This window comes from Galleria mellonella, unplaced genomic scaffold (genome assembly GCF_026898425.1).
Source record: "Galleria mellonella isolate WM207_F2 unplaced genomic scaffold, CSIRO_AGI_GalMel_v1 utg96, whole genome shotgun sequence".
NCBI lineage: Eukaryota > Metazoa > Arthropoda > Insecta > Lepidoptera > Pyralidae > Galleria > Galleria mellonella.
This window is the reverse complement of record NW_026442179.1, coordinates 3,440,041-3,512,129: the sequence shown is the minus strand read 5'-3', so window position 1 is coordinate 3,512,129 and position 72,089 is coordinate 3,440,041. Positions and strand designations below refer to the sequence as shown.

Genomic DNA, 72,089 nt, shown 5'->3' with positions numbered 1-72,089 from the left:
TGGTTTGGACTACTCGTTCTTAGGCTCCCGCCTAATCAACAGATTTAACTTGAACCTTGAGTATTCTTGGTATTAAGTAAATAATATTAAATTGACAATGCTATGTTATGATATAGCAATTATCAACATTATATGGCTTGGCCAATTCCAGGGTGTGGAAGGTATCCCCTATCACACAAATCTACATCTCTATCGGACTGTCTTCACAGGTGATCTCTAATGTCACATTATAGGGCCGAAGGGTTATGTCCCAACAAAGTAAGTTCTGGTGTCTGGGTGATCTCGCTTCTTGGTCTGATCTCTTGTGGAGCCGAAGGGAAACCCCCATTGAGTAAGCTCGTAACAGGGTGACGCTGGGAAACAGTTTCGTACTGTTAGTGGGTGATCTCTATGTCGCCATATAGGACTGAAAGGGTCATCGCCCATGAGTAAGCTCTCGTGTCGGAGTGATCCTGGGATTTCAGTTCCGATCTTTTTGCCTCTGGCAAACAATTTATACTGGAAGCATCGTGGGGCTGGTGGAGCCACTGTAATGTTGAAGTAAATGTACTTATGTTTGGTTTGGAACTGAGAATACTCATTCCCTTATTACCATCAGAGTGCATTAATAAATAGTAATACCCTTCCCTACCTTTTAGGAGGAAGAGTTATAGATAGTTGGAAAGTCTTCCACTGGTCCGGGCGTGTGAGGGGCCCGACCGCTCCCCCATTTTTTTTATTATTACAGTTATTCTGTAATTTACTATTAAATATAATATATTATATTTTAACTTCCTAGTTACATGAATTATGAGTATAATTCATTAATTATTCTTAATCCTTAAAGATTTATCAATCATCTTCATTATTTAACTCCTATCATATACCAATTAAAGAACCTTTTGGTTATTACACACACAACGGGTCCTACATTACTAGACGATCACACATTTATTTATCTGGCCAGATGATCAAGTGTTCTACTATAAGATCTGTTCAATATTAAGTGTTTATTGTAAGGGTTTATATGATTTATAGGATGGTTGGGGTGTATAAGGTAATATAGGTATGGGGTTATATTGAGGGTGTTAGGCCTTTCTTTAGGGTAGATTTTCATTATATTTTCATAGATTTCATTAGGTTAAGCCTTCGTAGGCTTTTCTTAGGCTTTGTAGATTTTTCACTTGATTTCGCTTTAGGTTAGTTTAGAGGGTAGTTATTATAAGGGGTGCAAAAAGGGGGGGACCATCACAATGTTAGAAAAGCGAGTAGAATGTATATATAAAATATCCCTTTTAACGTATACGGTTGTGTTATTCCTTGTAACATATTATAATAATAGACTTCCATCAAACGTAGTGTAGTGACGTCGGATATCGATACTTGAATCGAGTAATAAAACGTTACGCTATCAGCAAGCACTATAACCTTAAAACTTCTCATATATACGACTAAAAAACATGCAAACTTTTATATTTTGTTTACCAGTACTTTACATACAAAGTAAAGGTAAGGACTTAACAATGTTCCAGCACGCGGGCCTCGTGATACCTTCATGATTTTTTACGGCTTCAAATTTAATCAAGGACCGATTTCATAGCGGATGAAAGGGCGCGTGCCGCTCTATATAGGGGAGCTGACACACTGGTGTGCATAAAAATGAACGAGATAAGCATACACGAGAGCGTGTCTCGATCGATTATCGAATAATCGTACTTTAATTAAAATTCTTTTTAGGGTTTCGTGATTCGAATTAAAAAGTCGAATGTTGTAGATGTTTGCCTTTTTCCTAAACGAGACTTTCTTCGATTCGCGCACAATACAAAATATTTTCCACGAGCTGGTTTGATTTTATTAGACTGAATATTTTCTATGTCAAGTCTATCTGTATACTGTATTTACATAAATCGTGTTTATATGTCTATCAATGTCTAATACAATCCATAGTTTTCTTATAAGACCTAGATGGCGCTGTACTACTGTTGGATACGTTATATCCAATAGTTTTTATTTGTATTGAAGAAGTGTTGGAACATGTAGAAGAAATTGTACATCGTGGATGTTGATTTTGTATCGCTGGTGAAAAAATTCGACGTTTATATAAAATAGAATAAATCATAAACAGCTAAAGGAGAGCTTGTTGCTAACTTGAATTTGAGGTAAAAAAACATGGCGAAATACCAGGAATATCCCGAGTCGAGTTCATAGATTGCATATGCTTTTTGCAATGTTTACAGATTATAAATATTAAAAAATCAAATTATAATAATATATTTTTTATGTACTACTTAAATTGTTGAACTTATTTTTAATAACACAATGGGCAAACGAGCATGCAGCTCACCTAATGGTAAGTGACTACCGCCGCGTAATGAATATGCTCTTTGAACTAGAAGTAGTTTAAGACCACAAAATGAAAGTGTTTTTCTTTTTACAACACAGGGGGCAAACGAGCATGCGGTTCACCTGATGGTAAGTGACTACCGCCGCCCATGATCACCCGTAACACCAACGGCATTGAAGGTGTGCTGCCGGCCTTTTAAAAAGATTACAAACAGATAACTTTAGGAAGTTATCCGTTTGTAAACTTTTCCTCCAATGTCTCCCTCTGATTGATTATTTACGCTAATATTACAAAGAGTAAAGATTTGATGGATTGTTTAAATGCATAAATAAAAACTCTTTATTTTTTCCTTCAAAGAATAATATAGATTATAAAGAATAACAATATCATGACCATCATATCAGCCATTACCTGTCTGCCACTGCTATACATAGGTAAGCTCCCCCATAAGTGGAATATCGTTAGAAGTTACCACACTTGGCAGGCGGTGTGGCATCTGCAGTTAGATTTTGATGTTTTGAGGGACGCTACTGCCCATCCCTCGACTATTAAGTTCCCTTAGCCATGGAAAAGGAGGGGCGATCAATTCCATGTCGGAACCACACGCTATTTATTACTCACATTATTTATTATTACATGTATCATCTCTTTATATTAAGAAATAATAGCATTTCATCGTGCCTCGGATCAAACTGTTCCTCTCCATCCAAAGGTTGCCTGGAAGAGATCGCTTTTAGCGATGGAAAGTGGTAACCGTCGCCTATAGACATGAGCAATACTATGGACATAATAGAGTATACTGTTTCGCCCATGATGGTGGTGGTGTTATTCCTCTGTACCCTGTAAATAAACGCCATATCCCGCCCTTCAAACCGAAACACAACCATGCAAATACAACTGCTTTACAGCTTTTCTCATTGTGATTATTTCTTGTAATTGTTCGTATCTATAATAAGTTTACTTACTAAGTGTAATCTTTTAGAGGAAACAATAAAGAGTATCTATCTATCTATCTATTTAAAAATCGAATGAAAATAAACTTATTGTAATTCTAAATTCAAATTTCCAGCTCAAGTAAAAATCGACGCGTGTATACACACCGCAATATGTCATCTCCCGATTACAAACACATGTTGCGGATATGTCGCGGATGTGTGACAGATTTCCGATATCGTGTTCTCATAATCGACAGCGATTACACAGCGAAGCCGTGCTGTGCCGTGAGCGTCCCTTCTGATATTACAGAGGATATAAATACCTACTCATAGCTGTATTTATTTTTAATCTATATGAAAAGAGGGCGCCATGTTGGCCTACGAACGGATTTAAATTAAATTTGGAACAACAGCCTGGATTAGTAGATAGGTTATATACTTTTTTAGGGCCTTTATAGAAACATATTATCCGGGATTCAAACAATAATGAGGAACACATGTGGGGTCTTGGCTGGTAGAAATCCAGCTTAACCTATACGTAACCCTGAGACGAATAAATACCCATGAAGATTTCCCCATGGAAAAAGGGAGAGTTGAGATAGTGCGAAAATATCATTGTTTTAGAAATTCTGTGAATGTAGGGGCGGTTACCTTGTAGCAAATGAATAAATGGAACAAGACTCACGCGAAGACTTTTGGTTATATATATATATATATATATATATATATATATATATATATATATATATATATATATAGAGAAGGAAGGCTACTTTTTATCTCGGTCAATCAATGTATTAAGAGGGAAAAGGAATTGTTATAAATTCGATTAAAAAGCCTTATTGGTAGTAACATTTCTTATCTGGTCGACCTTCACGCGGTTACTCCTGGAAACTAACGTGGTTATTTCTTGTGCAATTCGTCACGATGGTCTAACTAACCTGCTATATCTATTACCTCTTATTGGTGTCCTGCCAGCGTATATAGATAGCGCAGGCGTAATTACCATTTCATTATCATCTATTAAAAAAATCAATGTGTCTTAGTTACACAGGCAAATTTCTGAGTAAAATTAGTCTATAATTTTTTTTTGTATTGTTTGTAATGAATAAACTCAAAAATGACTTCAGTAATCGCTTTTAAAAATCTCACCTGAAAAGTACATTAATAGCGAGTAATATCGGCTGAATTTTATTTTCGAAAGACCGTGCGTAGCCTGGGCGGATCACTAGTACTTAATAAAAGCAACAGACGAAACGAAATATTAATAATGGACAAAAGAAAGGAAAAAAAAAATTACTGGAAATTTTTAGGCTTGTGCGCGGTTGTCGTTAAAATTCACTCATTACTTCGTTACGCGACCCGGCTGAAAGGCTCTCACGTTCCTCTCGCCCCTTACTTTTTACGATAATACCGACTTTGAAAAGCCTTTACATATCTCAACTTTATATTAAGTAAATTTTAATTACGCTAAGAGTAAATATTCTTTTAAATATAAATTGCGCCTATATTCCATTCTACAAGTAAGAAGTAGTATTTGCCTTGCAAAACATTAATTTAATTGTCACAAAATAATTATCGATTATCAGTTCCTTTATTCTAATTTTAAAATAGATTGCACAGGTAACGGTAAAGTATTTTATAGACAGTTTATATTTAAAATATTTGAATTTTGAAAATGGAATCGTGCAATAATAATAATATTTAGTGTGTATGTGTGTGCGTGCGTGCGAGCGTGCGTGCGAGCGTGCGTGCGTGCGTGCGTGCGTTGCGTGCTTGAAAAGAAATGAGTGAACATACATGTATTTTTATAAAAGGAAGGCAATAGCTTCTATTCTGCTTGATAAGAAGTATATACTGTAGCTTATGGACTAAGAGAGTCAAATATGAGACTGCAACGGACATTTGATCAGTATAGGTTATTTAAAATTATTTTTTTAAATTGTACTCTTTATATTTTGCATTTTAAATTTAACTTGATGTACATTTTAAACCGGACATTATAAAAACCCTAATATTGCATACTACAATACACACGTGGTATGAATTATAACTTTAACATAAAAGGGAAATTTTGTCTGCGTACAGAATGTCTTAGACTTCCTAATATTTCAATGATATTGGTATTTTTACCTTAGAAGACTTGCCTTCGCAAACATAGTGTACTAACCCTCGAGGGCTCTCACGAACAGACACAATCTTCAATTAAATCTCGATCAAAAATAGGATAGCTGCTACTTACATCGTATAAACATATATCCACTGTAAACACAAATCTTACTTTCATCTTTTAAATTTTTTTCAGAATATAATAACGATGTAGGTTTTTTTTTGATGGGTGGAAGTGGAATAGTAACCCCGCCTGCGCTAACGTAATACGCTGGTGGAGCACCAGTGAAGGGTGATAGATGAGAATGAAAACAGGCCAGTTAGCCCATCATGATGAATTCATCAGGAATTAACCATGATAGTTTCCAGGGGGAACCGCGAGGAGGTCGACCAGGTTGGGTATATTGCTATTCTTTTCAAGTTTTAAATTTTGCATGCCTAATTATAGCGAAATATGAGGACTTATGATTATTCTAAACATCTATACACTTACCATGTTTCTTGTAAATAAATAAATAGGCCATGCAATAATTTGTTTTTTTTTTCAATCGAGTTAAAAAAGAAGGAAGACCTCAATTCGGTAGTATGTATTTTTTATGTTTTTTACCTCATAACTCTGTCAGTTCTAAACCGGTTTAGGAAACGTTTCTTTTTTATCTGATAAGATATACGAGTATTTGTAGATTAGTAAAAATCTTAATAAGTTCAGTGGTTTAGTTTTTAAATAAAAATAATTGCCAATATATTGCCATAATTGCAGTCGTTTTTTTTTTACTTTTATTATTTTTTTATTTTCACGCTTTTAATATTAAAAAAAAAAAACTTTGATGGTTAATAGACATATAATAATCTGTTTTTTTATACCACTGAGGTGGCAAACAAGCATACGGCCCGCCTGATGGTAAGTGGTTACCGCAGCTTATGAACACCTCCAATACCAGAGGTACTACGCGTGCGTTGCCGACCCTGAAGAAACCTCTTTACCCCCCTTTTGAATGCTGTAAAAACCTCTGTCAGTTCTAAACTGGTTCAGGAAACATTTCTTTTTTATCTGATAAGATATATTTGTAGATTAGTAACATAAAAATTGTAATAAGTTTAGTGATTTAGTTTATTACAAACCCTATAGAAACTTTCTCCTTTCGAAATCAAAATAATAGCTACAAAATTGCATATAAATAAATAAATAAAGTTCTATCCCAACCGTTTCAATGAGTGGCGGTCCTCCACCGTCCGTTTTTCAAGGCACTTTTTTCCACGCACAACTACTCTTTGGAGTCAACTTGCAGTCATCATAAACTTCAAGTTTTTTTGTACGGTAGGTGATTATGGATGGCCATCTACATACGTGAGCTGCATGTATATACCAGTTTTTTTTTTTAAATTGTTTTTTAAAGTTATACTATCGATATAACTTTTTCTTTTTTGGAAAAAATTCAACGTACGAAAGTGATAGTAAAAAAAAGTTTATTTCGGAAACCAGTAAAAACTTCTTCTCGATTCACAGAGGGGAAAGCGTAAAACACCAAAAGCACGCAATTTTATGACGTCAGTCCACAGAGCGAAAATAATTTATGGGGTAAGCTCACCGACAGGGTTTACTGTCCCGCTATGGTAAACTCTAAGGATAATCTAACTGCATTTCCGATTTTCGATTCCCTATTCTGACAATTTCTGTTTTATATTGCAAGCAATTTTTATTTGACAAGAATCAAAATAGATTCCATATTTTAATAACATTTTTGTATTAAAAGAGTAGATGCTCTTTCTCTTACAAATTCTCATACAAATACTTAGTTCACTGATCTTTACTATTAACTATTTTTTATACTAAATTTATAACAAAGATCTAATTTGTTTGTTTGTAAAGGATAAACTCAAAAATTATACAACCTTTAGCAGAGGGAGACTTTGTACAAAAGTCGTTTGCTTGGGTACCTCTGTACCATTCGTGTTTCAACTGTAAAGCAGTTGTGTTTGCATGGCTGTGTTTCGGTTTGAAGAGTAGGAAATGGTGTGAATTTACAGGGTACAGAGGAATAACACCTGAGTTCTCAGGAATGGCAACGCATGGGGGGTATCATGGGCGAAACAGTATACTCTGTTATGTCCATGGTACTGCTCATGTCTATAGGCACGATTACCACATTTCATCGGGTGTGCCGTCAGCTTGTTTGCCATTCTGAGTAGTATAAAAAATAACCTATTTTAAAAATTCTTCCACTTTTAAAAAGCTATATTATAGGATATATATTAGTTAAAAAAATTGGAGATCGCTACGAAAATTCATCTTCATATCAGCTATTAACTGTCCACTGCTGAATAGAGACCTTCCACTTAGGGGTTTCCTAGTAGTTGCCATGCTTGGCAGGAGGGTAGGCAACTGTAGTTAGTAACAGGGACGCTGCTGTCCATTTTTCGATCATTAATTTTTTTAGTTGCCTCACCACACCCAAGAGAAAAAATGAGGCGGCCCATTCTATGCTGGGACCATACGGCTTACACACGGTCTAAGAAAATTATTATAATTTAACTGAAAGTAACAAAAATTTGTTTATTATAGCTACTATAAAATACTAATTTATCCTTATATCTACGCACGTGAAGCCAGGGCCAATCGCTAGTTTTATATAGATCTGACGAGTCTCCTCAGAATAGGTGTATCATTTCAAATTCAGCAGCCGTAACCTGTAAATAGAACTTGAGAACTGTTGTAAATACGTATTCAGTGTTGGTTACTGTAGAACGTGAGGCCCACAGCCACTGTAAGCTGCATCAGAGCTCAGCTTAATAGAAGTGCAATTGACTTACAAATTCAAAATTATGCCGTATGGAATTTCAAATGTCTGTAAATGGATATGGCAGTGAATTTACAGGGCATAGAGAAATAACATCTGAGTCCTCAGAAATGGCAACGCGTGGGGGTATCATGGGCGATACAGTATACTCTGTTATGTCAATGGTACTGCTCATATCTATAGGCGACGGTTACCACTTTTCATCAGGTGGGCCGTCAGATTATTTGCCATTTTAAGTTAAATAAATAAATAAAAATAATTTGGATATGACATAATAACATTAACAAAAATCTATATCCTTACTTATGTAATAAAATTGTAACTGTATGTCGTTTATACATAAAAGATATTTTAGGAACATTGATATGAGAGATCCTAATAAGAACAGAAGTCAAAACAATAATATTTAGAACTTGGATTATATAAATAGAGCCTCGAATCTCAAAAATGGGTCTACATTTTTTAAAAAATTAAAAATATTTAATATATCGTTAATATACTTTGATCATATATTCGTAAGCACTTATAATAAAGTTTTATTAGTAGGTTTCAAGTATAATAAATAGTCGACTATGAACATCAAAAATAATCTGGAGTGTACTCAAGAACTACTTGACCTGATTCCTCCTTCACTCTTTCGACATCGGACGACCAGACGGGGCGAGAACCTTTATCCTTACGTCGTAGACATACCATTTATGCACACGAAGCACTTTGCGTCTTCCTTCATTATGCGCACGGCCAAGGAGTGGAACTCTCTCCCTGCTTATGTTTTTCTATCTAAATATTATCTGCATCAAATTAAGGCAAATGTGAATTGACTATTCGTGGGCTTGTTAGCCCCTTCTTAGACCACATAATTGATTTCCTACAATCGCGGGACCTTTTCAATAGTAAAAAAAAATTTTGTTTTGTTTTAATTTTTTATACCTAGGCGAGTGGATAATATCACGGAAAACTGCAGTTATCCATGAATACATATAATACACATTTGCAAATTGATTTAAGCAGGAAAATATGTATCGGTCACACATTTTTCTAGTTCAATGAAACATTCGCTGGAAATTAATCAAACAGCCCTTTTATTCGCGGCAAATACCACACTAAAAAGCGAAAAGTTCTGAAACCAACCAGGTCACTTCACTCCATTAAACGAGTAAAAATCAATATAATAGGTATGAACATTTAGTTCCACTTGTGCTTATTCATACAATTTTCAACCATATTAATATAGCGATAAGAACAAAAGGGTATGATAGTAAATGCTACGTGCCAGTAAGTAAGCAAAGCTTTCAGGCTCGTAATTGAAGTGAATACGGCATTACTGTTAAAAGGTACGGCGTATTATGGTACCGTATAACAGTTACCATTTCTCTTTTTCGCAAACACTGTCCGACGCTGGGCTTTGGACAGATTTTCATTACGGATAGTGAATTGTTGGAGGTAGGGAAAAGCGATTGATCTCGCGAATGTTGCGAGTAGAAACCATTGGCTTGCCATCGTTTTCTTTTTGGCGAAACTTTTGCTTATAAATTTACATTCAGTAATGCTGCTACATGCTGTGTGGTCTTGGTATAGAAAGGGCCACCCGTTCCTTTTGGGGGGTATCGTAAGAGACGACTATCGGAACTTAATGGACAAGGAATGGGAAGCAGTGCCTCCTTAAAACATCACTAATGTCTAACTGCAGTTGCCAATTCGCCTGTCAAAGGCAACTAACTACTTGAAAAATTCCTCTTATGGGGAAGGCCTATGTTCAGCATTAAGGTAAGGGTTAATATAATTATAATAATTTAGTAGCAATCTCTGAAGATACCATAACCAATATTATCGGCAGGGTTATTATTATAATATATTAATGCTTTATAGAGTGTGAATTTACTGGGCACAGAGGAATAACACCTGAGTCCTCAGGAATGGCAACACATGGGGGGTATCATGGGCGAAACAGTATACTCTGTTATGTCCGTGGTACTGCTCATGTCTATAGGCGACGGTTACTACTTTCCATCGGGTGGGCTGTCAGCTTGTTTGCCATTCTAAGTTGTATAAAAAAAAGAGTGGTAACAGCTTAGTTGGATAATGCTTGACTATAGTTTAGAAGTTTTAAGAACGAATCATCACCCAATCTTCTAAATAATGCAAATTTGGATTAAAAAATAGTATTATCATTTGCTTTCTACATCAGAGGACACTAACAACCGTCGTACGGTAAGACAGGTCAGAGAGTCTTGTATATTCGAAAGCGGTAATTACGTGTCATTTAGGTAAACTATGATTGTTTACTTGACTATCTCGACGTTTCGATCAGGTTACTAAATAAAATTAAAAAACTTCTGTCTCAAAAGCGGAGGTATTACGGCGTTACTACAGTCTAGTTCTGACCAATCAACGTGGTTGAAACGTTGAGGAGACCTGAGTAAATTATCATATTTTACTTAAATTATTGCCTTAATTTCTGGCTTTTATTAACCATAAACCATAGGAAAATCTAATAATTAAAATAAAGAAGATGGCCTTGGAAGCCTCAACATCAGAGGATCTAAGTCTCATATAAGGAGTAATGAATAATAGTATTAGTTCTTCAAGCAACATGTTCGTCTTATTGCTGTTTCTGATTGCCAATCCATTTGGTGATATCTTCATTCCAGATTATATCACGGAGTAAAACTTCAAGCATAGTTCTCTGTAAACCTTGAAAAGCTCTCTCGCACCTGTACTGCTCAGTTTGCTCCCACTTATCAGGCTATTTCTCTGCTCAATTCTCTGATTGCTCAGCAGCCAGATATTGATATATTTAATGACAAAATAGATATATTTTTAAAATGTTGTACAAAATTTGTAAGTTTGTAAAATAAACCTATGGCTCACTACACGTTTTGGGAGACTGTAAGTGTGGTGAGTTATTTTCAAATAAATAAATAAATAAATATTTCGCTTTCATAGATTATTATTAGTGACAAAGTACGAGTAACTTCATTATAATCATATAAGTCACAGTGTCTACTGCTGAACATAAAGATTCCCAATAAGACAGGTTTTGCGAGTAGTTGCCACGATTGGCAGGCAAGTAAGCAACTGTTAACTGCAGGCTTTGGTAATGCTTTAAGAAGGACGCTGCTGTCCATCCCTCGAACGTTAAATAATGAAATTAATAAAGTCGAAACAAAATAAACAGGGTTATCAGAAGCAAAAGGAATTGTGCTGACGTACTGTTGACTCCAAATAATTAGAATTGACACGGCGTTGCCCCATTTTCCTGTTTCGCGTGTCAGACTGAAATTTATTATGCATCGGCTTATTTATTTTGTACGATCGTTATTGTTAGTCAATAACTGGCTAAATTAAACATCGAATACTGGGTTACCGTTTTAAAAGAACTGTAATGATGGGTTGAACTCCGTCAGCAATGTTTGTGAATAAAAAAAGAATATTTTCTGTTTACGTGTTTTATATTCATGGTGTTATTTTAGAAGTAGGCGCTGTTAAATGAGTTTTAATGGCATTAACATTTTTTATAATTAAGGAAGGCTAATATTTGGTAACAATTAGTTCTTCTAATGATTACGGGAGCAAATGTTATCTTAGCATATAGATGTTAAGTATTAAATTTAAAACTGTTATTAAAAAAAACACGTATTAAGTAAAGCCGTAAAACAGTAAACGATTACTTGAATGATAAATGTGCATGGTATTAGTTGATCATGCACGAGCTTTTTAATGACCATGTAATTTTAAACGTACACAATGTTAACAGAGATTTAAAAGAGTAACTGTTGAGTTTCTTGGATTGACTCTGTTGAGGTTCTTCTCAACAGATGACAACTTTCCGAGTTCTGTACATAAAAAGATGATGATTTAAAAGTGCTTGTAAACAAATCTATTTAAATAAAGATGATTCGAATTTGAATATATCATGAATAAGCCTTACCTACTTATACGTTATCGACCAATAAGGAATTGCCTGATTTTTTATTCGTTTATTTATTCTTTAGTTCAGGTATATGCACAAGGCAGACTTAATGCTAAAAGTAAAAGATGCTTATGATGCATGAGATACTATGCAAATTGTCATTCAATCAAAAATGTCATTAAATTTCTTCAAGAAACTATTTCTCAAATTCAAAGTACGTGTCTGATTCTTTATTTATTTCTTCTAAATCCCACACAACAAATTTTAATACAGCTTTCCTTGTCTTTTATATTTTTTGTCACAAAATCTTAGTATCTGCAGTTACTTGTCATTCATGATGGGTCATTAATGATAAGTGAATCAATCAAAAGAATAAACACTGTGTTCAAAATAAAACCTTACTCCCCTTATAATAAAACACAGATTGTTTACTGTATTGGAGTCCGTCAATATAATTTTTCATCCATCTTCGTTTATTATTTAAGTACAGTGTGCGCGGACGCTTGCTCTTGTGAATTATATGTTTTAAACTGTATATGTCATTTGAAGGACAATTGTGATTGGATTCTTGAGTTTTTAAAAATTTACGTATATGTCAAATCGAAACAATCCATGCAAACACAACTGAATTTGTGTGTTGATATGCACGAATGGGACAGAAGTACCCAAGCAAACGACTTTTGTACAAAGTCGGTAAATGTTATAGATTAAAAAAATAAACACATCGAATGCTTTTAACTGGAATGATGGTTATTAGGGATGTTTAGACGCATTGGTACGCGAATAAATGCGCAATCTGAATAGATGAAACGAGATAGGTACACGGGCTTGCGTGATCACATCCAACGTTCACGTTACCGGTCGATTGGTTCGTATGAAATCAGCATTACCTGCGGCTAATTGCAGGATTGCTTTCATGGAGTAGTGTTGCGTAATAACCCATTATCGATTAATCGACATAGGTCGACTTTGAGGGGATAATGCACTAACTTTATATTAATTTAATTAAATTTTATTTTACAACAAAATTTTTATTCTAAGTACGTAATAGAGGGATCGCTTGGGTACCTCATCCTCATGGGATAGTTTGGTCCCATTCGTATGAACTTGTGTTTGTAAATATATAATAGATAACACCTTAACTTAAATGGGAAGTATTATGGGCGAAACAGTATACTCTGTCATGTCCATGGTACTGCTCATGTCGGCGACGGTTAATCAGATGGGCCGTCAGCTTGTTTGTCATTGCTAATAAAAAAAAGTATAAATTACTTAACTGTCCATTGCTGAATATAAGCCTGCCCCATAAGGAGGGTTTTGCCAGCTGCCGCAGTTGCCAACTCATCTGCCACGCTTGGTATTCGAGTAGGCAACTGCGGTTAGAATTTGCTGATGTTTTAAGAAAGATGCTGCTGTCCATCCCTCGATCATTAAGTTTCCTTTTTCGCCTCTTATGACACACACAGGAAAAGCGGGGGTGGCCCATTCTAAGCCGAGACCAGTATAAGATTATTTAGTTGCCTAATTGAACTATGTATCAATAAATCAATATCCATAGATTATTAGGCAATACTGTTATAAAGTTCCAAATGGTTGGTGAACGTGAGAGTGCAGGGATTAACAACGATTGGCATTACCATCAACTTCATTGCATAATTTTAATTGTTTTCTTTTTAAAAATAAATAAGCGAGTTCGAAAATGAATACTCGCTCCTCCTCATCGAGAACTCTTTCGATTTGTTTGTATTTTTTTTAACTTTCGTCATTTCTAAACCGAGTTAAAATTTGAATCTGGCTAAAAGTTTTAGATTAAAACTGTATAATGTGCCTGCATACATTATTTAAAAATTAATTTAAAAAATCACATCTAAATTTATTATAAATTTTATAGAGTTAGTAGTTTGTATACATATTTTTGGCTTATTGTACTCGTATATAATTTTTGTTGGACATTTTAGTTTTTAAGTGAAAGCATTACCAGATCTAACCTGGAAAATATTTTGGAATACTTTAATGTGTAGTACCTATTGTTTTTGGTTCTCTTCTTTGTTTTGTCTTGTAATAGAAATGTACCTCCATAATACTGTATTCTGTCTGTAATAAATAATAGTAATGAAATTGATAAAATCCAGTGCCTAAATATTTTGATTAATCCACTGTACGAAAGAAGATAAAAAATCCTACTTAAAATTTATTCATCATCCTCATGATTCAATAAAGAAACTAAGATAGTTTCAAATATCCATCCACTGCTGAACATAGGCCATCCCTATAGACTATCATTAGGAATGGTCCTGATTCGCTTGCATCCAACGACTTTCTCCAATACATTTGAGGTCGTCACTCTATTGGCCGAATGGGGTCGCCATTCAAAAACTTTTCATCTCCACCGGTTATCGGTTCTTCGAACTATGAGACCAGCTTATTGCCATTTGAGCTTACTTATCTTTCGGGCTACGTCGGTGACTTTAGTTCTTATGCAGATATCCTTTTGGGTTTTTTTTATACAACTTAGAATGGCAAACAAGCTGACGGCCCACCTGATGGAAAGTGGTAACCGTCGCCTATAGACATGAGCAGTACCATGAACATAACAGAGTATACTGTATCGTCCATGATACCTCCCATGCGTTGCCATTCCTGAGGACTCAGGTGTTATTCCTCTGTACTCAGTAAATTCACGCCAAAATTCTCAAATTTTGCATAAGAACTAAAGTCAAAAACTCCAAGCATGACTTTCTCCATAGCTCGCAGAGTAATTTGAAGCAATGCAAAAGCATATGAGCAACGCGTAGGACCATGTTTCAGTTCTATAGGTCATTACCGACAACAAGCAACTTTAAGGTATTTTGGATGAAAATTAAATATTAAGTGTTAATTACTAGTATTTTCTCTACCGTTGAAAATGTTTCTTTATATTATTAGTGGTAAAGTTCAATATTGAATTCTCCAACACAATTGTAAAATCGAAAGCATATCGTAATAGCAACAAGCGTTGAACATTATTAACATCGTTCGGAAATCTGAAGTTACGAGTTGCAAACTGAAAAATGCGCTCGATTTTAAAACTTCAAAGCAAGTGTGGGTGAATGTACGAATGATGCCTTTTCCGAGTCATTGCACTGTTTACGGTTACGGTTTACGTTTACGTATGCGGGCTTTATCAGAATCGCATTCAGCTCGATAGAAAACCATACGCGGTTAACGGAAACTAGATATCGATTTGGTCCAGGGTTACATGGTGGAAATTGAGATAATATAAAAATAACGTGAGAATATGTATAAATATATTACAGTGTGGTCCCGACTTAGAATGGGAGTGTTGTAAAAGGCGATTCAGGGTACTTAATGGTCGAGGGATGGGCAGCAGTGTCCCTTTTAAAACATCACTAAAAGTACTGCAGTTGCCAACTCGCCCACCAAGCTTGGCACCTATTGGTAATCCCCTCCCCCAATTGTTAGCAATGAAGTTTGACAGCCCCATTGTTAGCAATATGCCCTATTAGGTCGACCTTCACGTGGTTCCCCCTGGAAACAATCGTTGAATTCGTCACAATGGGCTAACTGACCTGCTTCATCCTCACCTATCATCTTGCACTGGTGCTCCGCCGGTGTATACCGATAGCGCGGGTGGGGTTATCATTCCATTATCATCCATTAAAAAAATCCCCTCACCCACTCTTACGGAGAAGGAAGTTTAGCAATGGACAGTTAGCGCTTGAAATGATGATTAACCGACTTCAAAAAGAAGCCTCTAAGTTCGGTCGTATTTTTTATGTTTGTTACCTTATAACACCGTCAGTTATAAACCTTTTTTTTATCTGTAAAGATACACTTATAGATTAGCCCCGTAGAAATTTAATCAAAATCGGTTTAATAATTTAGTTTTTAAATCAAAATGAGTGGCTTTGCTATGGTTACAACACAATCGTAATTAATAATGTAAAAACATATACTAGGAAGTCTATTTTCCCCTTATTTTATCTGCAACCAGTTACCACTATGAGCACATGTGTTGCAGAAATAAATGCCGTTCGTGAGTATTCCCTTCATATCATATTTTATATTTAACAATAATAGCACTGTTCCAAGATGGCTTTCCTTTGAAATATAAGTAGCATTTGCAGCTTCATGTGAGTTTAGATGCCAGCCTATTTCGATGACTTCGTAGACGATTTTTATCCGATTGCCATATAAAGAAGTGTAATGTATTTACAAAATATGTACATTCGGATTTTTAATAAATTCGTTGTATTTTAACAAAATTTACTTTTATGCAAGTTAGAATGGCAAACAAGCTGACGGCCTATCTGATGGAAAGTGGCAAACATAATTGCTTCACGGCAGAGACACGAATAGAATTACTTATTTATTTATTCGTTTGTTCATTCATTCATCTTTATAATTTATTTATTTATTTAAGTAGATATATAGAGATACATTTCAGATTCGCACTGGCAGATCATGGGATTAATTCGTAATTTAAAAATAAATTATTACTCATGTTTCTAGCTAACAATGTAGGTTTCTATAATAAGTTAATTACAAAAAAAAAAAAAACAAAGACTATGTCCCATAAAAAAAAAAAAACTGATTTCAATCGTGACAAAACCAGTTATATCGATTTAATAACCAAATTACCGATTTTGATAAAATTTCTATGGTACGAATCTAAATAATTAATCGATAAACATATACTTTTAGATAAAAAAAGAATTTTCTAAATCAGTTTAGAACTGATAGAATTATGAGGTAACAAACAAAAAAAAATACAACCGAATTGAGAACCTCCTTCTTTTGAAGTCGGCTAAAAATAAATCCCTTTCTCTTTATAACATTACTGTAATTTAGATAATTTCGAGTCCTTTTTGAGAAAAACATTTCTTTCTACAACAAGTACATTATTAAGTTGAAATCTGAATCAGGTCAGAACGTAAGTCACGGTATGTGCTGTCTAGTACTGCTATTGTACTTATATTGTACACTGCTGGCCATAAAAAGAGAATGCGAGAAATATTTTATTGACTACTTATTATACACATGAATTATTCATTTATTATATATGTAATAAGGAAAAAATCATTTTACTCATTACTGAGCATTGTAACTTCCCCACAGAATATTTTTTTTTTCTATTAATATTCTTCATCTACACAGATGACTGACATGATTGAAACTGACAGATGTCAGTTATCTCAGCCACCAGTGGAAAAGTGTTTTTTTTTCTAATAAATGTAATTCTTAGTGCATATGTACGTATTTGATCCCATTTTGCAGGATTGTTCACTCTGTCTTTTTTATGCAACTTAGCATGGCAAACAAGTTAATACCCAGGCACCTAATGGAAAGCGGTAGCCGTCGTCTATAAATATGAACAAAGCTGTCCAAAGGTTATCTGGAAGAGATTGCTTTAGCAATAGGACCGCCTTTTGTACTTTATAACTCTAATATATATTTTAATATAACTGGTGCAATAAAGAGTAAACCAATATAATGATAAAAAATAAATAAAATATTTTTTTATTTTAAAACAGCTCACCGTCTCTTTAGTTCAATACTAATTTTTTCAATGACTAAAGTCTCTAATAGACAATCTATCACTCTAGTAAAGTCTAAAATGATTGTTGAACATCATTTCTATATTCATCAAACCCAATACTTTCCTATCAATAAAGTAAACATTACAGAAAACAATTTATAGGAACAGTTCATTTCGGCGTAATCATTATTTATGTAGCTGTAATTAGGCCCATAATCTTCTTGCTGAATATAGTGTGATTAAATATTAAACACGATTCTAGTGTTGGTTATAACTTTGTTTAATGCACTCGCTCTCTTCGCCCCTCTTAAGGATTTGCTTATGGAATTAGTGTACATTGTTAATGATAACGTGACTTAATGTGTTATAGAGCAGACATAAATAAAACACTTGTTACACCATCGCTCTCGTTTTATTTATATTAATATAAGACTTCCGCCATAATACTGTAAATATTACTTATATTTTATATATCAATATTAAATTTAATACAAATATATAGAAATACATATATGGCCGTGTGGTTTAAGAATAGGCTATCCCTTCCTTTCCCGTGAGTGTCGTAAGAATCGACTAAGGGAGGGCGAGGAATGGACAACAGCGTCCCTCTTAAAACATCTCTAAAACCTAACTGTGGTTGCCAACCCGCCTGCCAAGCGTAGCACCTACTGGCAAAACTTCCCTTATGGGGAAGGTTAATGTCCAGCAGTGGACAGTTAACGACTAAAATAATAATAATAAATATATAAATAAAGAAATCTATACAATAATGGAGTAAGTATACAAAGCGATTCCTCTTTTTTCATCTGCAGAATATTGTAAGACATAACTAGGAGAACAAAGCACAAATACTCTTCGAAGAACAATAACACAATCCTATTGTAATCCATCTGGTTAGTGTGCTAATTGTATCCCATAATCTTAAGCACTTCCTACTCTTCTCTGAGCTTTTGAGCTTAATGAGTTGTTGTGACAACTAAAATAAATAGTATTATTTATTTAAAGAATTCCTGAGCATATGCTTAGGAGTATAATTGATTAGAATTTATTATCGATAATAAAATACTTAACATATACATACAAATAACAAGTGTAAAAAGTTTTACTTCTTTTTTTTATTCCTTCATACGGTCTTATGAATTCCGTTCCATTCCGTTTTATTGTTTAATTTTTAAGCGGCTTCAATAAGAAGGAGATTTTGATGCTTCTTTTTGTAAATGATAGTGTGTGCTTCTATATTGATCCCGTATTCATTTCTTCAAAATTGAAATTGTCATGTAAGTTAGTTTTTTTTAACAATATATAAAAGGATATATCTACTTTTTTTAATCTCAAGTGTACAAGTGTAGGAACCGCATACGTGCGGTTTGAAAAGAAAGCGTAACGAAACGAGTTAAGTAGAGAATAATTAAGTAGTTTAACAATAAATTGGTGCACAATGACTTCTTATCTTTTTAGTTATTATGACCAATTTAAGTTTACCTCAGCAATTTATTCTTTTAGGAATGTTGCGATTTTTTTTTTACTTATTTTACGTGGAATTGAAACGTATTATGTTGGAATTAGTTATGAGTAAGGGAATATAATTGTGTATTAGCTATTTCACTAGAATGATTGTTCAATAATTTTAAAGTAAAGAAATATACCTACGACTTTAATCCCTTGTGGTGTAGTTTGAAGTATTTGTCGATTGTGGTGAATATTATCCAATTCTCCGTGTGGTCCCATAGTGGCATAGAATAGGCTACTCCTTCCTTTCCTGTGGGTATCGTGAGAAGCGACTCAGGAAGGGCGAGGGATGGGCAACGGCATCCCTCTTAAAACATCTTCAAAGCTTTACTGCGGTTGCCAATCCGCCTGCCAAGCGTGGCAACTACTGGCTTAACCCCAAGGGAGAGGCTGATATAATAATGCCCATTTCACCAAGCCTATCACTATAACTCGATTTAATTAGGTTATTTCCATTACCGGAGAGTTAGCCGGTAATTTTATAAGTTTTGTGTGTCATTTGTATTTTTTTATACAACTTAGAATGGCAAACAAGCTGACGAACCTGATGGAAAGTGGTTTTATAGACATTATAATTGCCATGGACATTTTTTTCGCCCATGATATCCCCCATGTGTTGCCATTCCTGAGGATATATATATATACTGTACCAATTAATTAAATTCACGCCATATCCCACCCTTCAAACCGAAACACAGCCATGCAAACACAACTTTTTGAAACACGAATTTTAGGTACCCAAACAATCGACTTTTGTACAAAGTCTCCCTCTTGTATTCATGAACTTTGCGGTTTACAAATCGGAGTAGTATATCGCCGGACAAAGACGCTTTTAAGGATTTAATAATAATAAAAAAAATAAAGCCAATATTGTTATTTTTGTTAATTATATAAGCAATGTAATACAATAATACTATCTATGGTAATAGTTACAATTAATATGCTGGCAACATTCTTTGTGAATTTTGTCTATATTGTTACTGCCTATATGTTCTTTGTTTATGAATAATGTTGAGCTGCTTTCATAAAAATATATTTTGCACTTTGTTATTACATCTGCGTATTTTAATTATATTTGCATTACTTTTTTTAATTTTTAATAGAAAAAAGGAACCATTCGCAATTTGCCTCGATGCTCTAATAAGTTTGAAACATTGATGTTTTATGATTTATCGAGAGGAACGTCTTTCGCATATTACAAAAGGTTGTCTCCCTGATTAGGAATTTGCATTTGCCAGCCTCCTGATTGGTAGACAGATGCCAGATATCCATTAAGGCAGCAATGACTTGATCCCGTTTTCAATTCGAATTCAATAATACATTAAAGAAAATGTCATTTCTCTTTATCAATGCTTTTTTCTGGTACTATCTTTTTGCCAGCTATTTTGTAGGCGTGGACTTCAGAAGTAGAAAAACCAATAGAATAGATTATGTCCTATTATGTCCTATTAGGATGAATTTATACCCTAGATTTTAAGTTATTTTTTTTTAGAAATATAACCATGAAAACTGCATCGAATTTAGTGCTGTATTTTTTGCGTAATACTGGAATAAAATTATCAACTAACAGGTAAAATTTGTAAATAATATTATTTCGGCTTCCATTAGTTTTACAAAAACTCTTCTTATAAATTTTTATCAAATATCTCCGATAAATAGACTAGCTTCTAGTCTAGTTACAATTAAATTATATTAAATATTATGTACTATACAAGAGAATATTTAAATTATATTAAATATTAAAATAACACCAAACGTAACTATACAAGTTCGAGAAGGTTTGTCCGGATTTAAAAGTTTTTTAAAAATTTTATTTTACAATTATTCAGGTAAATCAATTTTATCCCCTTCAAAGTATCATTTTGAACGCCGTTTCCAGTGAGAAGGCTCCCAAGTTTTTGGGTTTCATTTATGTCCCCCAAATGCCGCCCCCGAAGTACCAATTTGTTTTTTGGGAACAAGAAGAAGTACTTATTGACCGAGCGAAAAACTAGAGAGGTAGTCGTGGTGAAGAATCCAACGTCTCTCTTAAAATAACCATCAACAAACGATGGACTAACTCGAACGGTGTCTCTGAATCTTTTTAGCCACTTGTCAAGCATCATCCCCATAAACTGTTCTGGATCAAATACTTGCAAGAATTTATGGAAAGGCCGTGACAAGCCAGTGTTCGACCAGAACTGAAGCATTGTTAGGGACATGGACAGATAATGAACACTTTTATACGTTGGTATATGATATATCTATGGTAAAATACTCATTAAGAGGATGGTAATAATTTAGGTATTAACCTGAATATTTTTATGCAACTTAGAATGGCAAATAAGCTGATGGCTCACTTGATGGAAAGTGATACCCTTCGCCTATAGATATGAGCAGTATCATGGACATAACAGTATACTGTTTCACTCACGACACCTCGCATCTTAAGGAATAAGGTGTTTTTTTTGATGGGTGAAAATGGTATGGTAACCCCGCCTGCGCTAACGGAATACGTTGGCGGAGCACCAGTGAAGGGTGATAGATGAGAATGAAAACACGCCAGTTAGCCCATCATGATCAATTCATCAGGAATTAACCATGATAGTTTCCAGGGAGACCCGCGAGGAGGTCGACCTGGTTGGGTATATTGCTAGCAATGGGATTCTCAGTCTCCATTACTAACAATCCCTTTCCCCCTGGCATAAGGTGTTATGCCTCTGAACCTTGTAAATTCACTGCCATATCCCACCCATCAAAACCCGAAAACACAGCGCACCCGAAACGCAGCCATGTAAAAACAACTGCTTCACGGTTGAAACACGAAAGGGACAGAGGTAACCAAGCAAACGACTTTTGTATAAAACCCCTCTCTGGTAAATATGGCATATTCTTATCAAAATGAAAGTTATTTAAAAAAAATGTTTAGGAATTATATTAAATTATTTTTTTCTTACATTTAGATGTACAAAAAAAAATCTACTATTATTGCTAATAGGTGGTACATAAAGTCATTGGTTCCCATTGTTATTAAGTAAGAGACGGTAGTCGAAACGGTGGGCTGGAACGGCCCCGCACAACCTATGATTTGTGGAGGCCTCATGGCGGTTGCTTCATACATAATAGACTCTCGAGGTTAGAATTTTGGTCATTAAATACTGAAGTAACTAACCTTGGAGAATATCTGTAAATTATTAATATTTTTTTTTTACCTTCTAGTAATCGATTTTAGAAAACGTTTGAATTTTGTGACCACTATTAGTACCAGAAGTTCTATAAACTTCCATATTATCGAACAATCTCTGACTTGCATTTTGTTCATGCACGTTTTGCGACACGTGTCTAAAGGCTAAGATGGATTCTATAAAGTTAGGAGTGCTCAATAGAGGCAGGAGCGTCACAGTACCAGCTCCGTCCGTTAGATCGCATTCAAAGTCGGGCGGCTCGAATCATTGACGATCAGTGCCCTACTTTCCGATTTGACCCACTGAAACTGCGTAGAGATGTTGCATATCTATTAATAATAATAACAATAATCACTAATTACACTTATAATATATAATACTTCCATTTAAGCAAGAAAAGACAACTTACCTTTCAGACATCTCCATACCAAACACCGAAAACCTAAAACAGAAACATAACGAGAAGATTCAAAAATACCTCTTTCCGAAGAAATAAAAGATATGTGGCACCAAAAGAATGTTGATATAATCCCGATTATCTTATCTTCTACTGGCGTTATCCCAATATCCCTACACAACTCATTAAATAAACTGCACCTTAATAAAACATTCTTCATTGAACTCCAGAAATCTACAGTATTAGATACATGCTCCATAGTTAGAAATTTTTTAAATAGTCCAATTCCTAACATTCTTACTGAATAAAATAAACTATGAGAACAAGTGACTTGGTAACAATTCCGTTTTTGTCTCTACAAAACCAGCTATAAGCTGAGAAATAATACATATACATACTAATAATAATAATTTTATTGAAAAAATATACGACTTCAATGAAGAATGAGTTCCCCCATATAGGGGGAGGCCTATGTTCAGCAGTTAATAGCAAATACGATGAGTGAAATTAGTAAGAAATAAAAATAATTATTTAATTTTTTATTTTCACTACTATTTATTATTAATGTATTACAATGGCATAGTAACTTGCGCTAACGGTATACGCTGGTGGGGCACCAGTGAGGGATGAAAAGTAAGAATGAATAGGCAGGTCAGTTAGCCCATCGTGATGAATATACCTGGAGTTTAGGACGATGGTTTCTAGGGTGGACCACGTGAAGGTCGACCTGACAGGGTTTATTGATAGCAACGGGACTGGTAGTCCACATTACTAACAATCCTTTCCACCTTATTCCCTTTTTTTATACAACTTAGAATGGCAAACAAGCTGACGGCCCACATGATGGAAACTGGTAACCGTCGCCTATAGACTTGAGCAGTATCATGGACATAACAGAGTATACTGTTTCGTCCATGATATCCCCCATGCGTTGTCATTCCTGAGGACTCAGGTGTTATTCCTCTGTACCCTGTAAATTCACGCCAAATTCCCTTCCATTATCATTAGACATTAGCGCAGTATCTTATGATTGGAGAATTAATCCTTTGTTTACATTATCATTAAGTTCATTTAAAATATACTGTATATTCGTCACTGGTCTCGTACTTGGTAAAATCAATTGGAATGCGTTTACACATTATGATCCGTCGAGATCCGGACGTCCGGCACACGGATCGCTTCCGTCCCGTCACGGTCACTAAGCAGCACCAGTCGGAGCTTTTTATAAGGGTCGAACGATAACAATTACATAATATGAGGTGTCACGCTGTTGTTGGCTTAATGAAAGCTTGGCGTTGTTTATGGGTGATATTTTTTAATTTATTTTTTTAATCAAACGTATCGAACATACTGTTCGAATTTCAAGTTACGTTTTTTGAATTAAGAACAGAAAGTATAAATATTGAGTACAATTTAAATATAACAAGTTTTATTTTTTAAATTTACGCTTCTTTTAATTAAACGGATACATTTGAATTCGAATGTAACTTTTTTAATTTAGTAATGAATTTATAATTCAACTTTTTTTTTTATTCTTTCATTTAAGATACAGTTATGCCATTTTTTTGCCAATTCGTAATCGATTTTAATTATTTTTCTTATTGAGTAATTGAAAGGTCGCCCGTGTAGTAATTTTCGGAGGGAATTTTCGAATTAAATACTTTTTTTTACTTAATTTACAATGTACAAATTTACATTTGAGCATTGGTATTCAAATAGGTAGAGAACGCCATTAGGTTATATCTGCCATATTACTTATATAAATACGTTACTTATATAATTATTTTGTATAAATAGTGGACTTAACACCTATTAGCGTCATGAGTTTAGTAGAAAATTAAGTCATCAACTTGATCCGCTGCTAGCCTCATTCCCTTGCACCATCGTGCATTTACTATTAAAATTTTAAAATAAGTCTAAATTAAGTTGGAATATCGAAATCTTCGTCAAATGGTAACCGATTTCGATGATTATTTTTTATTAGTAGATTTTATCGCAAATCTAGGATAGATAAATTAACTTATATATAAATACCTTATTTTAGAATTTGTCGCGTGGTCCCCGCGTAGAATGGACTACTTTACTTACTTTTCCGAGGATGTCGTAAGAGGCGATTAAGGGAACACAATGGTCGAAGAATGGGCAGCAGCGTCTTACATAATACATCATGAAAACCTAACTGTAGTGTCGACAATTAACTAGTAGTTATTAGCAAAACCCCCCTTATGGGGAAGGCCTATGTTCAGCAGTGGATAGTTACCGTTTGCTATAATAATGATAAAAAAAATTACTTTGCCTCAATTTTTTTATATCACTGAGGTGGTGAACAAGCATACGGCCCATCTGATGGTAAGCGGTTACAGTAGCCTATGAACGCATGTAATATCAGAGGTATTACGCGCGCGTTGCCGACCCTGAAGAAACCTCTTTAGCTCCTTTTTGATGAACCTTTATCACCTACACTAATCTCTGCCAATTTAAATCTATAGCTTCGATTGGTGTCGTCATTCTATTTTTAAATAATTAAAAAAAAAAACTCCTCCATCGACAGTCTCGTCTATTCATTTGTCTAACAATGACTGAACAAAATAGAAAAAGATTCTCAACAAATAACATTAGCGTTCAATTAATATAAACGGCGGACGCTTCCTGTGTTGCCGGTTGACTTTATAATAATAATTGATGGCAATTGACAATACAGCGATAGAATATTGAATTAAAGTTCATTGTATAACCATAATGATGCTTAAAGATTGCTTTTATACCATTGATCGAACATACTGTTCGAATTGGCCGTGTGATCCCGGCATAGAATAGGCCACCCCTTCTTTTCCCGTGGGTGTCATAAGACGACTAAAAGACAGCGAGAGATGGGCAACAGCATTTTTCTTAAAACATCTTTAAATCCTGACTGCGTTGCCAATCCGCCTGCCAAGCCTGGCAACTACCGACAAACCCCCAAAGGGGGAGGCTTATGTTCAGCAGTGGACGGTTAAGGGCTGATATGACGATGATGATAGCATTGATAAATGTCAGTTTTAGTTTAGACCTTTTTTGGTTCTTAAATAAAATAGTCATTCTTATTAGTCATATTATATCAGCTTTTAACTGTCAACTGCTGAACATAAGTCTCCCCGTTTTGCTATAGTTGCCATGCTTGGCAGGTGGATTGGCAAACGCAGTAAGATTTTGGAGATGTTTTAAGAGGGACGCTGCTGCCTATCTCTTGTTTCCCCTTAGTCGGTTCTTATGACACCTACGGGATAGGAGGTGGCCTATTCTATGTCCGGACCACACTGCAATTCTTAATAGTTTAATTAATTTAATTATACTATTAATTAATTGTGACCTAATATTTTTCGTACACTATCTATATAAATAGAGATTCTAACCACTCCAGTTATGACGACTGCTTCAAGGATTCTCTCAATATCAGTGTCCCCTGATGTGACTCGTACAGTATCGCGATGAACTGAAGACCCGATTGTCAGGTCCAATATCAAACTAATAACAAAAATGGGGGGAAGGGATTGTTAATAATGGAGACTTAGGCCTCCATTGCTAGCAATATATTCGATCAGGTTGACATATACGTGGTCCCCCCTGGAAACTGGTCTTCCACTGGTGCGTTTTTCAAGGCACTTTCTTCCACGCACAACCACTCTTTGAAATCAACTCTCAGCAGCAGTATTTCCAAAACGATACAACATCATAACCTTCAAGAAAAGAGCATATTCTTTTTTAAAAGGCCGACAGCACACCTGCAATGCCGTTGGCGTTGTGGGTGATCATGGGCGGCGGTAGTCACTTACCATCAGGTGAGCTGCATGCTCATTTGTTTCCTGTGTTGATAAAAAAAATGGACTTTCAGATCGTTTACAATTGTATAAAAACCGTTCATATTCTCTAAGAATGATTTTTTTATAAATGCTCACGGGACCGGCAGATACCGGTTTCCGCGTGGGCGAAACTCGCAGAATTTATTGCTTCTGGTATATATATAGGTATATAGGGCCACAGAATATATTTAAGTACTTTTTTTTATTAAATATATTTACGACTGTAATTCCAATTGGTGTATATTGTATTTTGTCTGATGCATATAAAATTATCGATTTGTCCATATTTTGAAGAGAATTCCATATAATCTACGAGTAATTTTTATCTCATAGGACTGCAAGTTCTTCACAGTGAGATCAACATAATAAATATTGTTAGGAGAGATTCGTGTCCACTAGTTGGATGTTAATAGGTTATTGTAGATGCATCTATCTTTAGAATTTTATGTTTCTTGATATGTTTAGTCAATAACAAGTTTAAAGAAATCCCTTTATTCATAAAAACGTATTACCACTCATAGACCTATTTTCTATTATAAGTATAAACATTTCCTTTCTTAATGCTTTTTCTTTATTTATCTTCTGTATTTTGTTTAACCGACATATGCCTGCTTTGGACACTTCTAAATTTATCTATCTTTGGCTTTCATTCTTCTACTGGGACCAGCCTCTTTACGTTTTCTTCCTCTTATTCTTTTGTTCTAGCTACAGTATCACTTTGATATAAGTCTTGTCTATTTAGTTTTTTTTTTATCTTGTATCATATTCCCTGTCCATTTCCATTTTACAGATTTAGTTCGGCTACCATATTTTAAAAATTTTGTTATACTTTCTAATTTTCTTCAATTACACTCTTACATATACTACTTTATTATATGTACTATGTTTATCTAAATGCAGTTTTGTACATGAACATGTTTGGCTTATTATCATAACCAGTGAATGTTTTTCTTTTTCTTCGTGTAGCATTGTTTTTCATGAGACCTACCACCATAAGGTTGTCTGTCTGGATCTGATCGCTGTTTAGTGATAAAGTCGTCCATTGTTGCACCTTTAACATGCTTTAATGTTATACATTTTACATAATTTAGTATTAATTTTATTTGTGTAGAATATTTTTTTAGTGTAGTTAATATTTATAATCTGTCTCATTCTTTGAAAGGAACAATAGTTTTCATTCATTCATTCATTCACTATTATTCAAACACATCAAAGAATATATAAGTTTCTTTTTTAATCTATCTTACCAGTAAAGCTGCTAGGCGATCCAGTGTACAGATGTGAATAATAAAAATTGCAAGTAGTTCTAGAACTTTCAAAAGCAGGTGGCTGTTAATTAGAGAATATATTTTACAGTCAGCGAAAGTACGCTTAGTGCTTCGACTAAGAATTAAAAAGCAGAATGCTATATCTGCTTTTGTTACCAGTTTTTTGAGTTAAACCTTTAGGAATACAACTCTGCAAACCGCATTTAATTTGGTTTATTATTTTTTTGTGATGTCGATACAAACATATAGATGGACGGATAAATAAAATTTCTCAAAAATATCGTTTTGGCATCTATCGGTCTTTTTAAGTGCCCATACATTGTTTTTTTTTAAATGTCTCTCAAATGCAGTCGTTGTCTAGTTACGATTTTATTATATTATTACATCTTTTTAAAAATGCCTATGTTTCTTTTTTATTTAGATAATTGCCTAATATTTGTTTTTATTTTTTAATAAACTTCAATATAATTTCTTCGTCTTATTTAAAAATTTTCTTTTGTTGGAACAACTAATTTATGCATTCTCTTCCAGCCAGTTCTATTACAGGCCATATTTTTTACCTCCCTATACGACATGACACCTAGTGTTTTGATATTACTACTTGGCATAAATTCATTACAACAGTTTGGAAATACTTTTTTAGCATTTTTTTTATCACTAAACAACAACACAATTAATTTTATTGTTAATTTTATTATTAAATATTTCATAAATATACTTTATATTATAATATAATAATAACTGGAATAATTAAAGTACACATAATTTTTTTAATTGTTAAATCTCGACTAGTTTCAGAACTGCCCGGGACCCTTAATTATTGTATAGTATATTTTTTTTATACAACTTAGAATGGCAAACAAGCTGACGGCCCACCTGATGGAAAATGGTAACCGTCGTCTATAGACATGAGCAGTACCATGGACATAACATAGTATATTGTTTCGCCCATGATACCCCCCATGCGTTGCCATTCCTCAGGACTCAGGTGTTATTCCTCTGTACCCTGTAAATTCACGCAATATCCCACCCTTCGAACCGAAACACAGCCATGCAAACACAACTGCTTCACGGTTGAAACACGAATGGGACAGAGGTACCCAAGCAATCGACTTACGATAGTATACATATAGTAACAGTGTATAGTAAAAATAGTTAAAGAAAAAGTATATTAGCACTGTGAGCACATATGCAGGCAATTGTGTAGTAATTTGAATAGATAAAGGCCGGTAACCATGAACTATATACGCATACAAAGGTGTCACGATGCAAATTAACTAAGTACGTGAATAGATAATCGCAATAGCGACATTACCGGAAGATCCTGCCAAGAGGCTCTTTCTTTGGACAATGTGACATGCGATGCGATTCGAGAGAATAATGAGCGACTTAATATGGCGTAATTATTGTATGAGTAAGCAATTTTAGGTTCCGTCATTTAATTTGTATATTTACATTTTACGAGTACTTGTAATAAAACCATTAAAAGATCGTTTTCCATGCTTTGAATATGTATTGTCTGTTTGTATGTTTGTCTTGGAATCATGGTATAAAAAATCAAGTATAAAACTGCACTTAATTTATTTATATTTATTTATATATATATATATATATATATACATATATATATATATATATATTCCAGTTTAACCAGTTTAAAATAGTTCTTAAGCAATAAAAAAATTGTAAAATTAATAAAATAGTACTTTTTCTTCGAATTTGTTTTGTTAAAACAATTTTGTTTTTAGTGATAAAAACAAAATTATTACTAAAAACAAAATTGTGAAATCGAAGAAGTTCTTAAGTAATCAATAAAAAATTGTGAAATCAATAAGACCGCTTTTTGTACTACACTATACGTATTGAATATTGTTTAACAAATTCTGTTATGTTAGTGCAATAAAGTGTTAAATAAATAAATTGTTCTTTAGCAATAAAAAAAAATCTATAACATCTTAATTACCTATTTTTTTCGCAGCAATTTCTAACTATTTGAAATATAATATTACTCAATTCTTTACGATAGATATTTTGTTGAGCAGTCCACTCAAGAATCGTGTGTAAGTGAAGTATTAGAATAAATTAACCAATAACTACACAATGCGGCGAGTGCTTCCGATATGGTTCGCTTACCACCGGACGCCAGTTGCTTCGGCGGTTAGTTTCCAGCCCGGATTTGAACCCCACACACGTTGGGAACGTAGCTATTCGAGTTTTGAACGCAACTGTCAGTTTAGTTTTTTTTTTTTTAATTATAAACTTGTAATGTTTATTTACGACGCCGTTAAGAAGTAACTATGAAATATGAGATTTAAGTGTTTGTAGATAAGATAGTGTTTTGTTTATTCAAAATGTTATTGCGAGATAATTCTTTTAAAGATCTTAAAGGGGATATATTTTTTTTAATTTAATTAACTTAAGAGAACAGTGATTATTTACCTTCGAAGTTGCAGAACATATTGCGCGCGCATATTTTCAACTGTCGCTCGGCTCGGTCGCTGCGCTGGAGGAATTTGTTTTCGAAACTTTTTAACTTTTCGAGAAACTTTTTGTGTAACCATTGTGATTGAGAAGTGTTATCACGATTGGATTTTTGGAAATGTGGTGGATATTGATGCTGTCTATCGTCATGCAGTGTGAGTATCTCTTTAATCCTATTAATCTTTTATAAATATAACATAACAGAGTTGGGTAAGTTACACCGTATATAACTCCAGAACGGCTGGAGAGATTTTAATGTTCTATGATTTATTGGATTATTCTCCGTCCCCAATATATTTTTTTTTATACAACTTAGAATGGCAAACAAGCTGACGGCCCACCTGATGGAATGTGGTAACCGTCGCCTATAGACATGAGCAGTACCATGAACATAACAGAGATACCATGGACATACTGTTTCATCCATGATACCACCCATGCGTTGCCATTCCTGAGGACTCAGGTGTTAGTCCTCTGTACCCTGTAAATTCACGCCACCCTTCAAACCGAAACACAGTCATGCAAACACAACTGCTTCACGGTAAAAACACGAATGGGACAGAGGTACCCAAGCGATCGATTATTGTACAAAGTCTCCCTATGTATATATGTTATAAAAAAAAACTCTACAAAGAATCTATTTAGTAAATTCTAGCTTTGTAATTCAAGTACTCTTTTAGATATTAAGAGCAATCGAGTAAGAGTGGTGTGTGTTGTAATCTGTATTCGAAACTAAATTGTTTCACCTTTGAGGTTGGTATGTTCTTACAGAATGTAATCTCTCTAGTTTAAGATTTAATAAGTGTTTACACGTACATGTTATACGGGAGTTAAATGTCAACAGACTTCAAAAAATACGAAGGTTCCCTTTATGGTAGTATATTTTTTATGTTTGTTACCTCGTTTTTCCATCAGTTATAAATCGATTTAAAAAAAATATTGTTTTAGTTGAAATGATTGATGGTGATACTTTCAGATTTATCGCATAAAAATTATATGTTTGCATGGCTGTGTTTTAGTTTGTAAGATGGGCTATGGCAGTTAATTTATAGGGTACAGAGGAATAATACCTGAGTCTTTGTAGAATGGCAACGCATGAGGGGTATCATGGGCGAAACAGTATACTCTGTTATGTCCATGGTACTGCTCATGTCTATAGGCGACGGTTACCACTTTCCATCAGGTGGGCCGTCAGCTTGTTTATCATTCTAAGTAGTATAAAAAAATAATCAGAATAATTGGTTTTACCACAATCGAAGTGTGATTTTTTAGTAGAACATAATTTTAAATTATTAACCGGTAAACGTACTATTTCCAGTTAAAAAATGATTTTTTTTATTAATAACAGCTTATACCCGCAACTTTGTCCTTGTGACCGAGATATATTTACTGACCGGGATAAAAAAGAAGCCCATATACATCCCCATCCCATACAGTACATATATACTAAACCTTGTGATTGGTTAAGCCGTCAAGACGCTAATAATATATAAGGTAACAAACAAAAAACTCACTTTGACATTTATAATTTCAGTAAGGATCATAGAAGGAAGAGGACTGTTTGTAACCAACCAAATGGCCACGAAATTAGCAATAGACATAACAAATAAATTATAATATACTTGTTTTGTTTTTAAAAATAATTTGTATGATTGAACGAATTATCGATATATTTTTTCCATACAAATTGATTCTATTATCTGTCAAATATAAAAATAGAATTACGAGTGCTATCACTGTCACTTGTTTGACTTTGACACCTCCCGTTCACAGTGGTGACCCACGGAACAAGCTAAACTGAACCATCAGCAATTACCATAGTGTCTATAATTGATATCAGTGAAGTGACTATATAGATAAAAACGTGTCAAGTGAAATGAAAGAAAGATTACAAAAAATGTGTTATCTATTTGTTTATAATTGTTATCGTATTATTTTAATAATAAAATACTAGCTATATATATGTGTCTTTCTGCGTAAATTAGGATAGATAGATAAATAAATAAATAAATTATTTATTCACCATTACAAGCGCAGAATTCATGAATTTATAAGTGAAACAAAAATTTCCTAATAAGTTGCAGAGTAACCGTAACGTAGATTTTCTGCTGGTATCTTGTAAAAAAAAAAAAAATTATAGGGATATAAGGATAAATAATAATTTTGTTTATTTAATTAGAATTATTTTGTTTAATTCCGCTACCGTTAGTAAGATTGACCACCACTATTACTTTTAGAATTTCCACAACCTTCCATATGAGGTATATGGACTCTAAACGAAGCATCTTTTGACTAATTATTAGATAGCTGCTCGGAGCCTAGTATTAACTATGATTATTATTATTAAATTATTAATATATATATATAGATAGATAGATAAATACTCTTTATTGTTTCCTCCAAAAGATTACAATAGTAAACTTAATATAAATACAAACAATTACAAGATATATATATATATATATATATATATATATATATATATATATAACTATTAATTGTCCGTAGCAAACCGATTTGGATTTTTTTTAATGAAAAGTTATACTTACTGATTAGTTCCGTAACATTTTTATTAAAAGCGGTTTAGTAGTTTAGTTTTTAAACTAAAATAAATAGTTTTGCCACAACTGAAGTTAGTTTTATTATGGAACACAGTCTTAAGTTATTTGGTACAAAGCATACTTCTAGTGCTTACAAAATAAGAAGATTTAATGAAAATTCAAAAAATACAACATATTACGATGCGAATTCATTATAACAAAGAGACGTTCTATTTGAAATGTATTTTAAAATATTCGTTACTCTGCAAAAGACAGTGGTAACTGGAAATTTAAACGGCAAAAACTAATTTTGGAATGTATTGTTTAATGGGTAAAGTTTAAATTTGTTTAACACTGACAGTGGCGCGGTAAACAGTCTGAAAATACGTGAATACGTCAAAAACAAAACAACATAACGGGGGGGGGGGGGGTAGGAGTAAAATTGTAATTTGTGAAGTTTGCACACTCGTACACGCAAACTGTTATTTCTTGTTTGTTATTACGTTGAAGTGCAATATGTAAGGACTTGAAAAATACTTGTTCGTCTCGGTTTTTGCTCAAGTGAAGCGATAAAGTGGTCAGGATTAAATTACATTTTTATCACTTATTAGCGGTCTAGCATCAGTTTAGTATTTCTTATTTTTTTATAAAATATAATTTATGTTACTTACTGATAATATAGATTTGCATAAGTGAAAGAATTTTTAAAACAGTTAAGCGATTTAAAAGTTTATCCATTACAAATACATAAAATATATATAAAAAAAAAATCACTTTTTAATAATAGTTCAGAATATTGTTGCTCAACCATTTTTACGTCGCGATCCACGTAAAAGCCAAAAAAATACTGGTACAAAAATAACAATATAAAAGGTTACCCAATGCCCACATTCGTCATACATCGTAAATGCTTAACATGACCTAAAGGTTTTGTCAAAACATCTGCTGGTAGTGAATCAGTGGGCATATACCTTAATTTTATAATTTTGTCATTATCATAATATTTGAATAAATAGTTTATTTATACATTTAATAACAAATTTCTATTATTAATACTATGCTATGTTAAACGAACCTTCTGAAGTCTCGATATTTTTCAACAGTCTACGACCCCCTTTAATAACAAATGTGAACTCCCGGTTGAGAAACGATAGTTTAGAAGAGTATTAAACATTATTATTATTAGGGAAATTAAACTGCAAACTTTTTAATTTTATGATTTGATACTGCTTAGTAGTTTGTATTCACACAAATTTATTATTTATATAATTTAAATTTTTGAAAAAAGGACCAAGAAATTTATAATAAAATGAAACAATGTTAATATAAAATATTTAATTAACTAATATTTGTATGATGTAGATATTATAATTAACTAAAATTAAATTACACAAAAGAAGGTAAACAATGGGTATGAACGTGAAATAAAAAGATTTACCTATTTATTATTATTACAAAAAAATATTTTGAAATGCCAATAAAGGCATTTATTGGTCTTATTAAGATCTCTCATATTTTTTTTTAAATGGCCCCCCTATGAACAGAAATTATCGAGTTAGAATTTTATTATCCTACTAAAATTATTTGCAATATACGCATTATATGTTAACCCAATAGATAAGTAGATCAAGAATATGCATAAAGATGCGTTTAAAACACTTCTATCAAGCTAATTAGAGCAGAACTGAAACAAAGAACGCATGTATGTGTATGTACATACGGGTATATATACACATACATAAATCTATGTATGTATACACATATATATATATGATTAAGTATGATATAAATAGTTATATATAAACTTCTCTAGTTCTTCTTGTTTGAAAATTATCACAATATTGTACACCGCTCTACTCGCTGACATTGATGTTCCTTTCCACTTTGGGTTTGTTGGAAAATAACTCTTTTTGAGTCAAGCTGACCTTTGTACATTTGCTTAACACTGTTATATTTTTTATATATTATTAGTGCGTACAATAACCCATAAATAAAATAAATAATTAACAGAAATCGAGGTTTCTTTATGAATAAAGATAATAAAGTGTCAAACAGATTAAGTAATGAAAGTAATTATTTATTTATTTATTCTTTTTTTTTTATACAACTTAGAATGGCAAACAAGCTGACGGCCCACCTGATGGAAAGTGGTAACCGTCGCCTATAGACATGAGCAGTATCATGGACATAACGGAGTATACTGTTTCGCCCATGATATCCCCCATGCGTTGCCATTCCTGAGGACTCAGATGTTATTCCTCTGTATCCTGTAAATTCACGCCATATCCCACCCTTCAAAACGAAACACAGCCATGCAAACACAACTGCTTCAGGCTTGAAACACGAATGGGACAGAGGTATCCAAGCAATCGACTTTTGTATAAAGTCTCCCTCTGGTAAATTATTGGTAAACTATTCTTTATTGTACCATAAAACGTTGTACAAAAGGCGTGTTTTACGCTATATGGCATTCTCTACTAATTATCTGTTATATGATGCTCGAAAGTATTAATTAAATGTATTATCATCATCATCATCATATCACATCACCTGTTAACTGTTCACTATTGAATATAGAGCTCATCCTTGGGTGGGTTTGACCAGTAGTTGCCATGCTTGGCAGGCGGGCTGATAGCAGCGGTTAGACTTCGGTGGTGTTTTAAGAAGAATGCGCGGAAGAGCATAGAATTAAATTAAATGTACTCGTATATTAAATTTATAATTTATTATTTGTAAATTTTGATTGATGATTGTAATTTTGATGAAACTCTTTATAAATAGAAATTTAAAATATAAAAAAAGAATTTTCTAATTCTTGTCTTTTAAATTTGGTTGATAAATAAAAAAAAATAGTGATATTAACATACTCATAATAGTTTGAATAATAATACAACAACATACAAGTGCTTTAAATATTAATATGACGGTTACCTTGTTCGTCATACTCGTGAACAGTGATGCAAGTACTACTTGTAAAGACTAGTCTGCTTTGCTCACTACAACTGTTGTTGTATTGTAGTTTATACATAATAATTAGAATAAAGTAACAAATTTATATCTTAATTTTTAGAGTCTGGCACTGCTTGGTGTTTTATATAAATTCATAATTTGTTTAATTATTATTTTTTAAAAAGCAACAGCTATCTCTTTTTTATTTGTTCTTCTCAGTTAATATTACATTATAGAATTTAAAAAAATGGCTATTCAGTATTGCTTAAATTTATATTTAAGCGAATCGATTCAATCTCTTGGATCAATTTGGTATTTATATTATTCTTTTAATACTTGTAATTTATCATGATTTTATCAGCCATTAACTGTCCACTGCTGAAAATAAGCTTCCTCCATGAGAGTATTCTTTTAATAATATTCTCCATACAGTTATGTCTTTTTTTAAAGATCTTTGAAAAGTAATGTTAGACGTGATAAAAAATTATTTTACTCCACTATATTTGTCTACAAAAGAAATCAAAGCTGAAATACGGCGCGTTTACCCTTCACTGACGAGGGATACTAACAAATAACCAAATAAATTTTACTTGGTTCGTTCAATCGATGTCAGATATCCAGTAAGAATTTTGTCCTATAGAGATTAAGAAATTTATTATGTACGTCCCTTCCTGCATGTAGAATATATATTGAAATGATATCTTTTTAGGGTACGGTCTTCACAATGTAATCCTTACTGATAATATAAAGCTATGTCCGCAAATTTGTTGACGTGTACTGGCCACAATATAAATTATAGTACTATTTCAGTATAAAGCAGCTGTGTTAGTAGGCTGTGTTTCAGTTTGAAGGGTAGGATATAGCGTGAATTTACAGGGTACAGAGGAATAACACCTGAGTCCTCAGGAATGGCAACGCATGGGGGTATCATGGGCGAAACAGTATATTCTGTTATGTCCATGGTACTGCTCATGTCTATAAGCGACGGTTATCACTTTCCATCAGGTGGGCCGTCAGCTTGTTTGCCATTTTAAGTTGTATAAAAAAATCCTATAGAAATTTTATTACTAGTTTAGTTCCGAGGATAGGGAATGTTTGTAATGGGGACTACCAGTCCCATTGCTAGTAATATACCTTGTCAGGTCGACCTCCACGTGATTTCCTCTGGAAATCGTCATGCTGAATTCGTGGTGTATTCATCACGATGCGCTTACTGACTTGCTTTGTCATCTCACCTATCATCCTTCACTGGTGCCTCGCTGGCGTATACCGTTAGCGAAGGTTACCATTCCATTGTCATTAATTAAAAAAAAAAAATAGTTTAGCCACAATTGAAGCCATTTATATTTGTGAATCACAATCTTTGATTACACTTCATAAAAGTTTTACAGAACTTACTACGTTGGTATCTACAGTTAACAGATTCAATGGTACTATAGCAGAATGTGTCTGTGAGCAAAAACTAAGAATAATTACATCTAATTAACGAGCTGTCCAACCGGGGAGCAGTGTCGTCAGGTCCCTTGTGCACGATGAAACGAACAAATGGTGGAGTTTTATTAGATAAGAGAGTAGCCACTCCCGTGTAATGCTTACATACATATATACATATCTGTTACGTCTGTCTCCCATTAGGGTAGGCAGAAACAATGGAACGCCAAATGCTTCGATTCAAACAAACCTCTTTCGCATCCTCCACACTCATCAATCTTTTCATACACGCTCGCCGTTTACGGGTACTTTTAATTTGGCTCTTCTTCAGCACGTCGCCTATTTGGTCGACATACGTCCATCTAGGGCAGCCCCTACCGACATCTCCATTCATTCTTGCTCGATAAATCGCTCTCGTAATTTTTCTTTCATCTATCCTCTCCAAATGGCCAAACCAATTCAATATTCCCTTTTGGATTGTTGTCACTATCGTCTTTCAGTCTACACTTCTCTCTAATCACACTGTTTTTTACTCTATCTTTTAATGCAATACTATACATACTTCTCAGGACTTTCATCACTGTATAGTTCCTTACAAAATACATGTTTTTGTAGGGAAAGTTTTTAAGCGCGTTGAGCATTTTTTGATATTGGAAATAATCATTGAACTCGCGACACTTACCGTTACCGTCCCCGACACCTCTGTATATAAGTATTTACATATATTGTGTATGTACGTACATAGATACACATGCATGAAGGCATTTTTTGAGATGGAAAAAAACCATTGAACTTGCTACGCTGTTACCATTACCGTAATCTCTCCTCAGATTAAGGGTCTAGAATGGTCCTGAAACTAGTAGAGCTTTCTCGACCAAATTACATTAAACCCTCCGTATTACATTAAAATAAAGAACGAAATGTTTTTAGATTAGATATTACATTTAAAATATTTGAATTTGGAACGCGATAATAAAAATGTATTAAAAAATACGCATTTATTATTTATAGGTATAATATTATTTTAATCTATTTTTCCATTTTGCTATTGATAGGGTTTTTTTTTCTCGTTTCGGTCCAATATAAATTTTCTCAAGTTTGATTTCTTTTTAATTCTATAATTATTATATATTGCTTTGGATTTTATCACACAGATGTCTCTAATTACACCTTATACTGTCAACGTTTCATTATGTTAAAATTAGCAAGAAAATATACAAAAGTTTTTCTGTTGCCACCTAATTAGGGACATTTTGGGGCGTATGCGACTCCGGGCTGGTCCCACGGGACACACCACCTGCCTTTATTGACCATTTGACCCCTTTAACCCTATTTCGCCCAAAACTTTACTGAGTATTACGCAAAGGAGAATTCTGCTACGAATATTGTTGAAGCTTATTAAAATTTTAAAAGGCGAAGTAATTTTCGACCGACTTCAGAAAAAAGGAGGCTCTCAATTAGACCGAATTTGTTTTTATGTTTGTTATTAAATAAATAACTCTGTGAGTTATAAACCTTGTATTGTAAAAGTCTTTTTTTTGTCGAATCTTAGCCTGAACCTATGAATAGTTATTACCAGTTATGTAGACAAAGTTGCGGGTGAAAATTAATACGTAAAACTATACACTATCCGTCTTACTGCAAAAAGGTTAAATTTGCGTTAGACAAGTGTTCAATACATTTTTAAACCAATTACTGTAAAAGTGTATTTAACATCTGTTTACGTCTACACAAAATAGTCTTTGTTATTAAAGTAAAAGGTATATGAAATAATTTATAGATTTTGATATAAAATTACATATAAACTTTATTACATTAATTAAACAATATTTTATTACTAAGACAGTGTTTTGTTAAACACTATTTAGATAAATAGTGTTTTAAATATTTTTTTTGGTAGGACCATTTCAGCGCTAGAAATTATCTTTACGAATGAATGAATGAGTATTCTTTATTTACAGTATACAAAATAAGGAACAAGTAAGACAATTAATATAACGATACAGTTGTTTAAGTACAATAAGACGCATAAGATAGGTAGATAGATAAACACTTTACTTGAGCCATTTATGACACACGTAAATTAACAAATGTGTTTATACAATCAGATTATGTACACTTTTTTAAATATAAAACAATAGATAAAGTATGGAAATATGTATTCACCAAGTGTGTCGCAGTGACCCAAATAGACTACAGCTCAGTGATGGTTTTGCTTAAAAGCAAAGCACTGATTTTCAGCTGCAGCCTGAAGTTAGGCTACACGGACGCGTACAACAAACTCAGAGTGTAACCTGTGTAGCCAATTTAACAGACAAAGGCAAAATTGTATTATATAGATTCATACTTATTTAAATGATGCATAAATAATATATAAGTAATATATAAGATGCATAGAAGTGTTCTGAGGAATTGTTCGGATTGATACCTGCTGCTGATTTTCACCACCGTACAACCCGCCACAAACTAAAGTTTCATCCCAATCATTTGGACGAGTGGCGGTATTCCACCGTGCGTTTTTCAAGGCACTTTCTTCCACGCACAACCATTTTTTGGAATCAACTTCCAGCAGCAGTATTTTCGAACCGATACGACAACATAACCTTCAAGAAAAGAGTATATTCCTTTTTAAAAGGCCGGCAGCACACCTGCAATGCCGCTGGTGTTGTGGGTGATCATGGGCGGCGGTAGTCACTTACCATCAGGTGAGCCGCATGCTCGTTTGCCCCCTGTGTTGTTTAAAAAAAAAATAAGATGCATAAGTGTTTACTGTAGATCCTAAATATATGCGTTCCACTGTACATCCAACTATAAAGATATTCCGCACACAATATGTAGGTGGCAATAAAGTTGAAAGTCTACGCAGGGGAACACAAACTCAGAATTCCTTTGCCCAACTCTTTTATAAACAATTCAAACCAAACTTGGTGGAAGCCTATACCGGCGTATTACCTACTCATCGGGTATTCATACGCGTCTCACATCGCATATTTAAAAACAGGGATGAGTCTGTACGATTTGTAAAACCTGATCCATACTATCAATAATAGTTAAAAAAAGTTAGTTAGTTCCAAAATTAAAAAGTATTTTTTTTTAATATTAGAAAGAAACTTAATGGTCGAGGGTTGGGCAGCAGCGTCTCTCTTAAGGCATTGCTAAAGCCTAACTGCAGTTGTCAACCCTTCTGCTACTGCGTGGCAACTACTGGCAAAACCCCTCATGGGAGAGGCCTATGTTCAGTAATGGACTGTTAACGGCTGATATGGTATGGTATTTTATTAGAAAGAATAACGAAATTGGGTTTGAAAATATAAAAAAAAAAATATTTGAAAGGATATACTTTTAGAATGGTTCCACAGAAATTTTATCAAAATCAGTTAAATGTATGTATGCGTAAATATGTATGTATATGTGTATGTATGTACGAGTATATATTTATATATGTATGTGTATGTGTATATATATTTGGATATCTGTGTTTATTTATATATGTGTATATGATTATGCTGTCGCAGATATTTATTATTTTTACAGATCTATTTTTTAACGCACCACCTACCTAATTTTACGCGCTTTAATTCTTTCTACCCAATAGTTGTCTGGAAGAGATTGCTTAGCAATAAGTCCGCCTTTTGTACTACACTATACGTACTGAAAATTGTTCAACAAATCCTGTTATGTTGGTGCAATAAAGTGTTAAATAAATAAATAAAATAACTGATTTTATCACAATTAATTTCGATGTTTTTTGTGGGACACAATCTTTAATTATGATACGCAAAAATACAATGTCATTACAAATGATAGTGGAATCCTATAATTCTTCACAGGAAGAAGTATAGGATTCCACTGTCAATCCCAAGATCATTTCTAACATATCTGTCTATATTTAGAGGCCGTAGCCCTTTCTCTCTCCTTCCCGCGCGAGAAAATAATCTTAAATATACCAATGGGAAGAAAATATGTTATTTTGACATAACTGCAAAGAGATTCATCAAAAGCGGTTCAGAATTGGTGCTTTGTCACAAATCCTAATGCGTATATATGAGAACAAAACAGGCAAAAGGCGTAAAGAGCTTTCATTTATTTTATTTTTTTATTTATTTATTCTTAATTGACCACATTACAAAAAAATGTTTGGTACAAAAGGCGGACTAAATACTTTCATCAGGATTTTTAACGCGCACACAATACCCTTCGTTATTAGTCATATGTATTTGTATGCCACCTCAGTGGTATAAAAAATAAATAAAGATAAATTGAGAAATATCACCTTTTAGAAATGACATGAAATGTTAAAACTGTGTTGCGATGTGTGGAGCCAGTTTTATGTCTGCAAAGCGTCACGTGTAATGCAAATCATGGCAGATAAGTTTCCACAAGTTCAATTCACGTCTTCTTTTGGGACAGTGTTAGATGAGGTCACCATGTTACAGAAACTTGTAGGACATTTTGTTAGGATTGACCTAAAAGTTTTAAGTATATTTTCTACGTACTTAGGTACAGATGTAAAAGTTGCGTACATATCATACGAGTCTGTAAATACTTATTTTAATTTTTACTTTTTTAAATTTTACGTTATAATTTTAATCTATGCCTTATCTATTTATGATTTTATTGCTTTTTATTTTCAACCGGCTTCATAAAAAGTAGGAGGTTCTTAATTCGCTTGTATTTTTTATACTGTTACTTCAGAAATTTGACAGATATAATCCGATGATTTGGAATGCCCATTTTTTTATCTGAAAAGTTTATTCAAATTCAGTAATTTAGTTCAACTTAAATCAAAACAACTCATTTTGCTACCATTTAAGTTGGTGTTTCTTTTTATGTTTAACTAGCGGCGCGAACCGAATTCACATGGGTGGACATTTTTACAACATTTTAAAAAGTGGTTATTGTGACATAACGATAATAGTTGGACATATAGTATTTGTAGTAATTGATATTTTCTTCAATATTGTAGAACATACTTTTGTTCTATCACCAATAGTTTCCACACGCGACGAAAGATCTTTTATAGCATTATTTTTCCACATTGAGTTACGTTACTAAAGTTTTAGTAAGGATCCCTAATATTTTCTTACAATAAATATAGCCTATGTTACTCAGGGTGCATGTAGTTTTCTAGTGGTGAAAGAATTTTTCAAATCTGCAAAGGTAGCTTTTGAGTTTATTCATTACAAACATACATACACACAAAAATACAAATCTTTCCTTTTTATAATATTAGTGTAGATATACTTGTTTAAACATCTGACAGGAGATTGAAATCCGAAAGTATGAGTAAGCAGATCGACACGATCATACATTAAAGTTTCCGAAGTTGTAACTCATATGGTTTAACAAGGCAAACTGTCAATGTCAAACTCCAAGGAGTAGTGCGTTAATTTTTAAACGCTCCACGTTAGCTGAAGTCGTAGACTGCGCCGATTCATGGTCGCCCTAATGTATAGCAAAGTTTTAACTCAGTCGCTTTAAAAATTCAGTAGGAAAAGTGACATTGGAGAGTGCCGACTCCTTATTAACATTAAGCAAGCCACTTTCGCGATCATCCACTTTGCGAACTCAGAATTATTCTCAAAAGTAAACTGGAGTGTTTCTTTGCGGTTTATGGTAATAAGGGGAACTCATATGCTTCGGAAGGTCAATATAACTTTAAATACTGCTTGTTTTGTTTGAGTACTGTACTTATTGTGAAGAAGTACTGTGTGTACGGGACGACCTTGGCGATGTGGCGATTTGACATGCTGCCTCTGCCATGTACATAATTAGTTTTTCTTAAGTAAATACTTTGTCCCGGAATCCCGGTCCCGGAAATAGAATTGACAACACCTTCCCTTCCCTTGTCGTAAGAGACGACTAAGGAACTTAATGCTCGAGAGATAGGCGCCTTGTGCCCCTCTTGAAACATCACCAAAACCTATCTGTGGTTGCCAACCCGCCATTAAGCATGGGAACTACTGAGAAAAGTTTATGGAAGAGGTCTAAGTTACTGAGGACAGTTAACAGCTGATATGATGATGATGATAAACGGAATACCTTCTTCCTCCATTATCTATTTTTTTATACCACTGAGGTGGCAAACAAGCATACGGCTCACCTGACGGTAAACAGTTACCGTAATCTATGAACACCTGCAATACCAGAGGTATTACGCACGCGTTGCCGACCCTGAAGAAACCTCATTAACCCCTTTTTGAAGAACCCCATGCTGCAGTTACTTGGGAAAACCTCGGCAGGGAGCTCATTCCATAACCTGAGTATTCGTGGGAGAAACATCTCTGAAACCGCGTTGTACGCGACCATTTAGGCTGTAGGGTATGAGGGTGAACTCCCTGTTGATGGCGAGCCGTGCGACGATAGAAAGTGGCCGTAGGCATCTGATGTATAATGCTAAAATATTATATTTTTTTTTTATAAATCTGCCACTATTTACTATATTATTATTGTGCATAAAAAATTACCTACGAAACACAACTTCTCTGTCGGATAATTTTTACTGTGATCATTGAAAGGTTAAAAACTTTCTTTAGCATGCAGTTTACAAGAAGCCATTTCTTTTACGGTAGTGTTCAAACACCATAAAGTAACCGCATATTGAAGGCGTATGCTACAAAAAATAGCATGTGCTCAAGAGAGCGAGATTCCTGCTTTGTGCTCGTGTCATATGCAACGAACTGTGAACATCTTAGTCGCGTGCTAAGACCCAAGGGTTCATATAGTCTTTTAGTATAATTAATTTTAAAATATCTCAAGCGGAAACTTGGGGTTGTATAGTTATTCTCGATGGACTGGCTGAGTTTATGCTTCTTGATAAAAAAAAATATGAACATGACTGCTTTTATAGAAAAGTGTTTTTTATTAAAGTTGAAAGCAAAATATGGTGGAATTTATATCGTTATATTTATAAAGTTGTACTTCATCTTTATATAAAATGGTTTGTATACAATTTATTCTATGATTAATCTTTTGGTTCGCTATTTAAAGCACTTTTTAAACGACTTCAAAAAAAGGAGCATTGGGACTCGCTTCTGTGTTCATCGTCATCATCATTAACTGGCCACTGCTAAACGTAAACCTTTCACAGAAGGGGAGTTTGCCAGTAGTTGCCACGCTTGGCAGGCGGGTAGGCAACTGCAGGCTTTAAGTGATGTTTTAAGAGGGACGCTGCTACCCATCCCTCAATCATCAAGTTCTATCAATTGCCTCTTACCACACCCACAGGAAAATTTTTGTATGTGAAACCGATTACTCCATCATTATGCTTTTTTTTACCACGAAGGTGGCAAATTTAAATCGCGTGGAAGTCTGCTTGACAGGATATATTGCTAGCAATGGGGATTAACATCCCCATTACTAACGATCCCTCTCCACCTGTGTTATTGAAATTGTATGTTTGCCCGAAATAAATAAATAAATAGAGCTACAACGGCACGACATCGTCTTATCAACACCACGTCAAGTGGAACGCGCACGCGCTCGTCACACCTGGTTACGACGATGTGTGTCTAAGAACACCGGCAGTCTCTTTCTAACTTACTACATAACAATTTGATTGAAAGAGATAGAATATTGATAACACGTGCCAGGAAGTGGACGGTACCGATTAAATTGTTCTTTAATTGCCTAATTTTGTAGCGTTACTTTTTTTTTGACAAGTTACGCATAAGAAATAGTTTTTGTTGGTTTGTACAGGTTGAAAGAATAAAATCATGAATATTAAAATTTTTTTTGTTATTAGATATAGTTTTTGAAAATATTTTTTAATTATTTAATTATAGAATGGATTAGAATATATTATAATATGAAAAACGTAATTATTAGTTACTAGCTGTACTCCACGGTTTTTCTCGTGTAGGTACTAAATTAGAATTAAATTCGTTTTGCCAGTAGTTGCCATACTTGGCAGTTGGGTTGGCAACTGCAGTTTGGATTTTAGTGATATTTTAAGACGGATGCTGCTGCCCATTCCTCGACCACAAGCTTTCTTTGTGGCGTCTTACGACACCCACGGGAATGGAAGAGGTGGCCTATTTTGTATCGGGATTTACACGACGAATATATAATATTTTATAATAATAATAATAAAAAATGGTAATATTTTATAACAATATTATAAAAATTCTAGAAACTTCCACTTCATAATCTGCAAGAACACTTGTCGGTATGGCACAGCGCGTTGCGCCGGCGCACGCTCCACTGCGCACCCCCGGTTCCGCGTCTCGAGCACACATATGCCATTTTGCTTTTTATTATCTGTTCAATATTATTATTTTGAAATAGCTACTAATATTTTACTCAAAGAAAACAAAAATAGAGAATTGTAAATTACAACAAAACCTTGATACAATGTTTTTTTTATAAAACATTGATAAACATTTCGATTTAAAGAAAACTACTCTAGTTTTCTTTAAATAAACAAAAGCATTTAGATCAGAATATACTTTCAATAGTCGCGATGCCATAGAGCCGTTAAAAAAATATAGCCAATGATTTAAACCTATAACAATCATTATTTTTTTTTATAATAAAGGAGGCAAACCAGTATTCGTGTCACTTGCTGACCGCTGTGTGTCAGCGTAATATTTTTCTATTCTGGTCATATCATCTTATTTTATTTATTTATTTTAACAAATAAATAAATTATATTTAATATAATTAAATAATTTATTTAAAAATATAAGTAAATGTACATATGGTTGATTTAATACCTAATGGTGTACTCTACCAGTTAACCATGAGGCAAGTAGAAAGTTAAGTAGGCGATGCATTTACTACTAAAATATGTATAAATTCTTACTATATATTATGTACATCGATATGCTTGTGCGTGTGATATATATATATATATATATATATATATATATATATATATATATATATATATATATATATATATATATATATATATATATATATATATATATATAACACAAAATCCATCTCTTTTTATGTTTTTCATACCCTTTTCTATCCCTATAACTATTTATTTCCATATTTAATAATGCATGGTCACATGATTATAGAACTCACACATAAACGACTACTTCTTTTCTGTGACTGGTTTTATTTTTAAGTTCTTCTGATTATTAAAAAAAATTATGCTTTTAGTGTGGGTGTCGTAAGAGGCTATTAAGGGAATTTAATGGTAGAGCGATGAGCAGTAGCGTCCCTCTTAAAACATCCCCAAAAGTCTAAATACGGTTGCCAACTCGCCTGCCAAGCGTGGCAACTACAGATAAAACTCCTCTTATGGGAAAGGCTTATGTGCAGCAGTGGACAGTTAACGGCTGAAGTGATAATGTGTACTTATAAAATATAATTTACATCATGTATTAGATAAACTGAAATCTCAATTTTTGCTATTTTAAAATACGATTCTTCTTCGGCTTACAAGACTGCATAGATAAGGTTTCAGTCTTCTAATGCAACGATTTTGCACAAAGAATAAAGCTAGTGTACTAGTATATTTACGCAACGACCGGCGCACAATGGATATTGCTGTTACGGCCGCTGGCTCAAGTAATGTATCCCTGCCTTGCAATATGGAAGTGGAGACTCCTTGTATAATCAAACAATAGGTAATTTTCTATCAAGACCATGAACGGTATAAAATAGAATGGAAATATTGTTAATTGAAACGTTTATTTGATTGATTGCAATTATCACAGTGTAGGACAACCCCCCAGTAGATAGAAATACGACCTCAAGTGCATTAGTGAGAGTTAGTGAATGCAGGTGGCTCAGGACCGTTCTTTATGACAGTCTGTAGAGGAAGCCTATGTTTAGCAGTTTACATTTTAATGATGCAATTTTTATTATTCCCAATATCGATGTCTTAGTCTTAGACTTAGCCTTGAGAAGTATGTGTGGTATTACATTAAAAAATAGAGTAAGAAACAGTGTGATAAGTGTGGACTGAAAGACGATGTAGTGACAAAAATCCAAAAAGTTTTGTTGCGTTGGTTTGGTCATTTGGAGAGGATGGATGAAAGAAGAATTACGAAAGAGATTTATCGAGCAAGAATGAATGGAGATGTCGGTAGGGGCCGCCCTAGACGGACGTATGTTGACCAAATAGGCGACGTGCTGAAGAAGGGCCAAATTAAAAGTACCCGTAACCGGCGAGCGTGTATGAAAAGATTGATAAATGTGGAAGAAGCGAAAGAGGTTTGTTTGAATCGAAGCATTTGGCGTTCCATTTGTTGTAATAACAATATAATATTAAAACCATTTAATGTAATCGTCTGCAGATCGCTTAAATGATAAAAAGACTATGATAGTAGGAGGTGTTATACCACACCATTGTTTCTGCCTACCCTAATGGGAGACAGACGTGACAGATATATATATATGTATGTATGTAAAAAATCTATTATTCTTATAAAATATGGTTACAATTAAAAAAAAAAAATAGCTTTTACTTGACTGAGATATGTTTACTTAGCGGGATAAAAAGTAACGTATATTCATCTCCATTCCATTTAATATCTGTATATAAAATTATATAAGGATTGGATAAGCTGTTAAAGCGCTATAAGGTAACAAACAAACATACTTTCAGTTTTACATTATTAATAAGTATATTTGAATGCTTCGAATTCGAATTGTTTATAATATTACTTAATTTAACATTAAACAATATTTGTATAAGCACCAAGTTTAGTATTGATTCGTACATTTGGCTGAGTCTGTCTTATGAGAAACAAGATTCGTACCACAGCAGTGTACCATATAAATGCTTACTGAAATTAACATAGGCTTTCTAGTACTAGAAAAAACTGTTATTTGATTAGTTTATATAAAGTATTTTACTTTTAGTAAGTTACTTCTATCTTATCTATTTATTTAATATTGAAAATTAATTATTTTTTTTTATGTAGAAAAATAAATTATCAGTTTTCTGCATCTATTACTAGCCCTCGGAGATCATCAAAAATTAATAATGAGATTTAAATAAATTCTTATACATATTTTGTGACATTAAAATAAAAATATTTAAGCCACTTATTTATCAATCGACTTTAAAAAGAAGGAGGTTATCAATTCTTTTTATTTATTTATTGTTAATGAGGCAAACGAGCAGACTGTTCACCTGATGGAAAGCGGCTACGGTCGCCCATGAATATCTGCAACACGATAGGAGTTGCTTGTATGTTGCTGGCCTTTAAATGTTTCTAGACGTGATTTTTTAAATTCCCCTTATTATATTGTGAGGGAAAAATTGAAGACGGAAGCTCATTCCACAACCTAGATGTACAAGATAGATATGAACGGGATGCATGGAAAATAGTATTATGTCATGCACCCAAGAAATGGAGTCGAACTTCAGTTTTATGGCGAGAGGTATGATGGTAAAAGGGATAACGATGGCATCAGGTTATAAAACAACAATTATGTTTTTTAGCTAATAAAAACGTCTATTATAAACCTATTTGGCAAATTCTTTTTGTCTGAAAAAGTATATTTATAAATTTTATCAAAATAGCTTCAGTAGTTTAGTTTCGAAATCAAAATAGTTGATTTTGCCTCAACTGAAGTTATTTTTTGTGGAACACAATTTTTAATTATTTCAACAGCTTTCTAATTCTTGTTTAATCATTTATTTTTTATTTTATGCTTATTTTATTTGTAGTCTTTCGTGTCGTAGTGTACTTTTCCAAGCTTGTGAACTAGGCAATGGGTGTGTTTGTGGATATATTGCATAATGTTTTCTATAAATAGAAATCCGGATTTGGTCATTTCTATGGCTTATCTGTTATAATCCAAACGTTTGAAAAAGGTTTAGGCTGGGATTCTATTTGAGATTCCCGGAACGCAGTCAAGCATGCAATAGGCAAAAGATATTGTTAAATTTTATAGAAACTAGTTTTTATCCGCGACTTCGTTCATGTGACCAATCTCTTCTCTATTTTAAAAATTACGTGCGTATGGTTTCATGACGATTAGTCGAGCCGATAAAGTACTAAGAAGTAATAAATAAACAAATTCAATTATATGCAAGGGTTTTGATAAAATAAGTTGTTTGAAAGAGATTGCTTAGCAATATGTCTGCCTTTTGTATCACTTTTCTTTAAAATTTACTGTATTTTATTACTGTTATGTAAATTAATTTATTGTATGAACTTTATTATTTTTAATTGGTGCAATAAAGTGTAAATAAAAAAATAAAATGAATAATATTTGTGCCATTTCATTGTACATACTCCAAAGCAAATACTTTAGAATATCGTTTGTCCTTAGTGACTATTTTTTTTTAAAGGATGATAATGGAATGGTAACCCCACCCGCGCTATCGATATACACCGGCGGGGCACCAGTGAGGCATGATAGATGAGGACGAAGCAGGTCAGTTAGCCCATCGTGACGAATTCAGCAATCAAGATGGTTTCCAGAGGGAACCGCGAGGAGATCGACCTGATAGAGTTTATTGCTAGCAACGGGATTGGTAATCCCCATTGCTAATAATCCCTTATCCCCCTCCTGAGTGACTATTAACTGACCTCTCTCTGAACTGACTCTCATAAATCTATTTTAGCTATTGAACTATTTGATTTATTTATTTTATTCTTTATTGCACAATCAAATTTTGTACAAGTGGCGAGCTTAATGCCATATGACATTCTCTACCAGCTAACTATTAGTTAAAAACAGATATTTTGTCTTTATTTGTGCAAAATTTTCAATTTGCGAGAAAGGGACAAAAATAGTGTAATAGTTAAGTTTTTGTGAATAAGAAGGTAAATTAAAGTTTATAATTCAGTTGTATAAAGTAAGCATCTTCAGATAATCAGTATCAGAAAGGATTTTTAAAAACCTTTTTTGAGATAACCGTTCACCGTGAACGTGAATAATAAAAAAATGTCGTGTGAAAAAAACATCATCAAGGTTTCTTTCAAATGTATGAGGAAAAAAGTAGGAATATTCAGCCGAATCCCGGGAATTGATAGGAAACCACAAAACAATATTTTAGCGGAATCTTTCCTTCGATAATATGATGTTTCCGGATGAGAAAATGGCTAATGCGCTCGCTTGAATTCTCTCAATTGTCTGCCAGATTATTTGGGCAAAAATCCCGAGTCAATATGACATTCTTGTTTTATATGAAAGCATCGATCCAAGCATTGATTGGTGTTCGCTTGTAATGAATTGAATCATTATGAAAATAAGCCTTATTTATATTATAAATTAAAGTGTGTTTGTTAAGTAGTTTTTGACATCTTGTTGGCTTTAATTATTCTTTATAAAATTTCCTACATTGATCAAATATATAACACGAAGAAGGGTATAGGTTACTTTCTCTTTTGATTTAATATTTTATTTTCTATAGAAGTTAATATATTTTAGTTTTACATTCTTTTTTAATCAGTAATTTACACTTTATTGAAACATTTAAAAAATAATAAATACAGTAAATTTTAATGATAAATGATACATTTTTTTTATTAAAATTAAATAGATAGTTTTTAATCTAATTGGTTATTATTTATTGAGTACAATGGACATTTATATAAATCTCATTACAATAAGTTTTGATGGTGAGAATTTTAATGAAATTTTCAATCTGCGTATTTTGTCTCTTATCAATTTTGCCGCAATTAATACAGTTTTATTTTAAAATTCTTAAATTATAATTTATAATAATAATAATTAGCAGTTATAAATATCTATCAGTCTTGGCATCTTTTATTGCTGAACATAAACCTAAAAAAGTGTAATTTGTAAAACATATATAACGTATTATATATTCTAAAGTGTATATATATACCTACTGAAAATACTCCCAGGTAAAAGGATTGTTAGGAATTGGGATTTAAAAACCCCATTGCTAGCAATATACCCTACTGAGTTGACCTCCACGTATTTCCCCATAAAAAGTATTGTTTTAACTATATTAAACAACTTTGTTGAATTCGTCACGATGAACGAACTGACATGCTTTTATCCTCACTTATCATCTCTCACTGGTGCCCCGCTAGTGTATACTAATAGCATAGATTGAGTTACCATTCCATTATCACCCATTAAAAAATATACTGAAAATTTTATAACTATATTACATATTTGCGTCGTGTGATCCCGGCACAGCATGGGCCACCATTTCCTTCCTATTGGTGTTGTAAGAGGCGACTAAGGGAACTTAATGGTCGACGGATAGGCAGCAGTGGTTCTTTTAAAACATTACCAAAGACTAACTGCGGTTGCCAATGTACCTGCCAAGCGTGGCAACTACTGGCAAAATCTCCTTTATGACGAAGACCTACGTTCAGAAATGGACAATTAACGACTAATATAATAATAATATAATGTATTTGCAGGTGTCCAGTCAGTTCGCATCATCTACATGCGCGTACCAGAAGTGGTACAATACGGCACCATGGATTCTGTGACGTTGGATTGTGACTACGTCACAGATAACGTGATGGGACTGGTCGTTAAATGGTTCTATATGGACAAGTCACAGTTGGTATATCAATGGATACCACCGCAGAAGCCGCAAGCATTAGGCATCTTGAAAGACAAGGTACATCTATAATATATATAATATTTTCTTATTTGAAACATGTCACAAAGCATGCGTGGAATAATGATGGTCGGAGATTGATGGCTGATATGGTAGGTTGTAGAACTTTTGGTTACAATAATAGTAGTATTGGCAGTCGTATACAAATTAATGGCAGCGGAATTGAAACAAAATAATTGTAACAAATTTCGTATGCGTGGATTTAATTTTTAATAGGTCACTTCTAGATGATGCGTCATGACAATATAATGCATGTTTTAAATTACGTCTTCAGGAACATAATTGTCAAAACCGCATAACATTTGGTGTAATAGTTTTTGGGGAAGAAATATACAGACTGACAGACATTCCTAAAAAATATTCTTATTAAGACTTCTTATTTAATGTTTTCTTAAATATCTCCCATATACATTTTATAGACACAATTTTATTATATTATCAAGATTACAGAAGAAGAAGGAAGAAGAAGAAGCGAAAGAGGTTTGTTTGAATCGAAGCATTTGGCGTTCCATTGTTTCTGCCTACCCTAATGGGAGACAGGCGTGACGGATATGTATGTATGTATGTATGTAGCAAAATTACATTATTAATTTGTTATTCCACTGAACAAATATTGTAACTAATAAAACAAGATATTAGTGTTAATGTTATATCAGATTTTACAAGAACTGTTAATTTTTCTATTATTATCGTTAATTATAGTGGTAATTTGTTAATTAATAGATTTCTCTTGTATCTTGTAAACGTTTCAAGTTATAAATATAATAATACATCATTTTGTGTATTAATGTAAATATTTTCAATTAATTTTTTGGCAATAGAAACACCAGTAACAAATCAAATTAATCCTAGTGACTTTGTACAGGGCAACTCTGTCTCCTTCGTGTTTCTACCGTGAAGCAGTTGTGTTTGTATGGCTATGTTTCGGTTTGAAGGATGGGATATGAATTTACGGGGTACATATTTTCAGTGAATTTACGGGGTACAGAGGAATAACACCTGAGTCCTGGGGGAAAGGAATTGTTAACAATGGAGTTTGATAGCCTCATTCCTAGCAATATGACTAGCTATATTGCTGATTATATTAGGTCGACCTCCACATGGTTACCCCTGGAAACCATCGTGAACAATTCTTTTCGTCAAAAAAAAATTCGTCACGATGGGCTAACTGACCTACTTCATCCTCACCTATCATCCTTTACTGGTGCCCGGTAAAGGATTTATACCATTAGCGTGCCGGTGTATACCGATAGCGCGATAATTAAAAAAAACAACCTGAATCCTCGGGAATGGCGACTCATGGAGGGTATCATGGGCGAAACAGTATACTCTGTTATGTCCATGGTACTGTTCATGTCTATAGGCGACGGTTACCACTTTCCATCTGGTGGGCCCTCAGCTTATTTGCCATTCATAGTCTGACACATTGTTAATATAGTTGGAGAAGTATGGGCATACTATGTGATATGTTCACCACTATGAGAAAATTTGATAAGTCTTTGCTTACCCCATTAGGAGAGCTGAGTTTTTAAGATCGATTCAGAAGACAAATTCTTTCAACATTAAAATGAAATGAATTTATTTTGCTAGAATGTAGGTAATTTTGATAATTTACTCATAGTCTGTTTATCAATAAATTGCTTTAACTTATACGATAAAAATATAGGTATATATTTCACCAGCTTTCCGTTATTTTTGGCATTACGAAGTCCTATTGCCACCCACAACGTAACCTGGCCTATACATTTGACGCATAAATGATCTGATTATCACTAATTCAGTGTTGTCAGATGCGAATTTTGAATTTTTCTTCAAATTGATATAATTTTACCCTATTATTTTACCCTATCGCATATCTAAATATCGTTTTTTTCTACATGTGCTATAAAATGAACGACGAAAAACAGCAGGTCATTCTTTCCGTTTCTATTTTTACCTCCCCTTCTCTTTACGTTATGCACCTTGTTATATATTTTGTTATATTGTGTACCTTATTTAACTATAAGTTTTAAAACTGTTACTTAAAATTTTCAAAAATTACCCAAATTTCCAAAAACCCATTTCAATTTTCTCCAAAAATTTTTTCAAGAATTTCAATTCTCCAAAAATTCGCGAATAGAAAATTTTTTACCCAAAATTGTGAAAAAGAAAACACCTAACCTGGCAATGATGTAGTGATTATTATTATATTTTTTTTTTCAATGTTCTTTATTGTTATATGGTTAGCGTTTGTGTGTAATAGATGTACTGTTTTCTCTGATTTTTGGCATCACAAAGCCACGGTGCAATGTGACCTGGCTTACATAATATATTACCTTTTCTACTTGGCGCACAAAGTCAATGGACCGGCATTGTCTAACATTAACCACATATTTTCAGTGACATTGATGGATGTGGGAGCAAAGAGGGGGACGCCCCCGTCATATCTACATTAACGTATCTACAGTGCTTCGACAACTTTAAGATATTTGGCGATTTTACGAATTTTCTATTTAAACTTAGGTAATCAAATGACTGATTGGAGCTGTAAATTAAAATAATGCATTACAGTTTCGAAAGTGAATTGTGGTTTATTATCCAGAGACGTAAAACCACAAATTTAAATAGGATTGTCACCAAAAACAAAGATTTGTGGTTTTGGAAAAATAAGATAAACTATTATCTCTTTTTTTCGTATTGTCATCACTATCCCTAGGTTTTCCTTAGAGACTGCACTATGGGGTTCTTCAAAAAGGGTATATTAAGGTTTCTTCAGGATTGGCAACGTGCACGTGATGCCCCTAGTATTACAGGCATCCATAGACACTGTAACCATTTACGATCAGACGGGCCACTTGTACAGTATGCGGTGACAACCTTTGTGGTATAAAAAAAACTATCATCACTACCTATCCATGATTCACTATTGAACAAAGGTCTCCCACATATTACGTACCCTTTGCCTTATTCCAAAGTACAATCCTGTGCCACGTCTGTTCAGCGAGTCCTTGCAACATTCTCTTGCGGGTGTCGCTGCAACTAGAACCTTTTTCCCCATTGGTTATTTTTTGATTGAGCTGTACAGCCGGTCCTTTGACACTTTAATTTACAAATTCTCCTTTCCATGTCGGTTACTTTAGTTCTCTTGAGAATTTTCATGTTTCTTTCTCTTGTAGGATGTGAAATATGATCGCAAAAATATATCGATACGATACTTGACCCACCTGATAGAAAGAGACAACTGTTGTTTCTAGACATAAAGAGAACAATGGACGTCACAGAATAAACTATGAGGACTAGGGGGTTATGCCTCTATACCTTGTAACGTCACTGCCGTATCACTCTTTAATTTGGAACCCAACCAGGCATACACAGCTACTTCACGGTAGAAATATGGAGAGGACAGAGGAACCCATGAAGATAATTTTTGTATAAATCTTTCATTTGTCTTTATTAATGTGGTAACCAGACCGCTTGGTATAGAATTTCTATAGTTTTCCTACTCTTGTATTAGTGTATTGTGTTTTTGCTTCGTTGTTTTCTAATATCTTGGGGATGAAATTAAATCTGATACATTATACTATCAGCTAAGAAATAATAATTATGCTCAGTCATTACACGTTTACGTTGGAAATTAAATAAACTTTATTGTTCGCAGTTGGATCTCAACTACAAATCATCCCATAACCCATACGCTCAGCACAGGGCGTTGCGTATAAAGAATCCAACCCCAGAGCTCACTGGGAACTACACGTGTGTCGTGTCGACGTTTCTAGCTGAGGACCAGAAGACAAAGCCTATGACTATTTTTGGTGAGTTCTCCTTACTAATGACTGTAGCAATGTAAGGAAGCAAAAGAGTTTGTTTGTTTAAATGTGCTAATCTCTGAAATTAATATTCGGATTTAAAAATTCTTTATACATTTGATATATCACATCTTGAAGAAAGATAGGATATAAGCTATTTAAAATCACAATAAGACTATGGATGAAGCCACGGGATATATTCGTTGCTATTTATAAATCAAAGCGATTTTTTTGGTTGGTACATTATAAATGCTCGTCCAGTCGTCATGAAATTTATGGTAGAATATATGCAATATATCCCATAAAAACTGATATAGGACTTTATCTGCATGAAGAGAAGACTTACACATGCATTTTTATTAGTCTCCAGAAACTGCAACATTTGAGCAGAACATTGGGTATTGCATTGAATTTTGAGATATTCGAGGTGATAATCATGTTTATAGATGACAATTACTATTTTCCATAAAGTGGGCTATTAACTTGTTTCTCAAAACTAAGTATTATAAAAAAAATATAAAAAACTGATGAAACTGTATCTCTCAAGGCTGATCCAAACAAATTTTTAAAGTTTCAGACTATTTTTTTTTTATTAATAATGTAACAAACTCGGTTATTTGTCGTCCTATATTAAACCAGGATTTAATTAAAATACAAAAAATGTTTTTGAAGTCTTTAGATTTGGAGTTGTTGAAACAAATATTAAATTAAAAACGTACATACAGATAAATCTTACTGAATGTTTTAAGGTACAGAGTTTTACATCAGGTTATTTTATTTTACATTTTATTGAGTCAAATTAGTTAATATTCAACGTATCTTATTGCTACGTAAGCAACCTATAATAATACTTGAAACCAGAAATGTTGTTAGTTTCGTACTGGTAGTATGCTTTGTGAGCTGAGATGAAACGGAAATTACTTCACACAAGTTTGCGCGCTGATGCAACCAAGTCTCGTCTAGATGAACAGGCTGGTTTATTTATAGAAGTTACAGCAAAAGAGGAAGCAGAATTAATTGATTCTAAATTCATAGATGTAGCTGAAGAAGAAAATACTAAATTAATAATTGTAGCTTGATTGCTATTTATTTATATTATAAGGGGAAAACATTTGTTTGTTGATAAGGCATGAAGAAAAACTACTCAATTGATTGTTAAAATTCTTTCACCTATAGAACATTTCATTTTCCATGAGTGTAGTAAGATTAAAGGAATTCAATGATAGAGCGTTGAGCATCAGCGTACCTATTCAAGTATCACCAAAGCCTAACGAGTAACATGATGATTACAGTACATAACTAGCGATCGAGCTCGGCTTCGTACAGGTAAATCGATAAAAAAAAGTTTTTTTTTTTATCTGAAAGGATATACTTAAAGATTGGTTCTATTTATCAAAATCAGTTTATTCGTTTACTTTTCAAATCAAATTGTTTGGTTTTGATTTGTGGAACACGATCTAAATGTAATATTTTACTTTGCATTCATCATTTATGTTGTAGCCCACCTAGGCTATCAGAATATTTTGAATAGACATAATATATAATTAGACGAATATCACAAATAAATAATACAAAGGAATCCATTAAACACAAAAGTAAACAAAGCACAAGAGTCCGAAAAGTAAAAGAAAAACAATGAGCGCGGTGAATTACTACTTACTGATCGTTCATTACAAAACAAGTCGAACTAAAACAAAGGCAAAGATGGGAGGCTAATGGAATACAAATGGCTATTTCGTTTATAATACGATAAAATCCATCAATATTTGAAGCGCGATGAAGATTTAGATAAAATAGAAGTGATATTAATCTTATTTCAATTCCAATCAGCCGTCATCTGTCCACTGCTGAACATAGGCCTTCCCCCTAAATAATATGGGATTGCCAGTTGAAGCCACACTTGGCAGGAGGGTTAACAACCATAATAAGGCTTTGAAAATGTTTTGGAAGGAACGTCCGAACAGGCCATCCCTCGATCATCAAGTTTCCTTAGTCGCCTTTTACAACAACCATGGGAAAAGAAAAAGTGGCTTATTCGATGCCGAGACCAGACAACAAATTGCGCTTACGTTGAACTTATTAGATTGTTAGATGAAATTTTTGCAATAAACCTATCAGAGTGTAAAAATTTTGGTATTAAGTCAGGATATTGGTGATTTTTTATAAAAATAGAAGAGTCACATGAATTAGAATATACCTTAATATTAAAAATAAAATAAATATGCGCACAGCTTTATTCCCAAAGACGTTTTATAGATAGATGACGTAAATAGTTTAACTAAAATATTTTAGTAACAAACGAAAAATTCCTATGTCTACCGCATTACAGATTCCAGTCGATAGCATATTGATTTATTTAAAATATTTTAGCGGCTGGAATTTGAACAATCTATATACTAAAAATGGCATCCCTTGCAATTTTATATATTACAAAATAAAATTTACCGCGAGTTTCAAATGCAATGCTTTTAGAGTTCAAATTTATTCCGTACCTTTTCTTAAAGCAACATCTAACTCAGCTAAATCTATGTTCTGATATCTCGGTCGGTCCTGAGCAATAGTTTGGCAACTGTTAGGCATTTCAATAAATTAGAGCACTTTGTTTAGAAACCTAAGCTTCTCAATAAATTATAATTTAATGGCCGCTTTTATAATTTATTGTAGCATAACATGATATTTTACTATTTTAAGCGACGTCTTAAAGAAGATTCTCACTTTGGCTATAGTTTCTTGAGACTATAATATCCAATTACGTCGAATTATTCTTTTTTTAAACATAGAGAGTAACCAACATACAGATTACCTGAAAGTAAGTGATTACCATCGTCCATAGGCACTTACAACATCAGAAAATTTGTAGCTGTGTTTCTGACCTTTTAAGAAGGAATATGCTCTTCTTTTCTGTTCCGTTCCATGTAGTCTCAGCTTTAGAATAGATCACACCTTTCTTAATCGTGGGTGTCGTAGGAGTCGACTAAGGTAGGGCGAGGAATGGGCAGCAACACCCGTCCTAAAATATCCTCAAAACCTAACTGCGGTTGCCAATCTGCCTGTGAAGCATGTCAACTACTGGCAAAACCCTCGAAACTGGAGACTTATGTTCAGCAGTTAAAGACTGATATGGTGACGATGATGCTCTTCTTTTGAAGGTTTTGATTTTTATGACTCTGTACTAATTGGTACAGAGGTTAATTTTATACCAAAGGGAGACTTTGTACAAAAGTCGATTGCTTGGGTACCTCTGTCCCATTCATGTTTCAACCGTGAAGCAGTTGTGTTTACATGGCTGTGTTTCGATTTGAAGGGTGTGATATGGTGTGAATTTACTGGGTACAGAGGAATAACACCTGAGTCCTCAGGAATGACAACCCATGGGGAGTATTATGGGCGAAACAGTATACTCTGTTATGTCCATGGTACTCCTCATGTCTATAGGCGACGGTTATCACTTTCCATCAGGTGGACCGTCAGGTTGTTTGCTATTCTAAGTTGTATAAAAAAAAATTGGTATTTTTAATGTGTTTCTTTATTTTTATAAAATTTAAAAATTTTGTTCAACTAAAAAAGACAAACACGGAGTTTCTTACCCAGTCTTCTGTGTTGAAATTGGACTCGGAATTGGGTGGTAAACTCTTCAATGAACTATGTAATATTATTTTACAAACTTAACATTTTAAATACTGTAGAATATTTTTCTTGTGCAATTTAGAATAGCGAATAAGCTGACGATTCATCTGCTGGAATATGGTAACCGTCGTCTAAGGGGGGAAAGGGATTGTTAGCAATGAAGTTTGACAGCCCCATTGCTAGCAATATGCCAACTATATTAGGTCGACCTCCACGTGTTTCCCCCTGGAAACCATCGTGAACAATTCTTGTTGAATTCGTCACGGTGGGCTAACTGACCTGCTTCATCTTCACCTATCATCCTTCACTGGTGATTTGCCGGTGTATACCGATAGCGCGTGTGGGGTTACCATTCCATTATCACCCATTAAAAAAAAACCGTCGTCTAAAGACATGAACAGTATCATGGACATAACAGAGTATACAGTGGCGCCATAATGCACTTAATGCGTTATTATTTCTGAGGACTAAGGTGTTATGGCTCTTTGCATTGCCATATCCAATAATATTAATTATTTAATTTATTTCTGTAAAAAAAATCAAGTCCATTCTATTCTATTCATGTCAAGAAATCGTATGATATCGTGACGCGATAAATAACAAAAGCAGCCGACGTATACAGGCTTATAATAATTTTGTGTTTGCAAATATCATTTATAAACGCAAGTACCTAATAATATTTCTAGTGGAAATATGTATCTTCGTTTACATATTATCGTATCCATTACCGCTCGCGTGATCGCCAACCGTTGAATGTTGACTAAACCATGTCCCAACTAGTACTGCAATTTGACGTCAACTGATTCGAAGGGGTTTATTTAATAAAGGTTTTATTATTTGTAATTAAATTTCCGATTGTTGACGCGATGCGATTTCAGGTAAATAGTGGTTTTATCGTCGAAGTTTTAATATGAATGGTATCGTGTCACGATATATCGGAAGAGAATAGAATATAATTTTGCATTCACGAGTACGACGAAAGATTGAGAGAACAAGAATGACGTCTTTTTTTGTGGCTATTTATTTATTTATTCTTTATTGCTCTACTTAAAGAATAATATAATAGAATAGTGCAAACAGTGGTTTTATTGCTAAAGCAATTTCAGAAAATTTTTGGGTAGTGTAATTAATAAAAAAACGCTAGTATTGTACGGTATGGTATATTTTATGATACATGGAATAAAAAAAGATTACGGCATACCCGATGGAAGTGGCAATTGTTGCCTATAGACAGATACAGTGCTATGAAAATAACAGAGTACACTATGCTACCCAAACTTCATTTCTTGTCATTCTTGATGTCCAATTCGTTGGTATGTCTCCGTATCCTGTAATTTTACTGCCATGATCTATGCATCAAACTAAAACACAGTTGCTTCGTGATAACATGAGTGGGATAGAGATACCCGTGCAGTATTTTTAAAAAGTTTTCCTGTAGTAGATGGAAAGTGGTAACCGTCGCCTATAGATATGAGCAGTACCATGGATATAACAGAGTATACTGTTTCGCCCATGATACTCCCCATGCGTTGCCATTCCTGAGGACTCAGATGTTATTCCTCTGTACCCAGAGTAAATTCACGCCATATCCCACCCTTCAAACCGAAACACAGCCATGTAAACACAACTACTTGACGGTAGAAACACGTTTGGGACAGAGGTACCCAAGCAATCGACTTTTGTACAAAGTATCCCTTTGGTGACTACTGGGATAAAGTAAAAAAGTGAGTGTGACCATTTTTTTTAAAATATGGTTTAGGCGGTAGTCTTTTATCATCATATCAGCTGTTAAGTGTCCACTGTTGAACATGGGCCTTCCACATAAGCGGGAGTTTGGCCAGTAGTTACCATACTTGGCAAGTGGGTTGGCAATCGCAGTTAGGCTTTGGTGATATATTAAAAAGGGAAGCTGCTGCCCATCCCTCGACCATTAAATCTTTTTAGTCGCCTCTTACGATACTCACGGGAAAGGAAGGTGTGGCCCATTCTATACCCGGATCTCACGATTTACACTTTATGATATTTAAAATTCATATTTTATGTTAGGACAATTAATTTAACGTTACTGTATACACTTTATAAGCAATTATTATCGTGGTTTCCCGACAGAATTGGTTATCGTCCATTCCTTTGGGATATTTGGGAGCTTAGTTTGATGTTTATGTCATAAAACGATACAAAATTTCAAGTTTCTGACCCCAGCGGTTTGTTATCCCAAGTCTGTGTCCTTGTCTATCCTAAATTTAATACCGTTATGTTTAGTTGAACGGTTAATACGTCATAAGGTAACAAACAAACTCACTTTTGTATTTATAATATTAACTAACTTTTACACGTGACTACGTCTACGTGATCAGGATATGTTTACTGACCAGGATAAAGATTAGCTTATATTTTCTTCCGTTCTATATAGTAAGGTGTATACCAAATTTCACAGTGACTGGTTAGTTATAAGGCAGCGATTCCTAAAATGGGTTCGACGGAACCTCGAACTTAGATCCTGGGTTGCGTAAAAAAGTCACCAGGGATCCGCAAAATTACTTATACAGTAAAACAATTTCAGTCTTCACATTAAAAATGAAAGAACGCTACAAAATGTTATACTTTTAAAATATTTCTAATAAAAGTTATTGTTTTTATTCAAATTACAGTGTTTTTAATTTGTAATCGTTTGATATGGGGTTCGATAAAATAAAAGGTATTTGGTGAGCGTTCCGTTATCTTAAAATTTTAGGAATCCCTGCTGTAAGGTGCTATAAGGCAACAAACAAACAAACTCGCTTTTACTTTTATAATATTAATAAGGATAAGTAAGGATTAAATAAGTATTTTTGTTACAGTGCCAGAAAAGAGATTTGAAATGATTGTAGATAGGCTGGAGGACGGATACCTGAACATCATTTGTACTGTGGAAGGAGTGTTCCCTAGACCCGAGCTAGTTATATTAGTTGCTAATAGGTATGTATTTTAAAGATATGTTAATAATTGAACCTCGTGTCTTTTTCTGCGTGTTTTAGGGCAATAAGTTTCAATTATTTAATACTGAGTTTCATGTATATATATCATGGCTGTGTTTCGGTTTGAAGGGTGGGATATTTCGTGAATTTACTGGGTACAGAGGAATAACACCTGAGTCCTCAGGAATGGCAACGCGTGGGGAGTATCATGGGCGAAACAGTATACTCTGTTATGTCCCTGGTACTGCTCATGTCTATAGGCGACGGTTACCACTTTCCATCAGGTGGGTCGTCAGCTTGTTTTCCATTCTAAGTTGTATAATATATATATATATATATATATATATATATATATATATATATATATATATATATATATATATATATATATATATATATATATATATATAATTAATATATAATTATACAGAAATTATTAGACAAAATAAATATAGAAGTTATAAAGGAATCACTTATAACTATTTGTCATTCAAAATTGTACGAAAAAGTTGATACGTTTTTCTCGAAGCATTTTTATGGAGACACTATCTATATAATCCAAGATAAGCGTATACTGGACCCGTTATTTATATATTACCCCCTTATTAATGAATGTAAAACCTCCTACAAACCTATTAACTGTTACACTGTCTTGTTACTTTCTTTAAAATTAGGAATTTAGTGTTTTTTTTTTTATACAACTTAGAATGGCAAACAAGCTGACGGCCCACCTGATGGAAAGTGGTAACCGTCGCCTATAGACATGAGCAGTACCATGGACATAACAGAGTATAATTTAGTGTAAATGAAAGAAACAAAACAGTTCAAGGCTTAAAATAGGTTAATGAGAGATTTGTCATTTTTATGAATAAGGGGGTATATATAATTTGCTATTCAAAGTTTATCTACAACAATTTTCAATATAGCATTAGATCTACCTTTTTTACCAAAAACTTTTTGTAACGTGGTCAATAAAGAATAAATAAATAAATATTTAAAAAAATTTACATTCTTCTGATATTACAAAATGGGACCCTTTTTCAGCATGTCGCCTATTTGGTCGAAATATGTCCATCTAGGGTAGTCTCTACCGACATCTCCGTTCATTCTCGCTCGATAAATCACATTCATAATTCTTCTTTAATCCATCCTCTCCAAACAGCCATAGAATAACCTTGTCCCGGCTTAATACTTAGTAAGCATGTTTTTTGTTTTAATTCATGCGAACAAAGCCTTATCTACGTTGTAGTATTATTAAGATTGGTACATTTTTAATAATTATATTGCATACAGAGTACAATCTATTTATTATTAAGTATACTAAGAAATAATTCTTGTAACAGGCAAGTTCAGTTCCCATTTGCATTGTTGTTGTATTTTTTTAAGAGAGAAACTAGCTGAAAACCAGCGTTGTGCAGCTGTTCACATTACACTGGGACACTCGCAGCATCAGCTGAGCCAGTTCCTTTTGCCTAATATGAGACGCTTCTCATATATGTAATATTTTTGTATTTTATTCTATTATCCGACAACTAAATAAAAGGAGGTATATAAATATAAAAATATAACATGTTCGTAAAATATATTCACTCATTTGCATATAATATAGATATATAATATGTTTATTATGTTACAGTGATATGTTTGTAGAAAAATATTTGGGTTTGTTGCGACCTTCCAATTATTTATGTACGTAGGATTGCTACAGATACAAGTATTGAAATCCTTGGAATACAATATCATTTTATTCGCCAAATTGGCTCGCTAACAACGACTTATTCTGTTCTTGTTGTTGTAGACTCTTACAATAGATTATGACAAGTAAATTATATTTTATATTTTAGTAAATTATAATGTAGAATTATTAAATTATTAAAAATATTTTAATAACAGCAAAATATAGTATTAGATATGTATTAATATACTCGTACATGTAATTACAGTAAATTTTTATCAATGTATTATTTGTATTAATAATGCTCTATGGTTTTTGGTAAATTTATAAGACTCACTAAAGAAATTAATTAAATATTTATTTATATATATATATATATATATATATATATATACGCGCACACGACAGCGCGCGCGCACGCACGGACGCACGGACGATTGCACGCATGCACGCACGCTCGCACGCACGCACGCACGCACGCACGCACACACACAAACACACACACACACACTATTACTAACTATAATTAAATATTCTTATGAATTATATCTACAAAATTATACTAGTAGTGGAGCCTATATAGATTCACAAATTACGAGTATCATATTTTTTCTACAAGAAAATATTATTTCATATTACTTCGAATTCGCAATTTTTTTTTGTATAATATAATGGCTAACGAAACGTGCGTAGTGTTATATTATGTGGTCGTACATACGAGTATTAACATATTTCTTACAATTGAACTACATAATTCAGATATACCAAGTGAGTCGAATAAGTAGCCAGAACATTTAAAATATCTAGACGAGTCATGCATTTCGTATTTCGGTTTATTGAATTGGTATTCCGTCTATTCATTGGAATGTCTATGTTTGCTATTCAAATTATTGATATTTTATTATTAAAATTAATGTTATATCACATTACAATATATTTATCATCGTCATCATATTAGCTGTTGACTATTGAACGTACGTCTCCCCCTATAGGGAGGAAGGGGGGGGGGGGTTGCCAGTGGTTACCATGCTTGGCAGGCGGCTTAGTAATCGCAATTAGATGTTGGTGATATTTAACGAGGGGCGCTGCTGCCCATCCCTCGACTATTAGGTTCCTTAGTCGCCTATTAAGACACCCACGGGTGAGAAAGGAGTGGCTCATTCTATGCCAGGAACACATGATGAATAATATATTACGTTACATTATTATATGAAGTAACTAGTTGTATCCCGTGGGTTTGCATGCGTAAATCGGTACATAATATATCCTATATGTTAAGTCAGGCTATAATGTATCTGTGTACCAAATTTCATTCAAATCAGTACATCCGTTAAGCGTGATTGAGTAACAAATAAATATTTAAAGATCAAAATATGTTAAAAAAATTACATTTAAATTGAAAGTGAATATTTGTCATCAGGTCTGTTAAAGCTAAATCATCAATCAACATCATCAACGGACGGTATACGGCGGTGACGAGCGCCGTGGTCAGGATAGACGCCTTGCCACCTACTGTTGAAGTTCTCTGCGATATGCAAGTTCCACTGGCTAATTACTTTAGCAGAAAGAGAGATATATTTTATAGAGGTATGTACTATATTTATGTCCTTTTCCCACTCATCCTTTCCAAGACCTCAAAAAAAAAAAAAGAAAATATAACATTAAAATAAACAATAAAAAATAGAAGTGGCAAAATGCTGGGCCACCTTATATGGAATGACGATTTTTTAGAGAGCATAGTAGAAGGGAAAATAGAGGGCAAAAGAGGAAGGGCAAGACCGAGGAATATCTATATGGAACAGATAAAGAAAACACTAGATGTCATGTCGTATAGAGAGGTCAAAGATATGGCCTGGGATAGAGCTGGCTGGAAGTAAATGCATTAACTAGTGGCATCGACAAAAGGAAACTTTTAAATGAAAAAAAAAATGTGTTATATAATAAATTCCATTACAGAGTAGGAGTACGACATTGTACTAATTTTTATGACTAGAATATCGTATGGGACTCGCTTGGCCTGCATGGTAATTTTAATTTATTTACTACGTGTATCTCGCGGTTTCACTTGCATAAATCAGTATATAAAATAATTCTATATACTAAGTTAGGACATAACCTACTCGTGTACCAAATTTTGCTCAAATCCGTTAAGTAGTTTATGCGTGAAAGAGTAACATACATATATCCATTCATACATGCATCCATCGTTACAAAGTTTATTATATTTATAGAACTTAAAATATCACTGCATAGTATAAAACAAAGTCGCTTTCCGTCTGTTTGTACCTATGTATGCTTAAATCGTTAAAACTGAATTTGATGCGTTTTTTTTTTATAAATAGAGTGATTCAAGAGAATAGTTAAATGTATAATACAGTAGAGGAACACTGATAATTTTAAAGGTTTCTAATGTAATGGCGCAATATGCACCCGTGCGAAGCCGGAGCGGATCGCTGGTTACTTATAAAACCTAAACTTGATGCATACAATTCCAGATTCTAGATCGAACATGGAATTTACAATCTTATTTATGCGAAGCACAATTTAAACTTGGTGCTTCGGAGGTCGCTGCTAAAAATATCTCAATCCCCAATGGCAAATATTTTATAACCACAAAATTTATTCATAGAGACACATTATACTTTTACGATTATATTCAAGCTCCGAGATAAGATTTCCTTGGAGATATTTGTGGATAAATGTATTGCAGTCTATCAGCACAAGGCATATTGCATAGCATACAATAATATTGTTGTTTATGAATATCATATGATCTAAAGATACCATTACGAATGCTTTTAATATATTAATTAATATATTTATTTAATATATAATAATGGATTAAATATCATTTTTGAGCAGTTAACTGTCAACTGCTGAACATAAGCCTTCCCCATAAGGGGAGTTTTGCCAGTAGTTGCCACGCTTGGCAGGCGGGTTTAGAGATGTTTTAAGAGGGACGCTGCTGCTGCCTATTCCTTACTCTTCCTTAGTCGCTTCTTACGACACTTACTGGAAAGAAAGGGGTGGCCCATTCTATGCCGGGGCACAAACAACATAGAATACACACATATGAGCTGTCAACGCTCTCATGACGGATTGGACCAGTCTTTCCCAACATCTACCCATGAAAGGCGACTGCGGTGGGATAAAATTCCATTCCATTCCATCCCTGCACACTTATATTGTTAGCTATTTTTGATTGAATTAAAAAAATATTTTCTAGAAATAATGTAGAAATGTAATGTAAGTAATAGTAAGTAAGTAATGGCAAAACAACGTTTGCCGGGTCATATATATATATATATATATATATATATATATATATATATATATATATATATATATATATATATATATATATATATATATATATATATATATATATATATATACTCGTATACTATAATAGTTAATCATAAACAGAAAAAACAGAAAATATCATTAACAGTATAACTCAACCAGTGATTTACTTCTATTATGAATGGTTATTAATCAGATATTTGCTTAACTAACCATCAATAATGACCACAAGTAATGACATTTTTGAATTATTAATATTACAGTTAGTTTTTTTTTTTATATATTTTTGTTTACACCTTTCTGTTACTAGATCCACCGCCAACTACCCCGGAATCACCAAATTCGAGATATAGCCAGCTGGACCGCGATACAGGTAATAAACTGTATATTTATCGAATTATTAACACTACAATTAAAAATGACAGAATTTTCATCATGCTTCCTATCTAATTGTTTATAATTACTCCTCTCCATTCAAAGGTTGCCTGGAAGAGATCGCTTTCAGCGGTAAGACCATCCATTGTTTTCTCCCTTTGTTTATTTCTTGTAATTGTTTGTATCTATAATAAGTTCCTTTATTACTGAGAGACGGGTTGTTTTATGTAGAAAAACCTGTGACTCTGCGACCTTTCCATAATCTTTTGTACTTGAACTTCTCTTAAAGTTCTTTGCCACGAGTACTTCTTATAGGATAGGAATGGGTATGTAAGTAATAAATACTCCACTGTAATCTTTTGGAGGAAACAATAAAGAGTCTATATACAATTGATATCCTTAAATTATAAAAAAATGCTGATGATTTATTTTTGATACTACTACAATAGTATTAATATTATAAATAAGAAAATGAGTTTGTTTGTTTTTAACTCTTAGCATTTTATTGACTGAACCAATTGCCCGATATTTAATACATGTGTACTATATGGAATGGAGAAGAACATAAACTATTTTTTATCCCATTTACTGAATATAAAAAGTAAATAGTTTAAGATTTTGATTAATATATACCAATAAACTTAACGATTGAAACGAATCTACCGAAATCGGTTCATGAATCGTAAAGATTAGTAAGAAGAAGATAAAAAAAACAAAAGATGAATTGAGCATCTTTATTTATTTACTCGCAGAACCACATTCCGCAATGGCAAAATCTTTAATTACTATATTTTTGTATCAATAATTTCCTTTATCAAAATAGACTACTAAGATATTATGTATTATTTATTTATGTATCAATATTTTAAGTATGTGAGGTATTTTATAAAATTAGGGTATGATGAGGCTGACATATCCTTATAGGATAAAAGCCTCTAAATAAAAAGGATAAAAAAAATCTTTGTCTATTGATACTTCTTGTTATTTTTGGATTAAGTGTTTACCTGCAGTGTATTTCTAATTTCTCTCTATATATGATTTAAAATACAAAGTTTTAAACAAACATAAATAACAACAAATGAAAGTCAATATGTTTTATTTATTAATTTAGTCACATTTATTTATTTCTGATCTTTGTTGTTGCAGGTTGTTCAACCAAATCAACACCAGAACTGATAACAATATTGCTTATATGTTTATTAAAATTTCAGCTCAGATGATTTATCTTATATTGAAAATTCTAATGTAATGTGTAAAATATGTATTTTGTATTTAGTTATTAGAATATAAATAGGTTAAGATTAATGAAATCTGTGATTTTAAAGTATTTAATATAATTATGTATTTTTTATATACTTGTATAAACTTGCGTACAAGACACACGATTAGATGGCTCAGATTATTATATATGTATACATTAAGGTGAAATTGAAATCAACAAAACCATTTTGAAATATTTTGGGGTTGTTCTACTGTCATTATTCGACTAGTAACATTACCATTTTACCAGAGGGAGACTTTGTACAAAAGTTGTTTGCTTGGGTACCTCTGTCTCATTCGTGTTTCAACCGTGAAACAGCTGTGTTTGCATGGCTGTGTTTCGGTTTGAAGGGTGGGATATGGCGTGAATTTACAGAGTACAGAGGAATAAAACCTGAGTCCTCAAGAATGGCAACGCATGGGGGGTATCATGGGCGAAACGGTTAACTCTGTTATGTCCATGGTACTGCTCATGTTTATAGGCGACAGTTACCACTTTCCAACAGGTGAGCCGTCAGCTTGTTTGCCATTCTAAGTTGTATAAAAAAAAACTTTGAAAAATATCTAGTTTCACTGCTAAAATATTATATAGATATTTTGAACGATTCTTACTTTTAAGACTTCGTCTGAGTAACTTGGCCAAGTTATTTTTTGTTTCATGAATGTCAATGTCACTGAATTTTAGTTTAATCTATATTTTACTACTTATTCTGTGTATTTTTTTTCGATGTTTAAAAACTAAATATTTTTGTATACTATAAACAAGAGTAGAATATATTTACTGCATGGTTTGTTGAAACAATCGAATACATCATCAGAATTTCAATTAAATTATGACCACACCTAATTAATTGGATGTACTAATTATACATATAATTAAGTGCAGACTACACTGAGAGCTAAGTCAATTTAATTTTATTTGGCATAGCTCACTAAGCATAAGTGTAAACCACACTTAGACTGCACTAAGCGATAACTTCATTTAGTTCAGCTCACTCAGACTACATCTAATTATGCAAGCTGAGCAAAGATACATAAACTAAATTATTGAGTCTGTACAGAAAACCAGGATTGAAGGAAAGATATAGTAATGTTTCTCTATCTTCACCCCAGACAATGAGAGATGGTTCGTTTAGTAAGTATTGCCAAATTATCTAGCTCATATTGTTGATTTAGTTCGCTTAGCTTAGTTAGGTTTTTCCAAAAAATGGGTCCTTCAAAAAACGAATAAAGAGGTTCCTTCGGGGTTGGTGACGCCCCTGGTATTGTAGGTGTTCATAGGCTATGGTAACCGCTTACCATCATGTGGGCCATATGCCATATGTTTGCCAGCTCAGTGCTTTAAAAAAAGTTAGTTATTTCACAGATATATGACAGTATGCCACAATTACGTGCACAAAGTTATAGAAAATTAAGTAAGTTTGTTTAGCTAAACCAAGCTTAACAAAGTTAATTTAGTTTAGCTTTCAGTGTGAACAGAGCTTTAGGGTCATGGCGTGAAGATAAAATGATAGATAGACAAAATCTATGTGATAATTTTTCACGAAGTGACACATCGATAATATCCTTTCATGATGTTGAGGATATGTTATTTTCAGATTTGATGAATCGATGCAATAAATATTGGAGCACAGTAATTACTCGCATCGATAACTATCGAGTAAACGTGTTCGAATTTTATGTATTCAAACTAATGATAATGATTTTCAATTTAAAGTACCCATCTTGTTATTTTAATAATATTGTGAACTAGCGACCCCCCTGGTTTTGTTCGCGTAGATAGATAGAAATTCACTAAATCTTTTTGAACGTAACTGGCCAAAAATGAAGATGTCTATTAGCGGAAACATTTTCAATATCAGTTAAGTATTTTTACAGTTTATCCATTAGTTTAGATAAGAAAATTTGTAAGAAATGTTTGTGTTGTTATTCTTAAATTTGAATGAATTTTTTTTATACAAATGGGCCACCTACTGGATTAGAATATTAGACATTTTATGTCTATATATATATATATATATATAATTTAATTTAATAATCATTAGTCTAATTTTAGAATAATCATTTATTTATATATAATATATTGGACATCTCTTTGTTATGTTATTAATATAATCTCAATTTAACATCATCATCATTTTGTTGATAGATAGATAGATGCAGCTGACATGAAAGCTTAAACCGAAATATAGCACAAATATTCTTTTTTTTTATTTCTCGAAACTACAGCAAAAATTATATAGTTATTTTTTTAATGGATAAAATAAAAAATAAATCTGTCTGCGCTATCGGTACACGGACAGGCATCAGTGAGGCATGATAAGTGAGTATAAATCAGTCAGTCAGTTTGCTCATGGCGACAAATTTAACAATAATTAACCATGATAGTTTCCGCGTTAAGGTCGATCTAAAGCAAGCAATGTACTCTATATTGCTAGCAAAGAAATTAATAGTTTTAAGTTTTGTGTGTGAATAAATCGTTATTTTTGTAAATAGAAAAAATAAATGTCACGTTACACTCTTATGTACTTATAAGTGTTATTTAGACAAAGCATTTGTGGTTCTGATCGTAGAAGTAAGAAAGCTAATTAAAATTAATTCTATTTAGATAACTAATTATTGAAACTGTATAAATTTTATAAGAACAGAATATCAACTTATGATTATTCATGTGTAATTAATTTAAATTAAATATAAATGTAACACGTGTACGCTGTTAAATTAATTTCCTGTTTAAATACAGATCAAAATTAATTTAGTAATTTCTAGAATAAAAAAGTGTATTATAACAATGTTGTTAATATATGAGTATGTTTATTAAATTTCCAAATATCGTAATAATTTTTATTATAAAAATAATAAAGTCCAAATTCCGGCTGTTCAGAATGTGTAAAGTAATTTTAATTTCATACCTACAGAGTATTTATACCAAATAAAAATAACTTAATTAAATTTTATACATTCCACATTACAGAAGAGTATTACATTTTTCTTTTTTCTTTTTTTTTTAATAATATTATATTAATGAATTACAATAACAAAAATGTTTGTACAACATTTATACACCAAATATTTATTGTAACCCCAAAGATTTGTTGTTTTCTTCTAGTCGGTATCGAAAAAAATAAATAAAGAACGCGCGGAGCAATTGTGTTTGTTTCATTTATTATTTCTAATTTCTATTTCGAATGAAATACAAACTAAATTAAGTAAGTGTACTTAGTTTAGTAAATATTTATTTCCGTAATATAATAACGGTTAGTTTTCCTTGTAAGTCATTTCAGTGATTCCAAATTTAATTCCTGTGAATGAAATTTTATAATTTGAAACTTGTAGCTCGTGAAATAGAATTCGAATCTCTCCGTGGTCTGAACATCAGTATTTA

General features: G+C 33.2%; 1 protein-coding gene across 1 annotated transcript; it reads left to right on the top strand.

The window, feature by feature from the left end:
• Positions 1-29,938: 29,938 nt before the first annotated feature.
• On the top strand, positions 29,939-70,718 carry LOC113520173 (uncharacterized). The gene is made up of 7 exons (XM_052902825.1): positions 29,939-30,430; positions 51,517-51,722; positions 55,360-55,513; positions 61,975-62,092; positions 65,187-65,353; positions 67,380-67,442; positions 68,591-70,718. Exons 1-7 carry the CDS (start codon positions 30,394-30,396, stop codon positions 68,662-68,664), a joined length of 819 nt encoding a protein of 272 aa, XP_052758785.1. The 5' UTR covers positions 29,939-30,393; the 3' UTR covers positions 68,665-70,718.
• The last annotated feature ends 1,371 nt before the right edge of the window (positions 70,719-72,089 follow it).

Bases quoted from the DNA above. Each gene is read 5' to 3' on its own strand.
- LOC113520173 (XM_052902825.1), top strand. From the start codon at position 30,394: ATGTGGTGGATATTGATGCTGTCTATCGTCATGCAGT. The intron at 30,431-51,516 runs GTGAGTATCTCT...ATGTATTTGCAG, and splicing joins GCTGTCTATCGTCATGCAGT to GTGTCCAGTCAGTTCGCATC. The intron at 62,093-65,186 runs GTATGTATTTTA...ATTTGTCATCAG, and splicing joins GTTATATTAGTTGCTAATAG to GTCTGTTAAAGCTAAATCAT.